Here is a 72089-nt window from a genome sequence, read left to right as displayed (position 1 = left end):
CACCTTGGGGATCTGTACCCTGAAGAGACTTTCATATCATTCGAGGATAGCGCATGGGCGGGTTTGCTCACCTTGGGGATCTGTACCCTGAAGAGACTTTCATATAATTCGAGGATGCCTGTCATTTACACTTACCTCCCACTTTTCCCGCTGCACTCAGACCCACTCATACTCGTCCTGCAATTCTGGCTGCTACTTGATTGCCCTGTTAAATAAGGCAATGCAAATTGATGCCATGGCGCTCCCCTGCACGGTCATGGGCAGCATGGGACGTCAACATGGATGTACTGCTGGCTGATGGGGACTGGTCATGAGTCAGTGACCTCATTTTTTTTTTTGTAAATATCTTTTTATTGCAGCAAGATCAGAAATGCATACAGTATTTTCGCGCCATTCCCCTGGGCGCTCGAATGAAGCGCCGCGCCCCCCCCCGTGTCACACAGCCATTCAGCTCACACCCCGGAGGTTGAGCGGCAATATCATGGGGAAAAAGACTACGCTGGAGCATTCTGTATAGGTCCATAACTACCAGGTGGTTGGGCAATGGCAAAGCTGCTTTTCGGTCCTAACGCTCCCTCTTCCGTGCCCCAAGTCCAGTTGAACCTAGAGTCACTTTTGTCCTTACTGAACCCATCCCCCCCTCCCCCCTCAACACTCCCATCCCCACCTACCCCTCCACCCTCACCCAGAACCACCCATAATCGCCCTCCCGCCCCCTCCCAGACCCCCCACCCCCCCAGGCGTGCCAGAGTACCATCTAACCGAGTTCTCAACCCTCCCAACTAGACCAGATCCGAAGCAGAGCACCAGGATTTACCAGCAACTATTCGTAAGTCATCACATTGGAATGCAAAAATAAGGGAGCATCAGAGTGGGCCTAAGCCGTCCCCCCGTCAGGCGGGCGCACCACCGGAGCCGGACTATGCACCGGGGAGTCCTCCTCTTCCATGTCCAGGAGTGTGAGATCTAGGACCAGCCCCTCCCACGCCCTGGCCCTTGTTGTAAATAATTAATTTACCATCATAATTTCTATACAAGTAAGTACTTAATCAATAATAACTCAATCGGAAAGAAAGAAACAGAGTCCGTGGTGGTTAGAGTTCTTAGGGGTTTTATTCCTTAAAGGAATCGTTCCAGAACGGGATATCAGGTTCTTGCAACCACAGGGGTTCAAGAAGGGATAGAGCAATAATTTATTGACAATACATAGCTTATATACTTTTCATACATTATAGGCTCTAATGCAAGAGGCGTAACAGCTGAGAGAAGCGAGATAACAGCATGATAACAGTGTCCACGTGTTGCAATACGTAAGTGGAGGCGTGAACTGGGCGTGAATACAGAGGTGTGTGCTAGAAAACGTCACAAGTAGGTGGCAACAAAGCAGAATCTTGTAATGTCAGCAGAAATCAGAGGCATGGATGCGCGCGCAGCTGCATGACGTATGATTGACGTGAAAACAGACGGGTGCAGGGGATTTGACATTTACACTGGCGGAAAGAGACAGAAGTCTGGCATGTCAGATCAACTCGTGCTTCTATCATATCTGATATCTGATGTTTGGGAACCATACTATCTAGAGGAAAAGGTCTCTGGGGCAGAAGTTACTCTATACTGACTGTGTGTGCGTGTATAAGCGCCTGAGTGTCTGCATGAGATGCGGGGGCATGGGCCTTCCATGGAAACAGAGGCTATGAATTACTTGCATAGAGACAGCGAGGCCGGGCCCTTCGCTCTGCAGCTGGGAGAATGTTTACTTAAACTAGTAGGCAGGAATGCATTTTCGAGGAGCGGAACAGATAACTTCGAAGGTCGAATACAGTCTTGGCAGGCAGCAGGCTGAGCCAAACGCCATGGGCCGCACTGGAAGTAAGGCAGAGTTCACAGATACACAGACTGCCTGGGCTCTCGGAGTCAGAAAACAGAAAAGGCTCGATGGCAGAATTCGGGGCCTACTTTGCCAGAGCTGGAAAACGTGTAAAGTACACCACAAAAAGACGTTGGCAAGGCATACTTAGGAACTGAATTATCAATCCATTCATGGTGGATCTGAAAGAGGACATGTTAACGGTGGACGCAAATGTATTTGCATCTTCATAGCTGGCACAGGAGGGAAGTTACATGTACTTTAAACTGGTACACGGAGACGGTGGGGTGCACGCTAGGGAACATTACTTGACCATAAAATTTATATTTCCTCATTCCCTCCTTGTTCCCTACGGACCCTTCATGATATATCGATTCTCATAAACCGATTGGTCTGTTCTTGTAACATCATTTGCTCTTCTTTCTTCTTTTTGCGTTTTAAGTGAAAACTGGAATGTTCGATACATGAAGTGACGCACAGGCCACAAATCGCTGGCCCACACTGTAGGCACAGGCAGCAACTGAATACTATGGCAAAGGCAATGCCTAGGAAGGATAGGAGCTTCCATCCCCAAGCGGTTAACGTTGTCCAGAACCAACCGGACCAAGTCCAGGTGCCTGGATTCTGATGTAACAGATTTGCAATTTTATGAAGACGTGTAATAGCTTGATATACTGTTGGCGCGTTTTCTGGAATGAAAATGCAGCAACTTGACCCGATGACCTTACAAGCTCCACCTCTGTCTGCCAAGATGACGTCAATAACAAGACGATTCTGAAGAACGACAATCCGCATGGCGGACTGCTCCTCTGTTAAGTTACCTAGGGCGGAGGCAGTTTCATTCACTACTGCTTCAAGTGTTCTAGTTAATCTGCGAATTAGTTTACTATTTTGGACGGGGCCTATGAAGAAAAAGAAACCTTTATTGAAATCTGTGTATTGCTCCAATGTCGTTTCAGTATTGTCGACAATCGGGAGGTCTCTTCGGAGTCTATTCTTTACTAGATTTGTATTTCTGTGGTAGTCAGGAGGAGCTAGGAAAACAGGTGGCAGAAGGAATGCAATATAACAGGTACCATCCCAATCTGGAGGTAGGCGTATGTATGCGGTATGACCACAAACAAAGTAGGAATGACGAGTAGCTTTGAAAGAAGATTTGCCTTGATCACTGAATTCGACTACGATATTACATTTACTATGACCTAAGTGTACGGAACCTTTCTTACTGACACATAATTCACCAGTGACTGGTAGTACTGACATAGCAGGGGGGACTGGTGCAGTTTCAGATTCAACAGTGAGAATCATAAGGGTAATTGTATAATTACCTAATCCATATACTTCATTTTCTAGATCAGTTCCTACTCTAATGGGAAGTCCCTTCTTGTCAGGATAACAGGCATTAAGCAGAACTAAGTTCAAGTTTCCCCAAACCCAGCTCCCTTTAAAAACAGCAATATCAGGATCTACGGAATTTATTATTCTAAACCAGGCTCCACAGGAACCATTGTGAGTGAATGGATACGGAAAGAGGGGCAGAACTCCCTTGTATTTCTGATAGGGAGGGAGTCGGCCACATATCCAACAGTTTGTAGCATTGTTAGTCTGGTGAGAATGATGTAACATACTAATGAATGTGTTGTTGCGCAGCGCAAGTCTGTAAGACAATTCATGGGGAGGTAATTTACTAAAAGAATGTTCAGCAGTGACGTTATAAGCAGATTGCTCACGCTTGAAGATAGGATAGTATATGGATAATAATATGCTAGCAGCAATAGTCAGAAGACTTAGAAAAAACATAATTAATAATGTCACTATACAGTGACTACGTAGTGATTTACAGTATGCGTGTTTTTCAAGTTGTTTCTCTCTCTCTCTATCTCGATCTAGGGGATACATGTCAGGGACTATTTAACCGATTCACCTAGGGGAGGACTTAAACAATTAAACTGTCTGACTTGCTAGATCGGAGTTTTGATTTATATTCTTCTTGTGGAGTTGTCTCTTGTTTCGGAACTTTAAAGTCACTAGGTTCGATACAGTCTTTGGAAGCGGTGGAAGGGGTGGACAAGTCTTTTCCTGGCTTCAGTTCATCGCATCTCTTCACATGGCTTATGTGGATCCACCCCTTTCTGCCTAAGATCTTTACAGCGGTCCTCGTGGTGAGAAGGACGGTCTTCGGCTCTTTCCAGCGGGGCTCCAGCGGACTTTTCCTGTCAAAGTTCCTTATCAAAATCAGGTCGCCGGGACGGACATCATGCGGCTTTACATCAGTGTTGTCAGGGAAAGCTGCGGCAACCTGTGAACGACATGATTGGAGTGCAGACATCAAGGAGGCAAGGTAATCTGTCAACATGTTACAGTCAACATCGGTAATTTTTTTCGGTATGGGCGTCCCCCACATATTCGGTGGTCTGCCAAAAACCACTTCATACGGAGATAGCCCTGATCGCGAGTGGGCGACCATCCTCATGTAAAATAATGCAACTGGCAGGGCGACTATCCAGTCGACCCCTTTTTCTTTACAAACTTTGGCAAGACGTGTCTTTAATGTCTGGTTATGCCTCTCTACAAGGCCGGCGGCTTCGGGGTGTCGGACACAATGGAATTTCCACTGATATCCTAGCAGCAAGGAAACCTGCTTCATTAATTCGGATGAGAATGGCTGTCCGTTATCAGAGTACACGACACGAGGCAAGCCGTATCGTGGGAAAAATTCTCGAACCAGCTGCCTGGCAGTGGTCGGAGCAGTATAATCTGGGACTGGATATGCTTCTGTCCAACGGGAAAGTGCACAAACAACTACGAGGACATATTTAAAACCTCGACAACGGTCCATCTGGATATAATCCATCTGGAGGACTTCAAAAGGGTGATCGGGAGGATGAAATCCACCTTGCTCTACAGGGACGCTTTTACCTGGATTGAACTGACAACAGATCATGCAAGTACGCACTTTCTGTTTTGCTGCTGCTCGTAAGTGTTTGTTGTACCAGAGGTTCTGTATACTGTCTAACATAGCTTTTTCTCCTAGATGTGCTGGACTATGTGCTGTATTGATTATGACTTGGACCATAGAGTCGGGGAGAAACCATGTAGATTTTCCCTTCGTCATCCATCCTTGATCTGTCTGAATCCCTCCTAGTTCGGTCCATTTCTTTATTTCTTCTGCAGTAGCATGTGTCTGAATATCGATTACATCTAGTGTGGGATCCCTAACTGTCATACAATGTGTTGGTACTTTTGTCTTTGTCACGTCAGTTGTCTGAGTATGAGTCAATGCTGTATGTTTTGCTGTTTGGTCTGCCAGGTCGTTACCCTGGGAAACGGAATCTGTAACTTTAGTATGTGCTTTACACTTCATGACGGATATACCTGAAGGCAGATGTATTGCTTCTAACAGTGCTTGAATGAGGGGACCGTGCTGGATCTTGGCACCGTGAGAGGTCAGGAAACCTCGTTCCTGCCACAACATTCCGAAGTCGTGTACAACTCCGAAAGCATAGCGTGAATCAGTATATATGTTAACATTTCTGTTCTTGGCTAGTATACAGGCTCGGGTCAGAGCAATAAGCTCTGCCGCTTGAGCGGACAGTGTATCAATACGGTATGTTTCTTTTACTTCAGTTTCAGTGGTCACGGCATACGCGGCCACTAACTCTCCTGTACTTGTTCTCATACATGAACCATCCACATAAAGTGTCAGGTCTGGATTTGTCAATGGGACATCTGTTAAGTCTCGTCTGGGCTTTGTCACTGCATTAATGATCTCTATACAATCATGCGGGGCTGGATCTGTCATAATTGAAGGTAACAATGTTGCGGGGTTCAGAATACTGCAGCGTCTTATTTCTATGTGTGGCTGGAATAGTGTTAATTCATAACCTGTCAATCGTGCTATAGTCAAGTGTTGAGTTTGGGTTCTGTTTAAAAGAACCTCTACAGAATGTGGAACTTGTACTGTTAATTGATGTCCTAAAACAATTGAGTCGCTCTGTCTGATTGCTAATGCTGTTGCTGCTACTGACTTCAAGCACGCAGGGAGTGCCTGGGCTACTGAATCCAATGTACTTGAAAAATAAGCGCAAGGCTTATGTGAACCTGCTTGATCTTGAGTGAGGACAGACAACGCTGTACCATCACGTTCTGTAACAAAAAGTGTAAAAGGTTTGCTGTAACATGGTGTCGCTAAAACTGGTGCTTGACATAAAGCTTTCTTTAATTCTTCAAAGGCTTGTGTATGCTCCTCAGTCCAGGGAAGGACAGTCGAAGTCGCTGCCTCTTGTGTTGTTAACTGAATGAGTGGCTTAGCTAGAAATGCATACTGAGGAATCCATTGTCTGCAGTACGAGGTGAGGCCTATAAAGGCCCGCACTTCCTTTTGTGTCTGAGGTTGTGGCATATTTACAATTAACTGAATGCGATCAGGAGTGAGCTGTCTCCCCACTTTGGACAGCAAGTGACCCAAGTACACAACTTGCTGAACACAGAATTGTAGCTTCGAAGGAGACACCTTGTGTCCCTTGTCGGCCAGAAAATGCAAAACCGTCAGTGATGCATGTTCACATTCGGGCTCACTTCGTGCGGTGATCAACAGATCATCGACGTATTGCAGTAAGGCGGTGTTAACTGGCATTTGAATACAATCTAGTTCTCTTTTCAGTGCTTGACTATAGATGCTGGGGCTTTCTGTGAATCCTTGAGGTGCGCGTGAAAATTTGAAACTTCGTCCATTTAAACTGAATCCGAAGAGGTATTGGCTCTCTGGGTCAATAGGTACACTGAAGAAGGCGTTCTTGAGGTCAATTACAGTAAAGAACGTCGCTTCTGAGTCAATAGCAGTCAATAGGGAAGAGATGTCGGGAACCACAGGGTACTGTGGAACAATGCATTTATTCAGTTCTCGCAAATCAATCACCAACCGATATACTGGCGGTGCATTGGGATCGGTACGTTTAAGAATCGGAATGATAGGGGAATTGCAGATATTGGAGTTGGTCTCTACGACCACTCCTTGGGCTATGAGCTCTTCAATGATTTTCAGTAAAGCCACTACAGCATCGGGTGGTAACTTGTATTGTCTGATTCTCGGTAAAACAACACCTGTTTTCAGTGTAACACGGTATGGTGTAATGTGCATGCAGCCTACATCGGTTGGGCCTCGTGCCCACAGGTGATTTGGTACATCTCTCAATCTGACATCAAACTCTCGAAGTACGTAGTGACCCTTAAAGTCACGCAAGAAAAGTCTAACTCCTTCCGGAGAGCAACATATCACAGCTCCTAAAGCCTTCAATGTCTTTATTCCTAGCAGATTTTCTGGACATGATTTCGTAAGTAATAGATCTGTAACACGTGATAATGGACCCACAGCCAGGGGAACTGGTTCTGATACTTCATTTACAATAGGCTGTCCTGAAAAACCAAGGGAAACATTCTGTGAGCCTGAGAGGGGTGCCCCTGGGACTTCGTCATGACTGATTGTTGTGCGGCTTGCCCCTGTGTCAATTAAAAATTTTCTGTCCTTTCCCAATACTTGACTGTATACATAAGGACCCTCTTGGTCTACGGGAATCTCAATAAGAGGCAAGCCAACTTCCCTCTCTAGGCTGTTTCATGTATATCGGGGATAATTGGGGTAAGCAGATTGGGCATACTGGTACATCTGTTGTGAAACTTGTTGAGTCGCGGCAATGGGCTGTGGCTGTGGTACCGCTACGGTCTGTGCTGCATGTGCTGAAGCATGCGTGGGCGGTGAATTCTGTGAAGTCTGTTGCTGAACCTGATCTTGTCTAGGTGGATGCGGTCTTTCCTTAGTTTTACCTGTTGCTATATTATGTTGCAGGACTGGACATTCATGTACATAGTGACCTGGCTTCTTACAATAGTTGCATGTCCCTTTAACGGGAGCTGCTGAATTTCCTGTCTGTGTCGTACCTTTTCTGTGGCTGTCGGCTGGAACCGACTGGGCCACTAACATTTTCATTTTCGTGTCTTTCATACGTTTCTGTTCGTGATCCTGTTCTTCTCTGATTCTGTTCTGGTGATACTGTAACATTTGTAACATTTGTGATGGCGTATTTGCTTGCCAGGTACTCTCGACCTTGTATACACGGTTTTTAACTGCTATCAGGGAATTTTCTACTAATTTTGATACAAAAAGGTGCGGGTATGACTCGCTACTTGATTTAAGACCGCTATTAATAAGGAAACATTTCTCGAATCTTGAATAGAAGTCACTAGTATCTTCGTCTGGTTTCTGTTTACAGGCTGAGATTGCATCCCAGTCTTCCTTTCTAGTTGTCAGTAATCTTGGCAGAACTTGTACTATTAAACCTGGTAATGCTTTAGTTTTCTCCCCAAGGCCTAGCCCTGGGGTACGCTTTTCTTCCTCGTCTTCTATTTCTGCCCATACAATCTTTTTGTCTCCCACCTCCCATTCTTTTTCCTTGAGTTTCTCGTAGATGCCCGTGGGCAGCAGTACCTTTAACATTTTCATAATATCTTCATATGTGTAATCCCCCATCAGTAACATATCTTTAAGTTCTCTGTGAAAACCTGCAGGGTCTTTATCGTGACAGGGTACTAGTTTTTTCATTTCTAATAATTCTAACTTGGTCAGAGGTGTATGTACATACACACGTTTCAGATTATTATCGGTACCCAGAACTGGATGTACTTCTCGTAAAGGGTTCTGACTTTCAATGCCATGTAAACGTTCCATATGATACATTTTTCTTTCTGGGGGTGGAGCGGAAACATATTGTGAACCTACGAAGGTGTTATATCGGTGTCGTTGTTCTAGAATTATCTGTATTAACTTGGTACTCAGACCTCTCCATCTATCCATGAGGAGTGCTTCTAATGTATTGTGTAAGGGACCTGGATCAGAATGTTGGTTCCTGTATAACGTGAGGAGGTGCTGAATCATGTATACACCTGCTAATTTCTGTTCGTCTGGAGACAGGTTCAGAAATGTCTGTGCTACTGTGTCATCATTATATATATTCGTATTGTCAGCCCATAATACTGCCGACCGGGCTAGTTCTTGTTCATCCATAGAATTGAGTACGTGGTACCCCATTCGTTCTCGAAGCATTTTATCAGTCTCTTGGAACTGGTGTTCCGGAGAATTCGGTTTTGATATGCCAGAGAGAAAAACTCTCTTGCTTTCTGGACGGATACCTTTCCGAAGATAAGTTCCCTTACCTACATACGCTATTGTATCTGTAATATTTTCTAGTTCTGCAGGTTCTTCCTCCTCCTCGGAGGTTGCTTTCTCTTTTTCTCTTTCATGTATTTCTATTACCTATTTCCTTATTATCTTGTACATACTGGCTATGCAACCACCTTTGTCGTGTTTTCCTTCGGATATATTTTTGCCCCACCTATTTAGTGCTTCCATTTCATCCTGGTCTGTCTCAGGTCTATCTCGTTCTCTTATTAGACAATTTATGAAAAAACGTAATATATGTGCTTGAGTGTCAACTTTCTGATGTGCCATGGCCTCCTTAATACTGTCGGGATTTTCCCCAGTCTGGACAAAATGATATATTCTGTCTAGATGCTCATTCATTCCTGGAAACAATATTAGGTAATCTGTAGCTTGTCGCAATCGTATTGATGCTATCAACATTCTATCATCTTTACCGGGTACTGGATCGTATCTACAAACTGGGAGCTGTTCTTTGAGTATGTCGAGACGGGGTGATTGGAACGTGAAAGAGTTCTGCCTATCCCTAAACGGTAATCTGTGTGCTGGTGGCGGGGTCTGTTAACCCCCGGTCGCACCTCCTGAAGCGGGAACTTGAACATTATCTCTCTGTGGAGTCTGTATGTGAACTTGAATTTGTCTTTTAGTAGGATCAGGTTGAAGCGGTTTCGGTATATCAATCTTAGGAGCAGGAAGTGGTGGAGGTGGGGGAATAACAGGCTGTCGGACGGGATAACCAGACTGCAGTAACGGTGGGTTCTGGTCTGGGAGCGGGTTGCCACCTCCGTCACCGTCAGTAGGCGGGACGCGGGCACGTGGATTGGTGTAGGCGGGTGCTACATCCTCTAGATAAGAATTCAGAAATATGTCTTTAGTAGTTCTATGATTTACTTTAATTGGAACCAGTGGTGGCGGCAAATTTTTCGGTATTCCTGAAGTGGCCTCAGGCGAACCCTCGGTCACTAGATACATACCATTCACGAGATTATTTCGTGCACGGTCTACTTGTTCTGTTTTTACTCGGATTCCTTCATTAACTAATTCGTTCTCTTGGGCCTTAGCTGATTCTTTAAGTCTGTCTTCTTTACGGAGTGCCTTTTCAGCACGCTTATGTGATTCGTTACGCCAAAATTCTATGGCGTCTTTCTGAGATTGTCTGGCTTTCTTTTTCCATAATGCTTCTTCTACCTTCATGATGCACTCGGCATCCCATGTTCCGGTAACGGGCCATCTATGTCTCTCGTCTAGATTCTTAGTATACTCGGCCCATAAATCTAGGTACAATATGGCGTCTATGCCATGTTTATGATACATAAAATTTCCAGGAGTGTCCCTAGGGGGGATCGGAATTTCTTCTTCTAGTATCCCTTTCCTAGTTCCTATCTGTTTTAACTTGTTGAAAAACGGCATCTTGTTTACTTAATACTGAATGCTCAATCCTTGCTATTTAACTCGGAATACAGCTAATTACACCAGAATACAATAATGCACATAAAAACAGTCACACTCATACCACGACATTAATCACATGAAAAACATTTAAGACATATATCTCTACCCTAGATAACTGATGTACTGCTGAACAGCACAGATACACTGCCTAAAAACAGTGCAGAAATTTTGAAGATAACTGATATACTGCTAAACAGTACAGATACACTGTCTAAAACAGTGCAGACCGCATTTGTGTACCCAAACACGTCTTGATACGACCCAGCAATGGTACTCACCGGGAAGCACGGAAAACGGAAGGCCTCGGAAAACTCGACCGGACTGGACTCGGACTGGACTCGGACTGGACTCGGCTCGTGGATACTTCGGATACTTCGGAAAACTGGTGGGCCTCTCGACACCTCGGACCTTGCTTCTTTCGGCTAGGCTCTGGTCGGGATCCTCCGCACTCCTCACCGCCTCGTCTGGGTGCTAATCGCAGTCTTCGTCACCTCCGTGGGCCAGAGGGAGATACAGGAAATCCTGCCAGTACGCGTAGGTTCCTTCTAGCTGATGGCAGGGGACAGAGCTTGCAACGCACCAACCGGCGCGTGGGGTGGGGGAGGGGTCCCTGTTCGGGCGCCAAAATGTTGTAAATAATTAATTTACCATCATAATTTCTATACAAGTAAGTACTTAATCAATAATAACTCAATCGGAAAGAAAGAAACAGAGTCCGTGGTGGTTAGAGTTCTTAGGGGTTTTATTCCTTAAAGGAATCGTTCCAGAACGGGATATCAGGTTCTTGCAACCACAGGGGTTCAAGAAGGGATAGAGCAATAATTTATTGACAATACATAGCTTATATACTTTTCATACATTATAGGCTCTAATGCAAGAGGCGTAACAGCTGAGAGAAGCGAGATAACAGCATGATAACAGTGTCCACGTGTTGCAATACGTAAGTGGAGGCGTGAACTGGGCGTGAATACAGAGGTGTGTGCTAGAAAACGTCACAAGTAGGTGGCAACAAAGCAGAATCTTGTAATGTCAGCAGAAATCAGAGGCATGGATGCGCGCGCAGCTGCATGACGTATGATTGACGTGAAAACAGACGGGTGCAGGGGATTTGACATTTACACTGGCGGAAAGAGACAGAAGTCTGGCATGTCAGATCAACTCGTGCTTCTATCATATCTGATATCTGATGTTTGGGAACCATACTATCTAGAGGAAAAGGTCTCTGGGGCAGAAGTTACTCTATACTGACTGTGTGTGCGTGTATAAGTGCCTGAGTGTCTGCATGAGATGCGGGGGCATGGGCCTTCCATGGAAACAGAGGCTATGAATTACTTGCATAGAGACAGCGAGGCCGGGCCCTTCGCTCTGCAGCTGGGAGAATGTTTACTTAAACTAGTAGGCAGGAATGCATTTTCGAGGAGCGGAACAGATAACTTCGAAGGTCGAATATAGTCTTGGCAGGCAGCAGGCTGAGCCAAACGCCATGGGCCGCACTGGAAGTAAGGCAGAGTTCACAGATACACAGACTGCCTGGGCTCTCGGAGTCAGAAAACAGAAAAGGCTCGATGGCAGAATTCGGGGCCTACTTTGCCAGAGCTGGAAAACGTGTAAAGTACACCACAAAAAGACGTTGGCAAGGCATACTTAGGAACTGAATTATCAATCCATTCATGGTGGATCTGAAAGAGGACATGTTAACGGTGGACGCAAATGTATTTGCGTCTTCATAGCTGGCACAGGAGGGAAGTTACATGTACTTTAAACTGGTACACGGAGACGGTGGGGTGCACGCTAGGGAACATTACTTGACCATAAAATTTATATTTCCTCACCCTCTCCAGTGCCATGTCATTGCCTACCCTGAGCGCGGCCTGCAGACGAAGCTCACCTTCACACCTAGCCCATTTATGCAGCTCAGCCTTCCAGCGCTCTACTACGGGGCCCCTGGACGCCTTCCATTGGGATGTAATGGCCCGTTTCGCCAGGAGGAGCCCCAAGTCCAGAAACTTGCTAGTGACTTTGTTTTTTGATGTGTGCGGGAACCAGTGTAGTATGCAGTGTGCCATAGTGAGTTGCAGGTCCCTCTCCGTTACCTCCCTCAGAACCTCCACTACTTCCTTCCATAAGAGCCCCAGCTCAGGACAGGACCAGAACATGTGTTGGAAATCGGCGGGATCTGCCGGGCAACGCGGGCAGGACGCCGAGTGGGCCGTGAAGTACTTATGTAGCTTGTCAGGGGTCAGGTAGGCCCTATGTAAGACATAAAAGTGCACCAGCTGGAACCTTGCGTTGCGCGTCCCATTCCGGGCCCCTTCCAGTATGCCATTCCACGCCTCCTCGGGTATCTCAGTCGCCAGATCAGCCTCCCATTTCGCCTTCAAGGTCAGCAGTGGAGCGACGGATTCCGAGACCATACGTCGATATAGGCACGTGACAGCCTTGACCGTCCCCGCCATCATGACGACGTACTGGCAGCCCAGGGACAGCGGTGGCTCCGACATGCCCGCCCTCCAGTGTTTGCGAATCGCCGCTGTTAATGCCGCGTGAAGGAGGAAGTCCCCACCGGCCAGCTCAAAGCGGTCCTTCAGGAGGTCGAAGGGCAACATCGCCTCGTTTTCGTGCAGGTCGCCCATGGATGACAGTCCCTGCTTGTCCCAACCGTCCAGCCCGCGCCACGAACCCCCGTGCGGAAGTGCCCCGCAGAGTTTAAGTGGGACCTCCGGTGCGTACGGGACCGTAATACCGCATCTCCGGCGATATCTGTTCCAGCATTTTCGGGCCGTCGCAAACTCCTGAGTGAGGTGGAAATCCCCCATCGGAAGCCCCAGAACAATCCGGGACAACACCTGGACCGGGCCCGCCGGTTCTCCTGATCCGTCCTCCCCTCTTCTGGCCCGCGCTACCCACTGTGTCAGCCATTGCAGCTGCGCCGCCAGGTAGTAGAGCTCGTAGTCCGGCACTGCCAGTCCTCCATCCGCCCGAGGGCGGAGAAGTGTGGCATGTGCCACCCTGCGCCTGCCCGCCCCCCACAGAAAGCCGATGACCATCGATCTCAGCCGCCGAAAGTAGCTCGCCGGGATCCAGATCGGGAGGGTCCCGAAGAAGTAAAGCAGCCGCGGCAAGGTCACCATCTTGAGGAGCGCCACCCTCCCCATGAGTGACAATTGGAGTGTGCCCCAAAAGTCGAAGTTCCCTTTAGTGTGCCTGATCGCCGACCCGATGTTTCCCTCAAGGATATCGGCCCTGTCATGAAAGATCGAGGTGCCAAGGTATCGCAGGCTCCTCTCTTCCCACGTCACACCCTCCGTGGTTTGTGGGCATGCTCTCCGTGGGCGGGCTGGAAATAGGTGGGACTTCGCCCAGTTCACTCGGAGGCCCGAGACTCTGCTCAGCGATTGCAGGAGAGCCTTAGCTCCACGCAGGGAGTCCGCCGAGTTCGCCAGGAACATCAGCAGGTCGTCTGCGTATAATGGGATGTGGTGTACCTGGCCATAGACGTCCAGGCCCTGATACGCCTGGCCCATCCGGGCTCGCGCTGCAAGGGGTTCGACGGCCAGGGCAAACAGCAGGAGGGAGAGAGGGCATCCCTGACGGGTACCCCTGCCCACCCTGCACATCTCAGAGACAACCCTCCCAGTTCTGACTCTCGCCGTCGCGTTCTGGTAGAGCAGCATCGTCCAATTGACGAAGCCTTCGCCGAGGCCCAGCGTTCGTAGGACATGGAAGAGATAAGGCCATTCCAGGCTGTCGAAGGCCTTCTCCATATCGACAGCAAATACCACTGCCTCGTCGCCGTCATAGGTGTCAGCCTCTAGTATATGTAGGAGTCGCCGTACATTAAGCGCCGTATTGCGGGCCGGGATGAAACCCGATTGGTCCGCGTGGACCAGCGTGGGCATGTGGAGGAGCAATCGCGTCGCCAAGATCTTGCTTAAAATCTTGTAGTCCAGGTTAAGCATGGACAGTGGGCGGTACGCCGTTCTGTCCCACGGTTGTTTGCCCGGTTTCAGCAGGGGGACAATCAGCGCCTCCCTCGTGGTCGCAGGGAGACAACCCAGCCGCTTCGACTCGTTGTACAGCCACGTCAGCCGGGGCGCAAGGAGGTCCACATAGGTGAGATAGAATTCCGTAGGGAATCCGTCGGTGCCCGGCGTCTTATTCCTCGCCATGCTCTTTATGGCGACCCGCACCTCTCTCTCCTCGATCTTGTCCCCGAGCCGTTTCGCGTCCTCCTCTCCCAGTTCCGGCAGGTCAAGACCCTCCATAAAGGTCTGGAACTCCTCCAGCGAAGGGAGGACCCTGCTGCGGTAGAGTTCCGTGTAGTAGTTGTAGAACAACGCGTTGATCCCTTGCTGATCAAATCTCGCCGCCCCCGCGTGGTCCCTGAGCTCAAGGATGACCGAGCTCCGGCGGGCCGGGTTGGCCAGCCAGGCCAGAAGAGCTCCCGACTTGTCTCGTTCCGAGTGCGCTCGCGTGAGGTAGGCCTTGTAGTCAAAGCACCGGAGGCGCTCCACCGATGCCGCCACCGCCTCTCGCGCCCCCAGCAGGGCCTTGTGGGTGTCCGGCCGTTCAGGCCTTGCCCTCTCCAGCCCCCGCAGGGTCTCGTCCTCTCTCTCAATTTCCTCCAGTAACGTTCTCCACACCCCCGATGACGTCGCAATGCACTGGCCCCGTAGCAATGATTTGAAGGCGTCCCATTCCGTCGCAGCCGAACCCGCCGTGCCCGCGTTCACCTGGAAGTACGCCTCGATGCCCGAGGCAATTGTGGTACGGAAGAGCTGATCGTCTAGCGCCTCAGGGCGGAGTTTCCAAGCCGGAATCCTCGGGCGGATTTGCGACCAGCGCATCCGCACGAGAAGCGGGTTATGGTCAGAGATCGAACGCGTGAGATACTCACTGTGGCATACTTCCGCGTGCACGTCCTGTGAGCACAGGTAGGCATCAATGCGGACGTGCAATTCATGGAGAGCGGAGAAGAATGAGTAGTCCCTGTCCGACAGGTGGTTAGCCCTCCAGGAGTCGACCAGTCCCCACTGGCGTTGCCAGGCGGAGCGCGCGAGTGCAAGTCTACCAGCTGGTGCATTCGGTAGGGGGGGGTGGGATCTGTCCAAGGCAACGTCGGCCACACTGTTAAAGTCACCGCCCAGGAGCAAGGGCTCCACTAAGAACTGGGCCAGTTTATTGGACAGTAGTGAGAGAAATGCAGGTTGGTCTATATTTGGGGCATACAGGTTAAGGTCCCTCCCATCCAGCTTGCCTCGCACCATTATGTATCTCCCCTCTGGGTCAATTACCTGTTGTGTACATTGGAAGGGTACCCCCGCCCGTATCCAGATGGCCACCCCCCTAGCATAAGCAGAGTAGCCAGTGTGAGAGACCTGCCCCCTCCAGCGTCGCTGTAGTGCCTTCCCTTCCTTGGCTAGCAGATGCGTTTCCTGAAGGAAGGCGATGTGTATGCCCCGCCTGACCAGATAGGAGTGGATCTTGTGTCGCCTATGCATCGAGTGCATCCCCCTTACGTTCCATGTGAGACATTTGTAGCCTAAGTCGGATCCCATGGTAGAGTCCCCCGTGTCCTTTCCTCCCTCTCAGCAATCCCCCCAGCACGCCCAGGCCCCACCCTCGACCCCCCCCCAACTTGCAGAATCAAACTACCCCAACTCCCACACCCCCGGACAGGCAACCAACGTGGAAACCCCATCCAAACTCAAGTGTCAAAAGCGTGTCACTGCAAAATAGGGCTGGAGTGGCAGTGATGCCGGCCCCAGACAGGCCCGAAGCCCCCCGCCCCACCTCCCCCAGCAACATTCAGGAGAAGTCCCCCGACTCTCCCCTCCCCCAAGATCTCAGTGATAAGTCCCGGGGGGATCCGCACCTCACTGCATAGCGTCCGGAAGCGGCCCCCCTCCATACCCGTACCCCAGTACCTTACTCATGTGGCCAGTGTCCCACGATCCAGCTCAGCTAAGGATACCATCCGCCGTCTGGGGAGTCACCACCGGCAGATCAGTCTCTGATAGCTCGTGTCCACTGCTGGAGCCAGGGCTGGAGGCACTGGCCTTCGACTGCTCCGATGCGCTACTGGAGGGGCTGGCGTCTCCCTGGCTGATGGCCGCCACTGCCTGCACCGCCTTGGCTCGTTCCTGCTGCCATCCCGATGGGGAGCCAGATCGTCGTGTCGGCGTCGTTTCCGTGGAGCGTCTCCTGGGTGGAGTCTGCTGCGTGGGATCCGTGCCCGGCTCCCCCCTGGCATCCAACCAGCTCCAAGCCTCCTGCGGTGTTAGGAAAAAGTGGGTGCGCTCCCCAGCGACCACCCGTAGCCGCGCCGGGAACATCATAGCGTAGGGCAGCTGCAGCGATCGCAGTTTCCGCTTGACCGCCAGGAAGGAGGCCCGTTGTTTTTGCACATCCCTGGTGAAGTCCGGGAAGACCATGACCCTGCTGTTGTCGATTCTCAGGTCCGGGATGTCCCTCACTCTCCGCAGTATATGGTCTCTGTCTCTGAAGTGCAGGAGACGCAGCACAATCGGGCGCGGAGGCCCCCCCGGCTTGGGGGGACGCGCAGGGACTCTGTGTGCACGCTCAATAGCAAAGAACGGCGAAAGACCTTCTGGGGCCACCTCGGACCGCAGCCAGCCTTCCAGGTAGGTGACCGCGTCCCGCCCCTCCACATTTTCGGGGACCCCCACGAGGCGGAGGTTATTGCGCCGAGAGCGCCCTTCACTGTCCTCAGCTCGGAGCTCCAGTACCCGTACCTTCTGCGCCATTTCTGCCAGTGTCGTCTTTAGCTCCGCTACGTCCTCAGGCAGGCTTTTCAGGGTGACCTCCGAGGTCGCCACCCGCTCCTTTAGCTTCTTATGGTCATCCTTCAGTAGGGTCAGGTCCGATCCGATGGTATCTATGCGCTTCTCGAGAGCCTCCCGCGACGCCACAATCGCCTGCATGATGTCCCCCAGGGAAGGGTCCCGCGGGTGGGTTGAGCTCCCCGCCCCCGTCTCCGGCGGGTCGTCTTCAACGAGGTGCCCCGGGTCGTCCAGCTTCAGGGCCACGAAGCCCTTCTTCTTGCCACCTCGTACCATTCTGGTGGGCAGCTAGCTTCGTGTGCCCACGTGGCGGCCGCCGGTGTGCCCGCTCTCTGCCCCAGGTCCGCCTCAGGCCGGTCACTCACGCGTATCTCTGGGCCCGCGCCACGCGGGGGTTAGTTCGTGAAGCTGTCCAAGGGCCAGGTCCCGCCCCACCCCACCAGGGTCGTGGGGCACCAGTGCTCCGGGTCTGGTCGCCTGGTGAGGCCCCCACGTCCAGAAGCCTCAGGCAGGGTTTGCGCCTGCGAGCACCAGTCCCGGTGCAGCGCGCTGTTCTCGGGCGTCCCCAGCCAGGTAGGCGCCCCTTCCCGCCTTCCGATTCGGCGCCTCGTGGGGGTGGGTATCCAGCGCCTTCTCCCCTGCTCACCTCGCTGCCTCAGCTCGAGCGCCACCAACCCACCTGTGGCGCGGGCTCCTCAGCAATTCCCCCACCAGGAGGGCGGGCCCAGTGCTCCACACGGTCCCAGTGTTCCACCCGGTCCCAGCGGTTCCGTGAACGGCCGCCAAAGCAGTCACAGGGTCCCAGGCGGCGCCATCTTGGGGTCAGGCAGGCCGGCCGTCCCCCGTCCTCCGGTCCCGCTTGCGAGGGCGCCAACCAGTCCCCCTCACCTCTGCCGGCTCTCAGGGGGTCTCCGCCTGCAAGCGACCAGCCTCCACAGCGTCGCAGAGCTCCTCGGCACCTCCCAGGCTCCGTCGCCAGTCGTTTCAGATCGGGACGGCGGCCGCCATTTTGGGCGCTCTCTTCCCCGGGTGCCACGCTCTCCGCTGAAAGAGCAGTGGGGGGCAGTTACAGGGGCCCCCAGTCCTCCGGATTCCCTCTGCGTGCCCCTGACGCCCTCCTGGGCACTTTTGAGGGCTCGGGGTTCGAGTCGGGGCGCAGGATGTGTGGTGGTGTGAGGCGGGCGCGGAGGAGCTCCGTAGTCCCGCTTCCACCTACATCGGCGCCTTAGCCACGCCCCCTGAGTCAGTGACCTCATGCACACAGTTTGCATCACAAAACACCCAGCTACCTGTCACAGAAACTGACGATTTCGGGTGGGTCTAGATCCACAAGAAATGCCGAAAAATTACTACTGAAACCACAAAAATTCCATAAGAATAAAACTTATAACAGATCCTTCTCTGGGATGGCGCCTAGAATTCGGAATGCCTTACCCCCAGAAATCAGACTTAACACGTCCACTACCTCTTTTAAAAAGGAAGTAAAATCCATTCTCATGGCCAAATTCACATGAGTATGGGCTACTGAAACCATGTTACGAGATGCACACGTGCTCCCAAACAGAAGACTTTGCTACTGAAACCATGTTACGAGATGCACACGCGCTCACAAACAGAAGACTTTTTTTTTTATGTTACATTTTACTATGCTGATAATTTGCTTTATACATATGTTTGGACTTGCTCTTATTTACTGTAAAAGTACCATTTATTGTTTGTGTAGCGCTCTGATATCCACCAGGATCTTGTTCGTGCTCTATAAAACTCTCTAAATAAATAAGTAAATAAATAAGATGGTTCACTATAATTTCCTGCACAGAACCTACCTTACTTATAAAAATCTATATTGTATGACCTCCTCCCGACTGGACAGTTGTCCCCGATCTGGTGATAGTGGGGCAGACTTTTTGCATTTAGCATGGTAGTGCCGGGAGGTGCAATGCTTTTGGAACCAGGTGGTTACAGATTTAAAGAGGAACGTGCGCATGTACCTTGAACTTACACCGCTGAGCTGCCTATTGAGCAACATTAAACTTACACAGGGCAGGAAGATGGTTTACAAATTTCTGCAACTGGTGCTAGTTCTGGCCAGACGCAGGATCGCCATCACCTGGATGGGATCAAGAGCACCTGACTTTGGTATTGGGATATACAGGAATGGGCATAAGCTGAGAAATCTCACATAAAGCCAAGCAGGTGAGACGACAAGGTGGTTGAGGACCTCGGAATATGGAGCGACCTCGGCAACACACTCCTAGATCCCGAGGCCACTGCAGACCTCCTCAGATAGTGATAGGCATGGCTGACGATAGAGATTTTGGATCGCATGCAGATGGTGAAGTGGGCTCCACTTACAGGTTTGGAACATCTTGGCATGCCTATGTGTGAAGAGATACTATTTCCTGGTTGGGCTCTCTGAACTAATTTATGGGATCCTTGGTTATCGATTTTTCGCCCCGTAATATTCCTACTATTCTGTATGTCTTATATTTCAACTACTGATGTTCATTTGTTTAATACAATACTGTAAAATAAAGGTTTAAAAAAATTGTATTCTGAGTTCTAGCTAGAGTTAGGACCAAGGATATAATCTCAAACCCTGGGAAGAGGCACTAGACAGAGATGCCCTCTGACGCCCATTTTGTTTACTTAAGCGATAGAGGTGCTAGTACGTTTTCCCAGGAGGCAACTGCATAGTGACAGGGTAATGAATGGGAATACGACTTATGATTTTCGCATGCACCAACTACACTCTTTAGTTGCCAAGCCTGATTCTCTGTCTTGGGGTTGTTATTTAGCAGTCTTGTGGCTCTGCCTGCCTTTTTGTCCAGCTCTGGGAGACCCTTGTTGAGTAGCCGCGCACTCTATAAATCCCAATACAATACCATACATAAGTATATCTGTCTGACCGTGAAAGGACAGACCCGAGACTGTTTCAGATGTTGGAGGAATTTGGGGAAACAAGAGGAGGATTTGCCAGACCTGGCAATATGGAACCTGCAATACTTGAAGATACAGGTGGCACATACTGAAGAAGGGCCACAGGGGGGGTCATTTAGAGACTGGTGGCTTTTCCCTTATTCATTCAAGATAGCTGAGGCATGTACCGCACTTCCCTGGCGCGGACAGGCCACCATATGTAGAGAGCTCTGCTGGTCTGGTGGGGAACGCTATGCGTTTTGTGGAGCCGACGCCAAGGTGGCTCCTTAAAGGCTCTGAAACTTTGTTGAGCAGCCACTCAATAAACTCTGGACAGAGAGGGTGTGGCTTAACGGCTAGGGCGGCTCCGACTTTGAAGTAGGAGAAAGAAGCATGTTCGAGTCTGGCAGGAGACTCGAACATCCTGCGATTCTGGGCAAATCACTTAATCTCCCGGTGTATAAAAATGAATGTGTCCCTCTATAATGCGACTGTTTTTCATGTAAGCGCTCTGGCATATTCCGGTCAAGTTCTCGCTATATAAAACTGCAATTTTTTTTTGAAGATGAAAGGCCTCATGAGCATATCGCTCCACTTTCCACCTTGACAAACACACTGCAACAGTTATTTGTAACAGCATCATTTATATCTAACGAAAGGGGACATAACATGCATACCTTTGTCGTTTTTATAGTGCTTGGATTCCCAAAACGCTATTACATTAGAAATAAGCATTGGTATAGCCAATAGGTCTCCGCTTTCGGACCTTATAAGTGTTTAGCCATGCAACACTTGATGTTGTTGCACCAAGGATATTGTGCTGGATAACTAAACACTTATAAGGTCCCAAAGGCGAGACCTATTGGCTATGCCAATGTTTGTTTAACTTTTGACGAAGCACGAGTGTTTCAGAGTAATGCCGGTCTAGTTATAGGTCCAACTAGTTTGAGCAACTAGAAGGCCTGTGTGGATTTTTGGGCAGACTGCCATAATCTAGCACAGTCACAAAGTAGTGTGGATTGTATAGCGGGGGTGGACGTCCCTTTTGCAAAGCCTTATGCAGTGATATTCCTGCAAATATTTATTTATAATTAATTAGTAGTCCCGCGTTGTGATATGCACAGTACAAATTCGCACTGAGAGCATACCTCGTTCCAAACATTCTACGCGTGATTTACTCAACGAATGAGTATGCATGCCTGATATGTCTGACACAACGATTTTTGCACAAGGTCTGGCAGTTTTGGTGGTGTCATGTTAATGGGGAAAAAAGTAGTAAACCACAGATGTAAAATGGGGATGGGTGCAGTTTACCAGAGATCGAAGCAATATGTATACTGTGATTGCACCTGCACCTTAAGGGACAGAGGATCAAATATAGACTGATTTTGTTATCCCTTCTGTTAGCAAAAGTACACTTAAATGTCCACTGATTGAAGGCTTAGGCCTGACACACTAGAGGAATTGGTGTTTAGCGACAGGGTCCAGCAGGGTATAGAGCATTACTTTGATGAGAACGAGGGTTCGGCCGCCACAAGATCGACTGAATGGGATGCGATGAAGGTGGTGGTGAGAGGTATCTGTATGGGCAGCTTTTCGAATGCAAGAACGACTGTCTTGGCTGATTTGGAGAAGGCGGAGAGTGTGCTGAGAGAGCTTGAGCGGCGTAGGCCTGAAAGATCAGACCTGCAGGGTCAGCTACTGGAGGCGAAAGAATTGGTGGCGAAAGAAACGGAGAGATTGCGATGCTATGATTACAAACTGTACCTCACTAAGGTGCATGCGGAGAGAGACAAAGTGGGCACACTGCTTGCGAAACTTGCTAACCCGGAGCCTAGGGGTTCACCGATCATGAGTATCAGGACTGAATCGGGGGAGGTGGTCTACTCTCAAACTGCGGTATTGACGCGCTTTCAGACGTATTATACGAGCCTTTATGAGACTCAGTTGGAAGCGGAACCCTCCGCAATAGGCGAATATTTACGAACGGTCCGGCTCCCGGTGCTCGATGAGGAGACGGCGAAGGCTTTGGGCGGCCCCATAACGTTAATGGAGATTCGGGGGGCTATTAAGCAGATGGCTAGAAACAAGACGCTGGGGGTGGATGGCCTGCCAATTGAATTCAAAATGAAGTACATTGATGTTTTGGCACCCAAGCTATTAACGGTGTACTCAAAGGCCATGATCCTGGGGCGCCTCCCCAGCTCAATGAGGGAGGCGCTAGTGGTGCCGCTGTTGAAGCCTGGTAGGGAAGCATTGGATGTGACGTCGTATAGACCTCTCTCTATGCTGACGGTGGACTACAAGATCTTGAGCCGTATTCTGGCCACTAGACTACTGCCACACATGACCACGCTGATACACGAGGACCAGGCAGGGTTCATTCCTACCAGGAACACGTCCATTAACACCCGCCGGCTGATCCGCATACTACAAGGCGCCTTAAGCTCAGACCAAGCCTCAGCAGTACTATCGGTGGATATTGAGAAGGCTTTTGACAGCCTTGAATGGTTTTATCTAGATGGAGTGTTAGAGAAGTTCGGCCTTGGTGGAGGCTTTGGGCGATGGACAAGGGTTCTCTATTCCTCTGCCACTGCCAGGGTGCGATTGGGGTCTGTCATATCACCCGCCTACCCGGTACGCAGAGGAACAAGGCAGGGGTGCTCGCTATCTCCCCTTCTGTTCGCTCTCGCGATGGAACCACTGGCGGCGCGGGCTAGAACGGGAGAATCGTATAATGGAGTTGGGTGCAGTGGGGATACTCACTATATCTCGCTGTATGCAGATGATCTGCTGCTGTATTTGGAGGACACGGAGGCAGCTCTTAGGGGGGCCATGGCGATGCTATCATCCTTTGGCGGATTCTCAGGCCTCAAGGTGAATTGGGCTAAAACTTGTGTTTTCCCATTATGGACGGACATGCAATATCCTCCTCTCGCAGTAGACGTGGTCTGGGAAGACAAGTGCTTTACGTATCTGGGTGTCCGAATTTACCATGACGTTGCGAGTTTACTAGAAGGTAATATAGGTCGCTGTATCAGGGGGCTGCGGGGGTGCATGTCCTTCTGTGCCTCCCTTCCTCTATCGGTGCAGGGTCGAGTGGCACTGTTAAAAATGGTCGCTCTACCACGATTGCTATATTACTTCCGAACCTTGCCAATCTGGATCCCTCAGAGGATCTTCAAAGACCTGAGATCAATGGTTATTGGTTTCCTTTGGGGACATGGCAGACGCAGGGTGGCGTTGCACAATATGACCAGACCCAAACTCGAAGGCGGGATGGCGGTTCCTGATTTTGAATTGTATTACCTGGCGGCCCAGCTCCAGGTTTTGACACAGAACGTCGCAAGAGAATTTAGAGGCCCAGACCAGGTACGTGGGAAGGGTATCCAGAGGCATGTCCTGTCCTACACGGTTATGCAACAGAGACTGGACTTGAGCGAGCTCACCCTGGAAGAGAAAACCCTCCGGTTGTGCTGGCATAGGAGTTTGAAGAGAGCACGGGCCACGCAACCTTATGCCCCGGAGATCCCTCTCGGGATGCTGACGGCGCTGCCGCACGGAGGCGACTAGTCTCCGTTGTTAGAATGGGAGGAGCTGGGTTTACAAGTGGTAGGGGATCTATATGTGGAAGGGTTGTTGGCTCCATTTGGGGTGCTGCAAGACCAATTTGGTCTCCCAGACGGGGGTTACCTCCTGCATGCGGCGGTCTCTGCAGCAATGCAGAAACATTGGAAGGTAGGGTTGACGGAGCCGGACACGACAATGGCATGCCAATATGTGGCGATGGCTGCGGGCACGGTCAAGGCGGTCACTTGTCTCCAATCGAGGATGTTGAATGAAGGGCTGGAACCGCTCACTGCAATGAAGGTCAAATGGAAGGAAAGTATAGGCAAGCCTATTCCGGATACGGTCTGGGGCCACATTTGGAAACGGACGTGGAAGGGTAGTAGGAACGCCCGATTCCAGCAGGCGCATTTTTTTTATACTGCACAGAGCTTATCTGACCCCAGGGAAACTCCGACGGCACTTTCGAGTACAGGATGCGGCATGCCCGAGGCTGAGCTGGATCATATGTTGTGGGGTTGCCCAAGGTTAGGTACATACTGGCCGGAGGTGGGCGAGCTTTTGAACGCGATTACGGACAGAGAGGTGGAGTTTGATATGGCGGCATGCCTGCTACTTTGGTTCCCCCACACAGCGAAAACGAAACTCACGAGCAAATTTATCGATCTGGGGCTCATGCTGGCCCAGAGAGAGATTACATGGCGCTGGAAATCCAAGGAGGGCCCCTCTGTCAGACGATGGACGAATGAGTGGTTGAAATGGTCCAGGTGCGAGAGCGTGATAAGAATGCGGCAGGCCACCAGAACGGGTAATGAGAAGAGCCTGGAGATGGCTAGGGCTTGGGAGATGATTGTGCAGGCTCTGTGCGACTATTTGATAGGGGATGAGGAAGAGGAACTTCCAGAGAATGAGGTTCTATGAGGCCAGGGGCATGTAGGCATACTCTCTATTGATAGCGAACCATTCTGTCCGGAACCCACAGTCACACCCACATCAGCAGCAGTTGGGGGGAGGGTGGGGTGATGGGGTGTTATTAGGTCACCCTGGTAGGGATAGGAAGGATGCAGGCGACAGGATTCATAGCTGGTGACCACAGGAAGGGGGCGCAGGGTACTACGCATAGGCTCCTGGGGGGCATAGGTTGATAGGTGCTAGCAAGTGGTCGACATTGGAGTGCACTAGCAGAGACCTGCTTCATGGATCCTGTGGGTCCTAGCGTTGCCAGTACGGAGGGAACGATTCCACCAGGTGGGGGGGGGGAGTTGATGGGGATAAAATCTGATACTTAATTGTGATGTTGACCGGAGACCCCTCTGTAGCACGCATGGCGATCTAATGCTGGAACTTATTGTTGCGCCGCCCGGCCTCAGGGATGGATGTGGGCTGAAGGGCTGTGTACAACTTTGAGTATGCATAGTGCCTCGTAATGAGGTGGTTATGATGGTCAATTTATTCCGATATTTTATCAACTAATTCTGCAATAAAAACATATTTTCAACAAAAAAAAAATGTCCACTGATTGAAATACACTGGCCTTTGACTGTCATATGATGTATGGTGGATGAACCTTGGATAACTGCTTAGAGCTGGAATACTCTGAATGTAAATGTGCGAACAGACGATAAAATGCAGGATGATTTAACAAGGAAAAGAGATATATACAGATCCTGACGAAGGAGTTTAATAGCGATGTAATGTGCTCGTATACTCATTAGAGTGGAACATTCCGTGTTTAAAGATGAAGGTTTGTACATTCACTACCTGTACAATTCCTTTGCTTTAAACGTTGCCTTAAAAGGTTTAAAGAAAATCGTGCCCACTTCTGCTTTTGTTTCAGCAAAGCGCTCTCAGTTAAATAAAAAATACAGAGCACCAGACAATACCTCGACTTGGCTGAGTGTACACCCAAATGCCAATTCTGTCATAATGTAGGTAGTACAATTCTAGGATGCTTTGAGTCATAGATGTCAGTGGATGTTGCCCCCTACCTAGATTTGCTAGCTGAGCGGAAAAGGACATTCTACTAAAAGGGCAGAATTTATCAGCGGCTTTAATTAATGGACCATTGGATCTAAGTTCTACTGGCTTTCGGCAGATGGAGGGAGCAGAACTTTTAAGGTCTCAGGTTGAGTGTTTTTCACATGCTTTTGTTTTAAAGTCCAACAATGCATTTTAGATATGACATTCGTCGAGGAAAATCTTTTTGGGCAGCCTCTTTATGATTAAAAAAAATACGACACTGATAAAGGAGGAAAGAATAATGTGATTCAGGCACCAAGATCTCTTTTTGGGCTGCAGGGGGCAGAGAAATACCATCTTAGAAAAGTGGTTACGAGCTACAAAGACTTAAGTAGCAGCAACCGTAGCAGATGCCTTTTTTCCCACCAGTCTTACTATTGACCCCACAACGTTTAGCAACCTCCCCAATCTACACCAAGCAGCAATTCCGAGGATATTGGTGTCTTACATTTTATAAAAATCAGTTATTTTTCTAAATTGGCCTCAAATTTCTTCTTGTGCATGTCTCATTAATTGTGGACAACAAATGCTTAACGCTGCCCTCTGATTAGCCTAAGCTGCTCGACCACACTACCACAAATAGAGCACTTGGGATTTTTAATTTAAGCATGGAAACCAATAAGGCTCGTTTGTATTTTTTGCATGGTGTGCCTTTACATGGGCACTATCACATAAACAGCTTGTTTCCTACATTGGTGGTTCAGTGGCGGAATACAAGGCTTTGCATTTGCTGATACCACTTGGTCAATAGTTGATAACACTAAGAAATCCACAATTGACATTAGTCAAAAATATTTGTTTCAACATTTTCCAATTTGTACTGTTAGGGCCTTGTGTTTAGCACCCCCTCCCCCATTCCATTCGAACTTTAAAAAGTGTATTAGTCAGTTTAGCCGTAAAAGACTATTATACATTTTTGTTGATTTTCTTAAAATGCCCCACCTGTGCTATAAAAGTCTGGTTCAGCGGAGATAGTTCAGGAACTCAACCTGCATCTTAGCATGACGCAGTTAAAGAACCTCTGTACAGCAAGTACAATCCAAATTGTCTCAAACCATACAAAACACAGCTCCCTCCTTGTAGAGTTTGATGAAACCATTTAACAAAAGATCTTGACACCCCTCTAGTGGAGGAGGTGGGCTTTGACCAAGACAGTGGGCACAGTACTCCAGGAGATTGTCCCCCTAAACTCAACAGAGAAGGTAATGAGGTACCCCCTCACACTACCCTAAAACTGTACCTCGAGTGCCTTCTCCTACTGGTGGTAGGTCTGGCAAATCGAGGTTCATAGAAGAGCTAGATGATGATGAAAATATTCTTGAGAGACTAGCCAGAAGAGCAGCCTTCGAAGCCAAAATCGTGACTTTAGAGAAAGAAAGGGTTGAGATGGGTCTAGAACCCATGAGTGATGGCAGCAACAAACTACATAGGGAAAGAAAGGAAACTTTTGATTCCAAAATCCCCAAAGGGATTGTCCCCAAATATGTTGAGGGTGATGACATCACAATGTAGTTTCCAGCCTTTGAGAAGGCTTGTAAAGTGAGGACATTACATCAGAGGCACTGGGCCACCCTACTGTGAGAGTAAGTTCAGGGAGACTCCTAAAACCTCAAGTCAGTCCTGGGTAGATTTTGTAGACTTCTCAGACGAAACGCTAGGTGGCTGGTTGAAAGGCAGTAGAGTGCAAGACTAAGAGGGGCTCTATAATTTGATAATGAAAGAGCATCCGTTGAGTAATTGCACTTTAGAACAACTGCATCAGTTCTTAATGGACTTAGGGTAAGTCTCTCTCCAAAAGCTGGGGAAGCCATTGGGTTAAAACAAGGGTGTCCCAAAACACCCAAGGTGAGGGGGGACCAAAAAAAGATTATTGCTTCACTCCAAGGGAAAGTTGTGGGGGACAAAGGGGTAAAACCCAAAAAGTCTTCTAAAAGCCTCTGAAAACATGTTCAGGAGCGTGGGCTGAAAGACACTTCTCAATCAAAGGGTAGGTTCCAAGGTAAAAAGTAGGATCCCAAGAAGGTTTGGTGCCATCTCTGCAAGCCGAATGATCACCAAACTGTGGCCTCATCCTGCCCCAAAAAGGTTTCCACTAGTTAAACACCTTCAGGGATTGTTAGACTCCAGATGAGATCCTTGATGTGCCCTGACAAGGTGAGAGAGCTGAAGTAATATCAGAGGGAGGGGTGGACACGGCTACCCTGGCTTCAGACCCAATAACCTGGAGAAATACAGACATAAGTCACATATCAATGCGGTTGAAGTAGAAGCACTGATGGTGACTGAAAAACGGAACAGTACTTAACTAGACAGACATATACAGTAATCAAAGCAGATAATGTTATCAAAGTAAATCCCATGGCTATGGTGGCCTTGTAATGGGGACGGGTTACTGACCAAAAGAAGGTGGTTGAGTCCTCTGCAATTCCAGTTTAATGTCTATTAAGTAATGATCTGGAGCCCTCCGCATGGCCTGAGGTACAGATGAAAACCCATGCAGCTATGCTGGGAATACCTGAATGGGTGAGTGTGAAAACAATAACATAAAGCAAAGCCTAGTGTGAAAACGAGGTATTGGAGCCTGGAATAATGGCCCAATCCTCCAAGAGAAAAGGCAAGAAGGCTGGGAGACCAACTTCCGATGAGAAACAATCTCAGGTCCTCTCTCCTCAGGGAGACGACCTGTCAGCCCATGAGGGAACTGAGCCTCAGGAACTTGGGCCTTACACAGCAGAGCTCCTAAGACCAAGGGGGTCCTCCAGGGAAGATCTTTGCCAAGGACAAGAGACCTGTCCTACTGTTGCACGGCTGAACCAACAAGTTGCTGACCAGGAAAAGGGAGATGTCAGTTGCTCCCACAGGACCTATTGGGAGAAGGGACTCAGTGGCATAACATTAGCCCCGCTGCCCCTGTGGCTGGGGGGGCCCTGAGGTACGGGGAGTCTCTGAGTTCCAGGGGGACCTCTCCTGCACTGTGCACAGGTAGCTGGTCCCTAGGCCTGAGAGCTCCTGACTGGTGTTAGAGCATGGAGGGTCCCCTCCATGCACTTTTCAGTGGGGTCCCCTCAAGCTTTGTTACACCTCTTGAGGGACCCATATATTCTGAGGCCAAAGACCACAAACCTGGTGCAACGAGGAGAGGGGGTAGTGCCTCAGCAGTATAGAGGGTTCTTACCATAGAACATGACATCCCCCAAGCTGGGCATTTTGGGCAGACCAAAACTTGGAGTAGGGTAGTCACCCACTTCTACTGGCTAGGCATGTTCCAGTAAGTGCAGTACTTTTGCAACTCCTGTGTTACCCGACAAGCCAGTGGCAAGACAGGTAGCAAACCAAAGGCCCCCTAATTCCTCTACCAGTTGTTGGGGTACCCTTTGAAAGGGTAGGGATTGACAATGTTGGTCTCCTTGACCCTCAAACAGCATCAGGAACAGATTTATACTGGTGGTTATGGCTCATGCCACCAGGTATCCTGAAGCTATTCCCCTAGGACGGTCACTGTTTCTGCAGTTGCCAGAACCCTCTTAAATAGTTTTAATAGAGTGGGGTTCCTTGAGAAGGTATTATAAGACAGAGGTAGTAACTTCATGTCTGCTTACCTTACTGTGGAATGAATGTGGTGTGGCTTGAGTTTTCTACCCCATATCACCCACACACCAATGGTCTGGTTGAAAGATTTAACAAGACCATGAAGTGTATGATCATGGGCCTCCCTGGCAAGCTCAGAAGGAGATGGGGTATCCTTTTGCCATGCCTGTTTTTCGCCTTTAGAGAGGTGACATAGCAAGGAGTGGGCTTTAGTCCCTTTGATCTTCTAATTGTCCATTCTGTTAGGGGACCACTGAGTCTAGTGAGGGAAGGCTGGGGGAATACTCCCAAAGAACCCAATCTTGACCTTGTGAATTGTGTGGTAGGCCTTATTCCCAGGATAGCTGAATACATGTAAAAATAAAATAAAAACCGTGAGGCCAACCAAGCACTCCAGAAGGAATGGTTTGACCAAAAGGTTGCACTGATTGAGTTTCATCCAGGACATAAGGTATGAGTTTTGGAGCCTGCAGCACCTTTGGCCCTCCAGGATAAATGGAGTGGTCTATACCCTATCCTAAAAAGAAAAGGGAAGGTCACCTACCTGGTAGACCTAAATATTTGCAGGACCCCCACAGGGTCATCCTTGTAAACTACCTAAAACATTTATATAACAGGGCTGATGTGGCCTTGCTGATGGTCACTAATGAAGATCAAGAAGAAGAGAGTGAATCTCTCCCTGACCTCCTCGCTAACCACCCTAAAGATGGGTCTGTTGAGGGAGTTTTTATTTTCAGACATCCTCACTGCCCAACAGCAAACTGACTGCAGACAATTCCTGGGGCAGTATGATGAGCACTTTTCTTTGACCCCCTGGTCAGACAACCTGGTGTACACATGATGTGGACACTGGAGACAGCTTATCTATCAAAACAAAATGTACACGTAGTCTGATAACGTCAAGGAAAGCATCAGAACTGGGGTCAGCTAAATGCTGGTGTTAGTGGTGATCGAATCCTCTGAGTCCATGGACCAGCCCAGTGGACTTAGTCTAAACCGTACCATTGTTCCACAATTAGCCCCAAGTTTAGACTCCATGTAAGTCCTTAGTACCCCTGGTACCTAGGGCATTGGATCTAAAGAGGCCCTCTAAGGGTTGCAGCACAAACTGTGCCACCCTAAGAGACACCTCACCAAGCTCATGCCAACTGCTATTGCAGCCTGCGTGTCTTGGTGCAGACAAAACCGAAGAGTCGACATGGCACACATCCCTGTGTGCCATGCCTGCCAGCACTACATACGGTATAGGTAATTCACCCCTACAGTGGGCTTTACAGCTCTATGGCAGGATGCACTATACCAATGTGAGAGCATATCTGCGAAAGGGGATATGTCCTAGTGATATTTAAGTTTACCCTTAGATATTACCAGTGCACAGGGAAGCCATAGTAGCTGGATACTTGTCATTATGAGTTCCCCAGTTACATGATGGCTTTACTGCACCCCAAGATGTATGGTACCAAACACCATGTCTTAATAAACCCACACTGATCAGACCTCGAAAAATCGTAAAATGTTTACTAGACCCGCAGACCTAGGGACTTAAATAATCTACCCGACCTATTTGTAATGCTCTTGACCCAGTCAACTGGTTTCAAATGATGTGATCGTGGGCAAATGATTTAATTAATTGAGCCACCATTTTATTTATTATCACATATGAGAGCACATTTAAATGTGCGAGTTCAGCATGTCTGCTTTATAAAAAAACTCGTTTGATTTCATAGACTAAAATGTCTTTCCATATATTATAAAAATCTAGCCACATATAGGATACACATGACCTCTGACTTAACTCTTAGTTCATTACCAGCATTTTCATCAGGGCTGGGCAGGAATGTTTCTCAAATCATGTTTGAAAACTATAACTTTTAATAAATACATAACTAAAGCATGAAGTGGTAGCAAACTGTCATTTGTAATCACCAGATTTGACATTTTAATGGCCACAACCCTCCCCATTGACATGCAGCTTTACTGATAAAACTATATAGTGTACAAAGAATAATGTTTGAAAATAGTTTCTGCAGATATGTGTCATTTGCACATCACCAAGTAAATAAAGTGTTCTATTTTGTTTTGCTCCTATTTAACTCTTTGTAATAATAATTTACAGGCTATTTTAGAAATGTTATGTGTTAGAGAAAAATAACTGACATCTCCAGACAGCTCACTTGAGAAATACCTCTAACTCTAGTTAGCCTAACTCTAGTTAGAGAGAGAAAAATGAACAAATTTTCCATGCATCAATTAGTTAAAAGACAAATTGACATTAGTCCTCTTTCCTTGAATAGACAGCAAATGTGTTAAGAAAAAAACAAGTTTTGATGGCATCGTTATTGCTCATTCACTTCATGAATGAACAGAACACCTGTTCCTTGCCAGCATTACTTTATTCATCAGATGGGACTAGCAGGTGCTAAAAATAGCTTGACCTGATAAAACTTTACTCACAATTACGAGTAGGCGAGTATATTTTTTAGGCCTGCTGATGCCAGTGCTGGAATTCTTAATAAATGCACCCAGAGGGCCCCTTAGAGGTCCCCCTGAAAACCCACTGACTACTAGTGTGTTGACTGATTGGCCTCGACCAGCCAGCCACCATAGACAGGTTTCTTACCTCCTGAGATGAGAGCCTTCGCTCTCGGAGGTCAAGAAAAAGCCTGCTCTGGGCAGAGGTGTTCACACCTCCTTCAAGCAGGATGGACACTCCAGGGCTGGAAGCTTCAAAGGCTCTGCTGCCTTTGATATGCGACCCGGGCCCCTTTAGATAGTAGAGGTTCCATCCTGGTGGGTCCACATTCGGCCAGCACCACCACTAGGGCGGGCCAGCTGATGTGGACCCCACTTTTCAGACTCCTCCATCTTGTGTGGGAGAGACTTAGCTTATTATGGTCAGGGTTATGTCCACTTCCCACAGGAAGTAGTCAAGTAGAGGGGTTAGTCGCTCTACAGGTAGGTAGCCCTTTATCTACTACCTGGCACTTCTCTTAATGCCCCTAAATTGAGTATTTAGGTGGCACCCCTCAATCCTGAACTTCAGTTTGAAGTGTTATGTTTCATATAGGTACCCCGATATACGCTCAGGTAATAACCAAACCTTTCACCTATATTTCGTCTGCCATTACACTATATAACGGTTCTTGGTACTGACCTTTTACCTAGTTACGGTACTGCTTAAATGACGTGGGGTTTTCTCCGAAAACTAGCCTCATTCATTATGCAGTGAGGATTCTTGTAATCTCAGCAGGACTACCATCTCCTGCATAATAATAACTATGTAGAAGGGTCATTCCTTCCGTCATCCTAGACCGACATGACACAGCAAGGTAGATCCCCTGAGGGTACCACTTTGGGTATATAAACACTATATCTTTGCTGAGGCAGGGAGGGTAGAAAAAGGTCTTCCATGCTGACACACTGACGCAAGACCCTGAAGACCATGACAGGGTCTCACAGTCTCTCACTTCAGGTAATGGGGTTGGCTTCAGCCTGGGGGGATTCTTGGCTCGACACCTACATACATTCTAGGTACATGTAGGTACATCTAGTTAGTGTTGCATTGTAGGAGTACGCATTATTACTGTCATGTATTTATATACCTGCCTGTATTCATTGTTTTAGCACTATGGGAGGAATCTACCATCCCTTTACTCTGTTGGTGCTTGCAATCATTTATATCTGTTTATTTCTTATGATTGTCTCAGCACACCTATTTTACACTAGAATGACGCTGGTTCTATAAATGCTTATTGAAAAACGTCCCCACCGTTTATTCTGTGTACCTCTTTGAAACAAAGTGAGCTTGAGTGACTGAGCAAAAAGTACTATACTGTTTTCATGATCCCTGATGGGACAGAGTTGTCTTGTTTGATAGTTGCCAAGAACTATTCTCTCCTTGGTAAGAGTAGTTTTGAGTGGCACTGTGAGCTAGCTGGTATACAGGCGAACATACCCGATGGGGGTGTCTGGTATCAGTCTGGACACCAATCCCCCAGTCTATGTTATCTAAACGCACAGATCCTATATAGGTTTATAGGAACTACACAACAGAAGGACCTAAAGACAAGGAGGACAAAGAAGAAGAGCTGCTGAACCGGAGAACTGAGTGCCTGCAGCAGATTTTGTCGAAAAACCCTGCCTGCCAATTCTCGACAATCGAGGTGCACTGTCTCTTCCTGCTGCTGTGTGGCCTCTAAGAACCCCAGAGGCCTACCAGCCTTCGCAAACTGCCAAGACCTCGATTGGAGTAGAAGAGCCACTCCCCTGTAGACCGCAAATGCCAAAACCGCAGAGTACAGTCCACTGACTTGCAGCTTCCTAACAGATGGAGCAACCTACCAGGAAGAGGTACTCATGCTCTGAAAGGTCAGATCTGACGCTGAGTGTGGAGGCACCAGGACCATCCGGAGCTGTGCAGTAACAATCCTGGGGTATGGGACGCCCTGCAACAAAGACCAACATCGAAGAGTCAAATCGGGACTCCAACTGTACCTGAGCCCAGCAGCCACTGAGTGACATCAAGACCCTTGAGACCCACTTCGAGAGTGGCCCAGCAGTCCTGAATTTGCCCCTGGCAGATGTTAGCCCCTGACTGTGAGGAGCATCTAGCATCTTTACGCTCCTGGGCAGCTATCATACCTACTCCTCACCCAGCCCATTGGCCTGGGTAACGTCAAACCGGCCTAGCTACCTTGTCCATAAGGACCTTGCGACCCTAGCCCCCCGTTTGGGAGCTCTCGGAGCTGCCCGCAAGCCCCCTTGTGCAGCCTATCTTTAGAGGGCTCCCCCTTCCCCATAGCTTACCAGCTACCAACTCCACCAACTCCCTGTTCCTGGTGGAGTTCGAGACGCACCGAACTAACTGTTGGTAAAACCTTTACACTTGGCTTCTTACTTCCCAAAACCCGTAAAGTGAAACCCTTCAACTGTCTGTGCCCTTTGCTTTCTCTACCTGCTTTTTGTCCTCCCATACAATTGTATGGTGCCTAAATGGGCACAACTTTGAACTATTTGCTTATCTTAAAATTCTTAAGAAATAAAGTACTTACCTTTGAAATAGTTCTTGGTTTGTAAATATATATATAAACAAACTAGTTATTTTCTTTAATTGGTCTCGGATTTATCGGTCTCATTTATTGCATCTGCGAGTACAATAAATGTGTCAGACAGAGTTAGGTTAATCACTAACCTTACAGCCGGATACAGCAGGAACGATGGATGATGCAAGTTAATCCCTTCCCCTATATGAAGATACCCATGAGTATATATGTATCACACTCCACAGATATTACCACCATAGGGGAAAGAGAAAAAAGGGACAAATGAAACAAAAACGTTGCCGCTGCGTAACACAGAATAGGGATGTCTTCAGGAGATGTAGACCTCTCTCTCCTAAGCTCCACCCCGTCTGCCCTGTAAGTCAGACACAACACACACGTAAGTAGACTCCCCCATACATGTTTAACCACAATATGCCTCTATGTGTTATGTACTTTTATAGCAGATGCACATCTCCCAACAGAAAAAGGCACAAAAGTAAAAAAAATAAAGAAATAGAAAAAGTAATACCCTTCTAGTGCTTGAAGGAGTTGTTGTATGTGTGCTGTATCAAGGAAGCAACACAAAACAAAGTCAAGAAATGAGGTACTTATCTTAACGCAGATAATCCACTGGCAGTAATGAATGTTTCTTATTTGACTGCTCCTGAACTGGAAGTAGGTCCGGATTCTCCAATCAGGGGAATGTCTAGGTCGTCTTTTGCACTCCTGAGCAGAAGCTCCCCAAAAACCATAAAATAATAAACAGAAGCGGTGAATGACCTGCTCTTCGTGCTCTCCTGAGCGGAATCAGCAGGGAAGCGGTAACAAACAGGAGCGCTGAATCAACGTGTGTGCCACTTTCCTCCAAACGACTTCAAAAATGGAAATAATAGCCACGCTCTCCTAGTGCGGCGAAAATACACCAGGTTCACAACGTTTTTTGTACCAAACACTAGAAGCGTGGTACGCTGTGAGGGTTTGTTCCGTTTACTCGATGTCTTCAAGAGCGTCACGGACACACCCACCAAGACGTGGGCAGGCGTCACAGGTGATCAAGGCTTTTGCTTCCACTGGACTCTATTTTTTTTTTTTAATTTCTTTTTATTGCAGAATTAGTAACCATTGCATATAATAGATCAACCAGCACACTCATGGTGCCCCCACGCATGGATAAAATAAACAGTAAATCATACACAGCCATTTAGCCCATATCCCGGAGGCCGGGCGGCATATTAATCCATACTTCCAGCAAGAACATCACAGTGAGCATCCCGTAGGGATAACTGGTCAATAACATCTTTATGTATCTGCGTTTTACCCCCCTAAACTCCTAACCCTCCCCCCACACCAGCCAGCATTCACTAGCATTCCAGTTAGGCGACTGATACTCGTAATCCAGGACCCAAGCCCATCTAATGGTGGACACCTATCGTGTTGGTCTAATGTGTCCCTATACCACCCTCGCTGCCTGTCTGGGCCCTCCTGTCACGCTAGAGACATGTCCAACCCCGGGATTAACTGCTGTGCCTCTTGACCTGGGCCTCGGTGCCTAACACTACCCCCAAACAACCCCCTCTCCTCCCCCCCCCCTGCAACCGCTGACGATATGGGCCTTATTCCTAGCACTGCAATGGGGCTCGCTACAGATCGAGTGATGCTGTTACACTCTCAAGCCTCATGGAGCCCGGATACACAAACAGCTTATTCTTCGTCCTCCACCATGGAATCACGCAACGCCTGGACTATCATCTCCCATGCCCTTGCCATTTCTAAGCTCTTTTCATTATCAATCTTGACCGCCTGTCTCATTCGGAGCACACTCTCACATTCAGACCATCTCAGCAGTTCATTCACCCATCTCCTCACTGACGGTCCCTCCTTGGACTTCCAGTGCCAAGTATTTTCTCTCTGCGCCAGTATGGGCCCCAGATCAATGAATTTACTCGTCACCTTAGTATTCTTCGTGTGTGGGAACCAGAGCAACAGACATGCCGCCATGTCAAAATCCACCTCCCGATCAGTCACCGCATTCAGGAGTTCCCCAACTTCCAACCAATATGTCTCCAGCTTTGGACAGCCCCACAGCAAGTGATCTATGTCAACCTCTAATGCCAGGCACCTCGGGCATCGCGCCTCCTGCACCCGGAAATACTGTTTAATCTTCTCCGGGGTCAGGTAGGCCCTATGCAGGACGTAAAAGTGTACCTGTTGAAAGCGTGCATTCTTTGTCCCTTTCCACGTTCGCTTCAGGATATGTCCCCACACCGTGTCTGGGATGGGCCTACCTATACCAACCTCCCATTTCGATTTCAGGCCTAGGAGCGGATCCAACCCCTCATGCAACATCCTATTATGGAGGCAGGTCACTGCTTTAAATGTACCTGCGGCCATCACGACATACTGGCAGGCCATGGTCGTTTCCGGCTCAAGGAGCCCTCCTTTCCAGTGTTTCTGCACTGCCGCCACCACAGCCGCATGCAAGAGGAAGCTCCCTTCCGGCAGCCCAAACTGTTCCTGCAGCATCTGAAAGGGGACCAGCGTTCCATCTACATACAGATCTCCCACCATCTGCAATCCCAGCTCTTCCCATTCCAGCAGCGGAGACCAATCGCCGCCATGCGGCAGCGCGGTCAGCATTCCCAATGGTATCACCGGAGCATAAGGTCAGGACGTCTTTGCTCTCTTCAAACTCCTATGCCAGCACAACCTGAGCGTCTTTTCCTCTATGGTGAGGCCTCTCAGCTCTAGTTTCTGCTGCATAATTATGTAAGCCAGGACGTGACGTTGTATACCATACCCTCGCTCGTGTTCCGGCCCTCTAAACACCCTAGCCACGTGCTGCGTAAGAATCCGAAGCTGCGCAGCCAAATAGTACAATTCAAAATCGGGGACTGCCATCCCCCTTCAAGCTTGGGTCTAAGCAAGGTGTTCAAAGCTACTCTACGTCGTCCGTGCCCCCAGAGGAAGTCCGTTATCATCGTCCGCAGGTCCTTAAAGATCCTCTGAGGAATCCAAATGGGCAGCGTGCGGAAATAATAAAGTAACCTTGGGAGCGCCACCATTTTCAATAGAGCTACTCTACCCAGTACTGACAAAAGGAGGGAGGCCCAAAAGGATATACAGCCTCTCAGTGCTCTTATACAATGCCCTATATTACCCTCCAACAGATTCGCGACCTCATGGTAGATGCGGACTCCTAAATAAGTAAAACAAGAGTGCTCCCAGATCACACCCAAATCACGGGGGGGGCATTGTGTGTCCGCCCTAAGCGGAAAGATACAAGTTTTCGTCCAATTCACCATAAGTCCCGACAACTGACCAAACTTGGATAACATATCCATCGCTCCCTCCAGAGCTTGCTCTGCATCCGCCAGGTACAGCAACAAGTCGTCCGCATATAGAGATATATAATGCGATTGCTCACCTTGTTCAATCCCCCGGTACATGACTCCTGACCTGGCTCGCGCTGCTAATGGTTCCATTGCTAGTGCAAACAGCAGCGGGGATAGCGAACACCCCTGTCTCGTCCCTCTACAAACCGGATAATCCGAGGATACAAGAGTGCCCAGGCGCACCCTCGCTGTTGCCGATGAATATAACACTTTCGTCCATCTACTAAACCCCTCGCCAATACCAAACTTCGCCAGTACTTCTTCCAAGTAGACCCATTCCAGGCTATCAAAGGCTTTTTCAATATCCACAGACAACACTGCCGGATCACCATCTGCGTCCGCAGCGCCATCCAATATCCCAATTAGGCGACGAATATTTATTTATTTATTTATTTATTTATTTATTTATATACTTATATAGCGCAAGAATCGAGCCCGAAAGGGTTATCTCCGCGCTTTGACAACAACAGGTCGCAAAGGTACTGTAAAGGCAGCAGTCCTAAAGTTATGTCTCCATAAACAGATTCGTTTTTAGCATTTTTCTAAAGGTGAGGTGTTTAGAGATCTGTCTTAAGCTAAGGGGCAAGTTATTCCACAGGGCCGGCCCTACTGATGAGAGGGCTCGGCCGCCTTGTCTGGTTTTTTTAATGAAAGGTGGTTTGAGCAGGAGTAGGTTACTTGACCGTAATTCTCGTTCTGGTTTGTAGGGCTGAAGTAGTTTGGCTAGATATTTGGGGCCCTTTCCAAATAAACACTTATGTACAGTGCAGCAAATTTTGAATTTAACCCGTTGGCGTATTGGGAGCCAGTGAAGTTTTTTCAACAGGGGTCCAGAAGATGTTCTGGGGGGGGCATTCAGAATCAATCTTGCCGCAGTGTTCTGGACCACCTGCAAACGATTGATGGCATCCTCATTGGCTTGTATCAGAAGCCCGTTGCAATAGTCAAGGCGACTTATTACAAGGGCTTGAACCAGAGTCTTTCTGTAGGTGTCAGGTAACAGGGGGAAGACTCGCCTGAGTAATCCAATGGTGTGAAAACAAGCACCTGCAATTACATTTGCATGTTCCTTGTAGGGATGAACCCTGCTTGGTCCCTGTGCACCAACCTAGCCATATGTGGAGCCAACCTGGTGGCTAGTATACGGCTCAATATCTTATAGTCTACCGTCAACATGGACAAAGGCCTATACGACTTTACATCCGATGCCTCTCTACCGGGTTTCAGCAATGGTACTACCAGCGCCTCCCTCATCGATCTGGGCAGGTACCCCAGTCTTCTAGCCTCCTCGTACACCACCAGTAATCTGGGTGCCAAACTATCCACGTATTTCTGATAAAATTCAATCGGCAGGCCATCCACCCCAGGCGTTTTGTTCCTCGCCATGTGTTTAATGGCCGCCCTGATCTCGGTGAGCGTGATAGGCCCTCCTAATTCCTTCGCATCGTCGTCATCCAGCACCGGAAGCTGCATCGATTCCAAGTAATCAGTCAGTCATAAGCTTTTATTCGATATACAGAGATATCTTATAAGCACCAAGTAATCACTGATCTCCGAGGCCTCCACCCCCAGTTGGCATTCATATAACTTTGCATAATATGCCCGAAAACACTCCATCACCGCTGTCTGCGAATAAACCATCTCCCCTGCTTCAGTTTTTATGCTCAAGATTGGGCAGCCTCTGATTTCTGGATTAGCGATCCTGGCAAGGAGCGTGCCTACTTTATCCCTCTCGGCATGCGCTTTAATGGCATATTGCCTATAATCATAACTTCTCAGCCGTTCCGTTTCAGTCGCCACTACCTCTTTGGCTTCTAATAACCGGGCTTGTAAGTCCGGTCGGTCTGGTCTACGCTGTTCTAGACCCCTCAACTCCTCTTCCGCTTTTGCAAGCGCATTCAAAACCGACGTTCGTGCATTCGAGAACCTACCCATACACACTCCTCTCACCACCACTTTCATCGCGTCCCATTCAGTAGACCTAGTATGAGCTGTACCCTCGTTTTCCTCAAAGTATTGATCTATGCCTCGTTGGACCGCGTCACTAAACACCGAATCTTCCAAGGTGTCGGGCCGAAGCCGCCATGTTGGGACTGCAGATCTCGCACGTTGCCACTGTATGAATACCAACAAGGGATTGTGATCCGAGATGGTCCTGGTCAGGTATTCTGTATGGGTGACCATAGCAGCCAGGGAACCACTGCACAGGTCCGAATCGATCCTAACGTGTAAAGCATGGAGGGCAGAGAAAAAGGAATAATCCCTACTATCCTGATGTTGCTCCCGCCATACATCCAGCAGTCCCCACCTCTCTTGCCAATCCTTCCTATGTGCAGCTAGTCTACGTACTGGGGAATCAGCCAGTGGTGGGTGCGACCTATCCAGTGCCACATTAGTGATCGAATTAAAGTCCCCTCCTAGAATCATAGGGCCTGCCAAGAAGGAGGCCAGTGAGCACGACAGGCCATCAAAGAAGTGAGCCTGGTCAACATTTGGGGCATATACACAGCACAAAACCACATCCCGGCCATATAACCTCCCCTCCACCGCCACATATCTACCCTCAGGATCCACCAGCTGGTTCACCATCTGGAACGGTATGCCCGCTCGAACCCATATCAGCACCCATCTAGCGAATGCTGAATAAGTGGTGCCAAAAACCTGACCTCGCCACCTCTTCTGTAGCGCAGTGCATTCTTGTTTAGTTAAGTGAGTTTCCTGTAACATTGCAATCTGGACACCCCGCCTCACCAGATAAGCATGCACTTTGTGGCGTTTGATCATTGTTCGCAGTCCTCGGACATTCCATGTTAGGCATTTCAAATTAGGTAACGTCCCCATGATAATCCTTACTGATCCAATTCAAGTACATCCAGTCATTGCCCACATCGCTGCAGTTGCTCCCTGTGAGAAGTTGGCCTGATATGCAGTGCTCACTATTCTAGTGATCACTATGTATCAGTCCAAACAACCCTTATGGTGATTGGTTGTAAGTCAACCTTATAGACCAGCTATCCTAGTAGCGTGGATACGAGCAGTCTTCGGGCTAAACTCTAGAGGGCGTGTTAAGCCAGCTGTTATACCATCACATATACCCCTTGAACACCAAGTGAAAGGACACCACACAAGTGTTATGAAAATAAACAGTGTATTTATTTAGATCACAACAGCCCTGTACTCTTTATGAGGACAGGGTACTAAGCACACAACAAAACTCTTACGAAAATACTTCAAGTTGCACAATTTACACAAATGCCCGAGGGGCACGGAAAACCATATACTATGGAAGTGGAATGCGAAATTACTAGCAGGTAAGTACTGTACTAATAGGCTTTGGAATCGCTAGGACTACGTTACTGAACCTTCAGATTACTAGTAGGAGGCCTAGGGGACTCGGGTGCAGAGTGTGCACTCTCACGCGGGATGCGGGACAAAGTCTATGGGAGCTAGTAAAGACAAAGTTAGTGTTCTCGGGCGAACCCGATAAGGTAGGTCGAAAACGACAGTGACTCTGGACCCTTGGATAGTGAGGCTATGCTGGGGCACCGAAATGCCGAAGTTACCTAGCCCAGGGGCTGCAGCTGCATAGGTCTCAAAAGACGTCGGGAATCCTCGTTGACGGACCAGGAGCCTGAAGAAAGAAGTTGCTGGCAGGCGACCAGTGAAGATAGTTCGAGTGATCCAAGCCTGGATCGAAGATGGATGACACCTGAAAGCAGAGGGGACCAAGTTCGTGACCACTAGCCAGTGATCAGATGGCACCAGGAGGGCACCGGATGGTAGTCACCTCGACCCGGTGAGTGGGCGACGCTTGGCTCTGCAGTCTCACGGACCAGGAGGCGTTGTCGGCGACCAGGATGGAGGTGCGAGCTGTCCCACGATGGTTGATGCTGTCGACGTCGCTGGACCCAGGATGGGGGCAACAAGTCTTGGCAAATTCAAGCCCACGCGGTGGACCTAAAATGGCGTCTGGAGTGGACCAGGAGGTTCCGGGGTGCTCCTCTTTTGGAAGGGAGCAAGGGCCAGTCTGGAGCAACCAGACCAGCAGTGTTGTCATCATTGATCGTCGTCGGGAAGGCCACAAGCCAGCGGGCTAGTAGCCAGACAACGCGGTGAGCATAAAAAAGCAGAAGGGCCCCACGCAGATCGTGGAGATGCTGGGGGGCTGGACTTCGGTGCTGGAGCTGCTCAGGGTCGGGGCTTCTCGGACCCCAAAGCACTCACCAGAGGATCCCTCGGCGGTCGTGCTGGATAGAAGTCGTGCAGTTCTGATGATGGCCGGTCCCTCGAGGTCTTGTCGCACCTAGGGTTCTCAGCTTAGCTGTAGAGGTAGGTAGAGGTCAGAGGTGCCAGGGAAGCCGGGTCTCGTCGTGCTGGTCGGTCGGATTCCTGAGGAAGGACGTGCAGCAAACCGCAGAGTTCTTAGATGGTGCCTGCGGATGCAGGGTGACTACTCCTTAGCCACAAGGGAGAAATCTTGAGAAGAAGTCGAGAGTTCCTTTCGTAGAAAGTAGTTTCTTGATTCAAAGATGATCTAATTTGGAAAGGTCCCCGCTCCTGCCTTTATCCTAAAGAAAGGGGTGGGTACGCGACTAGGTCCTGCCCTAGGGGTGGGACCAGGAAGGGGGGTGGTTACACCCCTCTCCCATGACGGACTTTCCCCAGGCCAGGGGCTGGTGTGCCCCTGGAACTGGTTCTAGCCGGCAGATGCGTAGTGAGCACCGGGGTGCCACTTGCAGTCACCTTCCTGTAAAGCCCTGCCTACCCAGGATACACAAAACCCTGTCTGGGATGGTGCTAGCACCGCCCCTGACAGGAAACCCTTTGTCCAAGCTCTCCTCGCTGGAAGGACTCCCAGCAGCAGGAGGTCAGACTCGTGTCTGTGGTGGCAGCATCCATTTTGTGGAGCTGAGGCTTCAGTTAACTTTAACTGGGGTTCACAGTTACATACATGTTGTGTCCCTCTAGAAGGGTGGAATGCTAACCCCGTCGCCAGAATTGGCGAGGGGTTAGTATTCCAATTCGTATGACACCTTACTCGACATGTTTTGATAAAGCGATACCAAAGATAGCATTTAACCGCGAGGATTATAATGCACTTAAGAGTATATGGTATGCGTTATCATGGAACAGCTATTAGGACTTGGTTCCGCAAGCTGCAAACGGGCTCAGCTCATGCCAGAGCACCATCTCACACGATTCCAAGCACTCTGCCTTCAGGATTGTCAAGGTCTGCCATTGGGGTGACTGATAGGAATCTGTGTGTCCATTTTTAAGGTTAGATATAGGTATACTATATCTACAGCAAAGGGTGATTACACCACTTTGCCCCAGCTGTCGTGCAGCCAGTTGTGTCAGATTTAGATGGCCATCCAGGGGTGGCATAATACATGCTTCAGCCCCTGGTAGGCCCTGGGTACACCTATGCCCTGAGTTACAGGGTCTGATAAGGTGGCCCAGTTCCAATTGGATAATGCACCTAAGGTACACATGTCAATTTAGTGAGAGAACAGCTAGGCTGTGGGTCTGATTAGCCGGCCCACTGCCAGAGAAAGTCGTAAACCAGTGAAACAAAAGCAAAAAATCTGGGTGATCATAGGATTGCAGACCCTACTCTCCTACATGACCCCCCCCCCCAACCTTTGGGACAATAAACTAACCTTGACCAGGTGAGTCTTCTTGCTCTAAGTGGAAATACCTGGAGAGCCCATCGGCATTGCCATGATCAATGCCAGGTCTATGCTCCTATGCTCCACTGTAAAATCCATCCCCTGTAGGGAAATGGACCACCTAAGCAGTTTGGGGTTTTCACCCTTCATCTGATTTAGCCATAAGAGGGGCTTATGGTCGGTCTGAATCTTGAAATGAGTGCCAAACAAGTATGGCCTCAGTTTCTTCAGGGCCCAAACCACAGCAAAGGCCTCCCTCTCAATAGCTGACGAATGTTTCTCTCTGGGGGTCAGCCTTCTGCTTATAAAAGCAATGGGCTGGTCATTACCATCAAAATTCAGTTGAGATAGAACAGCTCCCACACCCAACTCAGAAGCATCTGTTTGGACAATGAATGGTTTGGAGTAGTCTGGACTCTTGAGAATAGGTGCTGTGCACATGGCCTGTTTTAGGTCATCGAATGCTTTTTGACAGCCTGCTGTCCACTGAACCTTTTTTGGCATTTTCTTACTTGTCAGTTCATTAAGTGGAGTCACAATTGATCCATAATTTCTGACAAACTTTCTGTAGTAACCAGTCAGGCCCAAGAAAGCTCGAACCTGAGTCTGGGTGGTTGGAGGAGCCCAGTCCCAGATTGACTGTATTTTGCTCTCCAGTGGCTGAACTTGGCCTCCACCTACAAGGTGGCCCAAGTATACAACCCGTGTCTGCCCTATCTGGCACTTTGTGGCCTTGATAGTGAGACCTGCTGCTTGCAGTGCCTCTAACACTTTCCTCAGGTGGACCAGGTGATCCTCCTAGGTGGAGCTAAAGACAGCAATATCATCAAGATATGCTGCACAGAAGTCATCCAGCCCAGTGAGAACATGATTCACCAGCCTTTGGAAGGTGGCAGGTGCATTTTTCAAACCATAGGGCATTACCACAAATTGATAATGCCCACCAGGGGTAGAAAATGCTATCTTGGGCTTGGCATCCTCAGCTAACCTGATTTGCCAATACCCAGCTGTCAGGTCAAATGTACTTAAGTAGTTGGCAGAAGCCAATCTATCTATAAGCTTATCTGCCCTTGGTATTGGGTGGGCATCAGTCTTAGTGACTGCATTGAGACCTCTGTAGTCTACGCAAAACCTCATCTCTTTCTTACCACCCTGGGTGTGTGGCTTTGGCACTAGAACTACTGGACTAGCCCAAGGGCTATCTGAGGGTTCAATGACTCCCAGCTCCAACATTTTCTGCACTTCAGTTTTGATGCAGTCTCTAACATGATCAGGAAACTTTTCTGACTGCAGAACAGTAGAAGCGTGTGTTGCCTTTCTTCGTGCACTTACTGCCTGGGGATAATTTCACTGCCAGTGGACCTCCTACCGCTTGTCTCCCGCCGCCCTTCGCTCTCCTGACAACTGAGCGGGGCCGCCGAGCGGAGACGAGCGAGGACTGCACTACAATCCCCAGAAGCCCCAGCGCTCTGCCGCGTCATCTGCTAGCGCCAGGAGGCGCTCAAAAGCAGCATCACCACGATCGAGTGGGTGGAAACTTTTCTGACTGCAGAACAGTAGAAGCGTGTGTTGCCTTTCTTCGTGCACTTACTGCCTGGGGACAATTTCTCTGCCCGTGGACCTCCTACCGCTTGTCTCCCGCCGCCCTTCGCTCTCCTGACAACTGAGCGGGGCCGCCGAGCGGAGACGAGCGAGGACTGCACTACAATCCCCAGAAGCCCCAGCGCTCTGTCGCGTCATCTGCTAGCGCCAGGAGGCGCTCAAAAGCAGCATCACCACGATCGAGTGGGTGGAAACTTTTCTGACTGCAGAACAGTAGAAGCGTGTGTTGCCTTTCTTCGTGCACTTACTGCCTGGGGATAATTTCTCTGCCCGTGGACCTCCTACCGCTTGTCTCCCGCCGCCCTTCGCTCTCCTGACAACTGAGCGGGGCCGCCGAGCGGAGACGAGCGAGGACTGCACTACAATCCCCAGAAGCCCCAGCGCTCTGCCGCGTCATCTGCTAGCGCCAGGAGGCGCTCAAAAGCAGCATCACCACGATCGAGTGGGTGGAAACTTTTCTGACTGCAGAACAGTAGAAGCGTGTGTTGCCTTTCTTCGTGCACTTACTGCCTGGGGATAATTTCTCTGCCGGTGGACCTCCTACCGCTTGTCTCCCGCCGCCCTTCGCTCTCCTGACAACTGAGCGGGGGCGCCGAGCGGAGACGAGCGAGGACTGCACTACAATCCCCAGAAGCCCCAGCGCTCTGCCGCGTCATCTGCTAGCGCCAGGAGGCGCTCAAAAGCAGCATCACCACGATCGAGTGGGTGGAAACTTTTCTGACTGCAGAACAGTAGAAGCGTGTGTTGCCTTTCTTCGTGCACTTACTGCCTGGGGATAATTTCTCTGCCCGTGGACCTCCTACCGCTTGTCTCCCGCCGCCCTTCGCTCTCCTGACAACTGAGCGGGGCCGCCGAGCGGAGACGAGCGAGGACTGCACTACAATCCCCAGAAGCCCCAGCGCTCTGCCGCGTCATCTGCTAGCGCCAGGAGGCGCTCAAAAGCAGCATCACCACGATCGAGTGGGTGGAAACTTTTCTGACTGCAGAACAGTAGAAGCGTGTGTTGCCTTTCTTCGTGCACTTACTGCCTGGGGATAATTTCTCTGCCGGTGGACCTCCTACCGCTTGTCTCCCGCCGCCCTTCGCTCTCCTGACAACTGAGCGGGGCCGCCGAGCGGAGACGAGCGAGGACTGCACTACAATCCCCAGAAGCCCCAGCGCTCTGCCGCGTCATCTGCTAGCGCCAGGAGGCGCTCAAAAGCAGCATCACCACGATCGAGTGGGTGGAAACTTTTCTGACTGCAGAACAGTAGAAGCGTGTGTTGCCTTTCTTCGTGCACTTACTGCCTGGGGATAATTTCTCTGCCCGTGGACCTCCTACCGCTTGTCTCCCGCCGCCCTTCGCTCTCCTGACAACTGAGCGGGGCCGCCGAGCGGAGACGAGCGAGGACTGCACTACAATCCCCAGAAGCCCCAGCGCTCTGCCGCGTCATCTGCTAGCGCCAGGAGGCGCTCAAAAGCAGCATCACCACCGTCTCGCGGGACGCCGGGCGAAGCCCGGGCAAAGGGCGGGCCCTCTGTGGCCGAGGTAGGCCGGGCAGGGCCCTGGTATTTTCATTTTTATTTTTAGTAAGACCTGATAGTGATTGAAGGCGTGTAAACTGTGAAGGACATATATCTGTTGACTGGCCGAATATTTACTTCATCTTCTCTGTGGATTCATATTTTATTGACTGTTCATTTATTTATCGAAATTCAAAAACACTCACATATTCTGTTTTAAAAGCCTGCTGCCTGGTCAGTCATTTTTCCACACAATATGACAGCAAAGAAATTACGCTCTGGAAGAGTCCTAGGGGGGAGGTCATGTATAAAAACCAGATCCAACCCCTTGAGGAATAAATATGAAAATAGCGTACAACTTAAGGGACAGATGCAGTTGTTGAAACTATGGGAAAAACCAGTGAACAAATCTATCGAAGTTCCAATAATCACTGACGATGAGATGATAACAATGACGGAACCGCAGTTTGAAGTAGTGAAAGATTTTAATCTTGAGCTAACTGCGGGAAAAAACTCCCCTACCCGGTCTCCGACTACTGATGCAATCCTCCCAGTATGTTTATCCAAAGGAGACCACTCTGATCCTATGAAAGCAAATTCGAAAGTTCTTCAGCTTAACACTCTTAAGGACACAGAAAATCAGGAGGTGGATATAAAAGAAGTCTCTATTCCGTCCAGTATCGATCTTGAATTGTGTGGTCGCTATATGGACGAGAGAATTTTGAAACAACCTGAACCTAGTAAAACTCCAAATGGAGCAACGCCATCAGGATTACTGCTATATAGTAGCACTCCTTCTATAACATCCAATGATATCCCCTCAATGCAGAGTGATTTGAAATCTCCGCAACTTAATCTATCAGGTATCTGCTCTCTTACTGCATCTGGATACCCAAAAAATGATAAACCAATCTCAGATTCTCTGATAGCACTTGAACATTTTCTGGCTTCCATACTATTTTTATTAGGTAAATTTGTTGGGAGTTCTGATTGCATTTTGGACTCAGTTACTGTGATATTGAAAGTATTACTTGCTAAAAATACTGAGAATGGGTCTATTTCCCCTACTGGATCTGTTGTCCAGAACGTCCTAGACAGCAATAATTCATTGAGAAAAAATGCACCAGTGGGGATGCCACTAAAGGTAGATATTCACGAGCCCTCTAAGACCCCTACCCCATTTTCTCTAAACCGGAGGAAAGAATCGGAACCAACTATGAAGGAAGAAAGTTTGGTAGAGGTTAACCAAACCGCTGGAAACGAACTTTTTCCCATTTTTAATCAGGATAAAAAAGAACCTGAAGGAACTGTAAAGACTAAGGGGATAGTAAAAGAAAAAAGTAGAAAGAACAAAGGGAAAAATAGGAAACCTGTTCGCAAGTACAAGAAGAAAAGACAGAGGCAAATTATTTTTCAAAAGCACATAAATACAGAAGCACTTGATGTTATAGAAATTGCAGATAGTTCATTATTGGATACTTCCTCTAATGAGGCTGTTGTTTGTATCACTAACCCTGTAGTAGAAGCCCCCCTTGATGTCAGCACTATGAATGGAGGAGTTCTATGTTCTGAGGTTAATGAGATAGAGCCCCCGGCACCAGTGGATGAAGTCACTAGAAATATGCCTACTGTAACAAGGGTACTTAATCCATCTGCACCTATTTTTCGGCCTCCAGCTGATGTGACCACGAATTTAACCATTGCACCTTTAAAAGTTCCTAATCCATGTGCGGATACCTTGACATTGGATTTTCTTCCCTTATTTGATTCTGACCTAAATTTGAACAGGTCATGGTTGCTTAATTGCTTCAAGGATATTGAAAGCTTAAAACTTATCTTGTCAAGTGATATTGACTTGGTTTCAGTAATAAGGTTTGAAAATGGGCTACGAGCACGGGTAAAATTTTGCTCAAAAATAATTGCTAATCTAGTCCTCCAACAAGCGGAAGCATTCCAATGTAGAGGGATTGACGTGTTACCCTTTTTTAATAATGGAAAGCATATTTTCTCCAGAGAAGGAGCTTCAAAGTTGGGTTTTAGGCAGGAAGACCCGTCCATCCACAATAAAGATCTAAAAATCTGGGTCTCTAGAGGTAAACGCATGGTTTCTCAGGTACTCCCTATCCCTGAGAATTTGGATATTCCTCTAACAGAAGATAATCAGTTGTGGAATTGGTTACCAGGAGTCTTATCTAATAACACATCGAACAATCCAAGACTGTTTCAACATCTTTAACAGACAATTAAAAGTCATATCCTGGAATGCAGCAGGACTACATAATTGTCCAGAGAAGCTTGATTTTCTATTCTCGCAGAACGCAGATGTGATATGTATTCAGTAAACAAGGTGTAAAAATATCCTATATGGGGGGAAAGATTATTTTGTTCTTGAGGCCGCCGCTACACCTTCAAAAAAAGGTCACGCGAAAGGTGGAATTGCCTGTTTCTTATCTAATTCATTACAATGGCAATTTTCCCATTACAAGGACACTAGTAATCTTTTTCAATCAATAACTATCAATAATCTAGCGTCTGCAGGTAGACGGTCTTCTCTTGTAATTTTAAATGCATACATTCCACCTGAAGATACTTTTAACATTGTTTTGAAACGAATGTTCTCCTATGTAAAACAATTATTAGAGCTTGATCAGCCCCCATATATCTTACTTATGGGTGACTTAAATAGCAAAGTGTCTAACTCAAGTACAGACATGTTTAGAAACAAATCTAAGGAAGAAGCATATAATATACCCCAAGCAATCTTTCCTAGTAAAATAAAAACTAATAAAAGAGGAAAGATATTACTTGAAGAACTTAGCTATTTAGAGGGGCTAATCGTAAATGGTAGGATGCCTTCTGACATTCCCGCTAATTTTACACATAGGTCATTTAGGGGTGAATCCATCCTGGATTATGTAATTACGGACTATGATACGTTCTCTTTTATTCGAGACATAATGATCTCTCAATCCTCCTTGAGCGACCATAATGTGATCAATATAACTGTCTCATTACAACCTCCAGATACTGACTCTTGGTCTTTAATCAATAAAGGAGTTTCTATTCATTGTAAGTCTGGAAGGTGCTTCTGGGACCCTACCACTATGAAGGATGTACAAAATATTCTTGCCCAAACTTTACTAGAATTAGATGAATGGCAGGGTAGGGAATTCTTGCACTTCGAAATCTTTATGAAGAAGCTTACCACGACAGCAAAGAAATCAAGAAATCCTAAGAAGTTGCACTTCCCTCCTAGTATATTACTACCTTTAAATAAGGAAATAAATAAACTTGTGAGGAAACAGTACCTTAGTAGATCTAGGGAAAATGAGCATAAGTTAGCCTTACTAAGAAGAAGGAGGGCCAGACTGAGAACAAAATTAAAAAGAGAAAAAGAAGATTCCCTCTGGATTAGGTTAAGAGAGGCATCGGCCTTTAATAAATCTAGAGAATTCTGGTCCATAATAGGGAAGGGATGTGGTGCAAGAACCACCCCCATCCCCATCTCTATTGCTGAAGATGTCTGGATACTATTTATATCCAGTTTGTACGCATCTAACGGTGTAGAGGGTGATAACTGGGACCTAGCCCCGAATAGTGAGCATAATATAGAGCTCCCGACCGAGAAATCCATAGCTTCGGTGATAAAGAGTATGTGCTCTTCCGGAGCTATGGGTCCGGACGAGTTGCCCATGTCAATAATGAAGCAAGATGTCACCTCTTGGAGTAGGATTCTTCTCCCAGTGTTTCATGCATGCTTCCTATCGAGATCAGTCCCTAACTCATGGAGGGGAAGTATATTAATTCCCATATTTAAAAAGGGAGAGCGGGATAATCCTACGAATTATCGTTTAATAGCTCTATTGGACTCAATAGGGAAAATTTTTGCTAAATATCTTTTACTATTAATTACTGAATGGGTAGAATTAAATGGTATTTTACCCTTGGAACAAACTGGATTTCGCAAAGAGCATGGTACACTTGATAATTTAACAGCATTACAGGTGATTGTCGACAAATATGTACGTGTTCGAGGTGGTGGAATATACGCGGCATTTATAGACTTCTCCACAGCGTTTGACAAGGTAGATCGTCCAACGCTGTGGAGAAAGCTTGCTGCATTAGGCATGCCAATACAGTTACTCGAACTTGTAAAGTCTCTTCACTCGAACACGTGGTGTAAGGTACTACAAGGCGGAGAAAGGGGTCTTTCTCAATCTATCCCCTCTCCGAATGGGTTGAAACAAGGGTGTATACTGGCCCCTATATTGTTTTCACTATATACGGCAGACCTACCTACTTCCATTTCAGCTTGTGGTGGGCTAGCCCCGATAATTGGAGGATCATCTATATCGGTTATAATGTATGCAGATGATATCCTCATCTTAGATTTAACCCCGAAGGGCTTGTCTAACCGCTTACATGCACTAAATCAATTCGCAGAAGCACATTACATGAAGATCAATGCTTCGAAAAGTAAAATTATGTGCATTTTTGGAAAGAAAAAATGTAGGTCTGAAAACTATAGATGGGCCATAGGAGGACAGAAACTAGAGGTGGTTAAAACCTACACCTTCTTAGGTAAAATAATTTCAGCAAACCTAAGTGAGAAACCCCACATTGAGCACAATTTGCGTAAAGCATCGGCTCATGGTATGGGGTTATGTTCCTTGTACAATGCTACATGGAAGAGACACTTTACACTATTTTTGGATGTATTTAGAGCAAAGATCCCCTGCAACTCTACTGTACGGAATAGAATTAGTGGAGTTAAAACACTGGGGATTCTTGCAAAAAATGGAAGGAAAGGTACTAAAAAGAATTTCTTCCCTTAATACAGCTTGCTCTGTATCTTCATGCAGGCTGGAATTCGGACTCCGAAGTTGTTGGGTACAGGGGTTGATTGCCCTCGTAAGGTGGGTAGCCTGCTTAGCTAGAGGTAAATCGGGTTCCTTACGGGAAGCAATCAAAAATGAACTCCTGGGCAATTTTAACGAGTTTTCCCTGTTAGTAAAAAACTTTAGAAAAGCAGTAACTCTGTTAGAGTTGGATGTAAGCACTTTGTTCTTACTTGCTCCCTCTGAACTAAAGTCTAAATTAAAATGTGCATCTTGGGAACTCAGTTATAAATTGGATATGATTGCCCAACAAGGAAAAAAAGAAAGGCAATCACTGTTAAACACATACACACCAAAGCTGGCCCAACAATACCTCACCTGGAATATCCCCCATAGAGTCCGTAGGTTATGGTACCTTTTAAGACAAGATTTGCTCCCACTAAATCTCCTTTTTGCAAAGTGGTATGGTGTATCTCCAATATGTAATCTTTGTTATAATGCTGTACAGGATCGTAATCATGTCTTGTTTATTTGTCCCGCACTACGCCCATTGCGTTATAAATGGTTAAAACCTATTTGTCTACAATTAGTCTTTTTTCCATGCACTTTATTGTCCGCCAAATGAAATGTTCTGCTTCAGAATTTTTAACTTTTTTAAAGGGTTTTTAGATATTTATTAATGATACATAGAGAAATGTTAGACGACTGTTCGACCAGTGAATATGAAGTGTTTCCTTTTTGTTCTGTCTCTTGTGATTTTATTGTAATTAATGTTGTATAATTGTGTGTTTATTTTATGTGGCCCTCATTTGAGAGCCAAAAACATAATAAACTTAAACTTGAAACTTGATCAGGCTGCCTGTAGATTTTACTCTTAACTGGCAAGCTGTCACCAGTGTCAACCTCATGGGTACACCAATTGGTCTGACTGGGTGTTAGAGAGAACATATGCCTGAAGGATTGAAGAACTTGTTTGCAATCCTTCTGTTGATGTTCAGAGAGGCTGCCACAAAAGACAACACCATCTACTGATACTGATCCATCATCAGGATTCTGAGTGAGCAGGTCTGGGAGAGGGTCACTCTCTTCCTCCTGTCCCTCATCTATGGCCATGAGCAAGCTCATGTCCTTCCTGTCGACATATGCTTTGAGCCTGTTGACATGGAGCACCCTGTGGGGGCTCCTGGGAGTTCCAAGGTCCACCAGGTAGGTGACCTCTCCCTTTTGCTCAAGAATTGTGTGGGGCCCAGACCATTTGTCTTTGAGTGCTGCTGGGGCCACTGGCTCCAACACCCACACCTTCTGTCCAGGCTGATAAACAGTCAGGACAGCCTTTTGGTCATGCCAAGCTTATTGGAGTTCTTGGCTGGCCTTAAGGTTTTCAGATGCCTTTTCCATGTACTCAGCCATCCTGGAGCAGAGACCAAGTACATAGTCCACTATGTTGGTTGCAGGCTTTTTGAGAGGTCTCTCCCATCCTTACTTCACCAAACACAATGGTCCTCTTACAGGATGTCCATACAAAAGTTCAAAAGGGCTGTAGCCAACCCCCTTTTGTGGGACTTCTCTATAAGCAAATAAAAGGCAGGGAATCAGGACATCCCATCTACGCCTGAGCTTTTCAGGTAGTCCATGAATCATCCCTTTTAGGGTCCTGTTGAACCTTTCAACAAGCCCATTGCATTGTGGATGATAGGGTGTAGTGAACTTGTAGTTGACACCACATTCCTTCCACATAGCAGTTAAGTAGCTTGACATGAGGTTTGCACCTCTGTCAGAGACAACCTCCTTAGGGAAGCCCACTCTGGAGAACACTTCAACTAGGGCTCTTGCCACAACAGGTGCTGTAGTGGTCCTAAGGGGAATAGCTTCAGGATACCTGGTGGCATGGTCCACCACCACCAGTATAAACTTGTGCCCTGATGCTGTCTGGGGTTCCATTGGACCAACAATGTCAATCCCCACTCTTTCAAAGGGCACCCCCACCACAGGCATTGGTATAAGGGGGGCCTTTGTTGTACCACCTGACTTACCACTGGCTTGGCAAGTGACACAGGAGCGACAAAACTCCTTGGTATCCTCATTCATGTGAGGCCAGTGAAAGTGTGAGACAAGCCTGTCCCAAGTCTTTGTCTGGCCTAAGTGTCCTGCTAAGGGAATCTCATGGGCCAAGGTAAGAAGGAAACCTCTCTGAGACAAGGGGATAACCAGCCTCCTGGCCATGCCAGGCTTGGGGTCTCTTGCCTCAGTGTACAGGAGTCCATCATCCCAGTATACCTGTGGCGTTCCCAGCAGCCTCAGCAGCATCCTGCTGTCTGAGGGGTTCAAGGGAAGGGCAGTCTAATTGGTCCTTCCCCAGGTCTTCTCTTGAGGGTCCCCCTGAGCCCAGAAACTCAACTTGATCAAGTTCAAATTCTTTAGGCTCAGTTTCCCTCAATTCCTGTAGGTCAGCCTCCTCTGAGACTTGATCCTCAATCTGGGGCAAGGGGGAAGGCAATGCCTTAACCCTACTGCTCTTCTTCTTGGGAGGTGTCTGGTCCATTGTTCCAGGATCCAGCACCTGTTCAGTGGGGCATCTTCTGACCTGTGACCTAGTCACAGCAAGCACATGTGCTGGCAAGCCTAACATCTCCATGTGAGTCCTCTGTTCCACTTCTGACCATTGTGATGACTCCAAATCATTGCCCAACAAACAATCCACTGGGAGGTCTGAACTAACTACAACCTTTTTCTGGCCATTTACCCCTCCCCAGGAGAAAGCAACAATCGCCATACTATGACTGGTAGTGACGTTGCTGGCATTGGTCACCAGGAAATCTGTACCTGGCATGATCTGTCCAGGGTCCACAAAGTTAGGTGTCACCATGGTGACACTGGCACAAGTGTCCCTATAGGCCTGAGCCATTTTTCCATTTATCAAAGGTGTCTGCCTGTATTTGCCCAAAGTATTGGGACTGACATCAGGGGATATATCCATATCCCCTGTACAGACAAGGACAGCCTGAGTGAGTGTGCCAACTAAGTTGTCATACCCCTCAGAACCCAAGGTTAACCCCACTAAACCCTTGGGAGGTGCACTACTACTGCTGGCTGTACTAGGGGGCACAGGTGCCTTAGGGGCTGCAGTAGCAGGAGTCTGCCCTCCTTTCTTGGTGCACTCACTAAACCAGTGAGTTTTACTTTTACAGTATTGGCACCACCTTTTTGATTGGCCTTCTTGATTCTTCTTTTTCTGGGAAGCCTGACCCCCACCCTCATTGGGTTGTTGGGGACCTGTTGAAGACTTCTGGTCATTTTGTTCTCCCTTAGAATCTTTACCCTTCTGGTCTGCTTTCTTCTGACCACCCTGGTTCTGGCCCTGGTTTTGCTTAACCCTTGTTCTGACCCATCTGTCTGCCTTCTATCCCAATTCTTGGGGAGAGGTCAGATCTGAGTCAACAAGGTGCTGATGCAACAACTGGTTCTGACAATTGTTTAAAATCTGTTCCCTCATGATCAGATTGTACAATCCTGTATAATCAGTAACCTTACTGCCCAGCAGCCAGCCCTCCAAAGCCTTAGTGGCACAATCGACAAAATCAGACCAATCCTGAGACTGAGTTTTCTGGGTATCCCTGAACAGCAACCTGTACTGCTCAGTGGTTAGGCCAAACCCATCAATCAGTGTATTCTTCAGGACTTGGTAATTGTTAGCATCCTCAGCTCTAGTAGTGAGGAGCTTATCTCTACCTTTACCTTCAAAGGAGAGCCACAAGATAGCTGCCCACTGACTCTGGGGGAGACACTGTACAGTGCAGGCCCTCTCCAAAGCAGTAATCCATTTGTGGATATCATCCCCTTGTTTAAAGGAGGGCACTATCTTACTCAGGTGTCTAGTATCTAAACTCCTGTTTTCCCTTGGGGGAATGCTGCCACCAGTGAGATCTAACCCACTTAACTTTTGCTCTCTAGCAAAGGCAAGTCTCTCTTTGGCCAGGGCAAGTTCTTCCCTTTCAATCCTCAGATCCTGCGCCTAGACACCCTAGGGTATTAGTCGCGCCTTAAAAATTCCATAAATAAATAAATAAATTGACCTCCCTCACTTTGGCTTCGTACACTCTCCTCTGAGGGGATGTCATCCCTCTTTGAGAAGAGCCCTGAGAGCCATTGGTTCGAATGGATCTGTTAGAGCCTCTTGATAGAGACCTAACTCGTCCATTCCCAATGTTAAGCTGGCCTGAGAGGGGCCCCAGGGGTCTCCTAGTACCATTCTCATGCCTGCTTAAGTTGTCCCTAGTTAGCTGGCTAACTACTTCTGGACCTTTGTCTGCCTCATCCTCAGATGGCTCTAGATCCTCATCCTCCTCTTCACCTTCTGCAGAGAGATGGATAAGGTCAGGGTCACCTGTGGTTCCCTCGAGGGGAGGCATATTCCCATCTGGATGAGAAGGTTCTGTGTTACCAGCCCTCCTAGCATCATAAGTCTCTAAGAGACCAATCAGAAAAGGAATGGTAGGGTTTGCACCCTGTTTTAGCTTCCTGGATGTACAGATTTGTCTCATCTCTTGGAAGCTAAGTGCAGCATATCTGGGAGTGACCTGTGGAAAGTCCACTGACACAAGGGGAGACTCAGAGTTTCCTCCTTTGTCTGACATGCTGCTTCTAGTGTGGTGTAAGTGATGCACCTACCTACACTATTTGTTTGCCTACTGATCCCTTGCTAAGAGTTGTAGCCAAGGTGTGCTAAGCCTTGAGGAGCTACAACAGCTGGTTCAGTAGAACTCAGAGTATTCTAAGCTAAGTTATATGTACCTGGAGTACTTATGTGATCTTTCACAAGATATTCTTAGGATACGTGTGGGAAAACAACAGCAAGCTCAAATCCCAACCGCTGCTCACCAATGTGAGAAGTTGGCCTGATATGCAGTGCTCACTATTCTAGTGATCACTATGTATCAGTCCAAACAACCCTTATGGTGATTGGTTGTAAGTCAACCTTATAGACCAGCTATCCTAGTAGCGTGGATACGAGCAGTCTTCGGGCTAAACTCTAGAGGGCGTGTTAAGCCAGCTGTTATACCATCACATATACCCCTTGAACACCAAGTGAAAGGACACCACACAAGTGTTATGAAAATAAACAGTGTATTTATTTAGATCACAACAGCCCTGTACTCTTTATGAGGACAGGGTACTAAGCACACAACAAAACTCTTACGAAAATACTTCAAGTTGCACAATTTACACAAATGCCCGAGGGGCACGGAAAACCATATACTATGGAAGTGGAATGCGAAATTACTAGCAGGTAAGTACTGTACTAATAGGCTTTGGAATCCCTAGGACTACGTTACTGAACCTTCTGATTACTAGTAGGAGGCCTAGGGGACTCGGGTGCAGAGTGTGCACTCTCACGCGGGATGCGGGACAAAGTCTATGGGAGCTAGTAAAGACAAAGTTAGTGTTCTCGGGCGAACCCGATAAGGTAGGTCGAAAACGACAGTGACTCTGGACCCTTGGATAGTGAGGCTATGCTGGGGCACCGAAATGCCGAAGTTACCTAGCCCAGGGGCTGCAGCTGCATAGGTCTCAAAAGACGTCGGGAATCCTCGTTGACGGACCAGGAGCCTGAAGAAAGAAGTTGCTGGCAGGCGACCAGTGAAGATAGTTCGAGTGATCCAAGCCTGGATCGAAGATGGATGACACCTGAAAGCAGAGGGGACCAAGTTCGTGACCACTAGCCAGCGATCAGATGGCACCAGGAGGGCACCGGATGGTAGTCACCTCGACCAGGTGAGTGGGCGACGCTGGGCTCTGCAGTCTCACGGACCAGGAGGCGTTGTCGGCGACCAGGATGGAGGTGCGAGCTGTCCCACGATGGTTGATGCTGTCGACGTCTTGGCAAATTCAAGCCCACGCGGTGGACCTAAAATGGCGTCTGGAGTGGACCAGGAGGGTCCGGGGTGCTCCTCTTTTGGAAGGGAGCAAGGGCCAGTCTGGAGCAACCAGACCAGCAGTGTTGTCGTCGTTGATCGTCGTCGGGAAGGCCACAAGCCAGCGGGCTAGTAGCCAGACAGCGCAGTGAGCAGCAAAAAGCAGAAGGGCCCCACGCAGATCGTGGAGATGCTGGGGGGCTGGACTTCGGTGCTGGAGCTGCTCAGGGTCGGGGCTTCTCGGACCCCAAAGCACTCACCAGAGGATCCCTCGGCGGTCGTGCTGGATAGAAGTCGTGCAGTTCTGATGATGGCCGGTCCCTAGAGGTCTCGTCGCACCTACGGTTCTCAGCTTAGCTGTAGAGGTAGGTAGAGGTCAGAGGTGCCAGGGAAGCCGGGTCTCGTCGTGCTGGTCGGTCGGATTCCTGAGGAAGGACGTGCAGCAAACCGCAGAGTTCTTAGATGGTGCCTGCGGATGCAGGGTGACTACTCCTTAGCCACAAGGGAGAAATCTTGAGAAGAAGTCGAGAGTTCCTTTCGTAGAAAGTAGTTTCTTGATTCAAAGATGATCTAATTTGGAAGGGTCCCCGCTCCTGCCTTTATCCTAAAGAAAGGGGTGGGTACGCGACTAGGTCCTGCCCTAGGGGTGGGACCAGGAAGGGGGGTGGTTACACCCCTCTCCCATGCCGGACTTTCCCCAGGCCAGGGGCTGGTGTGCCCCTGGAACTGGTTCTAGCCGGCAGATGCGTAGTGAGCACCGGGGTGCCACTTGCAGTCACCTTCCTGTAAAGCCCTGCCTACCCAGGATACACAAAACCCTGTCTGGGATGGTGCTAGCACCGCCCCTGACAGGAATCCCTTTGTCCAAGCTCTCCTCGCTGGAAGGACTCCCAGCAGCAGGAGGTCAGACTCGTGTCTGTGGTGGCAGCATCCATTTTGTGGAGCTGAGGCTTCAGTTAACTTTAACCGGGGTTCACAGTTACATACATGTCGTGTCCCTCTAGAAGGGTGGAATGCTAACCCCGTTGCCAGAATTGGCGAGGGGTTAGTATTCCAATTCGTATGACACCTTACTCGACATGTTTTGATAAAGCGATACCAAAGATAGCATTTAACCGCGAGGATTATAATGCACTTAAGAGTATATGGTATGCGATATCATGGAACAGCTTTTAGGACTTGGTTCCGCAAGCTGAAAACGGGCTCAGCTCATGCCAGAGCACCATCTCACACGATTCCAAGCACTCTGCCTTCAGGATTGTCAAGGCCTGCCATAGGGGTGACTGATAGGAATCTGTGTGTCCATTTTTAGGGTTAGATATAGGTATACTATATCTACAGCAAAGGGTGATTACACCACTTTGCCCCAGCTGTCGTGCAGCCAGTTGTGTCCGATTTAGATGGCCATCCAGGGGTGGCATAATACATGCTTCAGCCCCTGGTAGGCCCTGGGTACACCTATGCCCTGAGTTACAGGGTCTGATAAGGTGGCCCAGTTCCAATTGGATAATGCACCTAAGGTACACATGTCAATTTAGTGAGAGAACAGCTAGGCTGTGGGTCTGATTAGCCGGCCCACTGCCAGAGAAAGTCGTAAACCAGTGAAACAAAAGCAAAAAAATCTGGGTGATCATATGATTGCAGACCCTACTCTCCTACACTCCCCCCAAAATAACTGTAGAAAAAACTCCCCAAACCCCACTCCCCAGGACAGAGCCTAATAACCCAGTTTCAGCCCTGTTCCAAACCTTGAACTCAACACACATCAGTCTAATCTGTGGTCGCCACCACAGAAGGCCTTAAGGGCCCCAAGGGGGTGAGTTATCGCCGACCCAGGGCAGGCGGAGCCCTTGCTCCGCGTCTTCCATCCCACACTGCTTATGCATCACCCTACCTGCTAGCCCTTCCAGTACTAGCTGAGTATTTCTCCGTAGGAAGCACAGTATCATAAGTCCCAAACATGAGTCATTCATTAAAGATCCCATCAGATGTCTGCGGGGTGACCGCAGGGCCCTTCGAGCTCTCCGCCTCCGATAGTTCCTCTCCAGTCCTGCCTCCGTCCTCACCAGAGTCCGATTCAACCAGTCTCCTCTCCTGCTGCGACCTCGTGATGCTCGCCGTTGCAGCCAGCACTCCTCTCTTGTCCGCAGCCATTTGACCTTCCCGTTCCGCTCTCTTAAGCTTGTTGCGCGAGCGGATTCGTTGAGATTTCCGGATCTGGAGCGGTTTAGGCCTCTCCCGCTGACTTTTACCAGTTCGGTCTGTGCCGGCGCGGTACAACTCTAGCCACGACCACGCTTCATCAGGCGTCTGGAAAAATTGAGTGTTCCCATCCAGGATTACTCGCAGCTTAGCCGGGAAGAGCAATGAGTACTGAATGCCCTCCTCCCTCAGCTCCTTTTTTACCGCCAGGAAGGATGCTCTGCTCTTTTGAACTTCTTGCGTATAGTCCGGGAATATCGTAACTCGGCTATTTTCCACCTCAAATGGGCCCAATGTTCAAGCCCTCTGGATTAACAGGTCCCGATCTTTATAGTGTAGGAGCTTCACCACCATCGGCCTAGGAGGGCGGCCGAGCACCGGTGGGCGAGCTGGCACCCTATGTGCCCGTTCCAGTGAGAAGAAGGATGAGAGGCCCTCCGGCGCCACCACCGTCCGAAACCAGTTCTCCATATAGGCCACTGCGTCATCCCCTTCGATTTTCTCCGGCAGGCCTACAACCCGCACGTTGTTCCGTCGATTACGACTTTCGGCATCCTCCGCTCGTCTCTCTAACGTGTCCAGGCGGCTGAGGATGTCCGTTATTTTATGTTCCGCGGTCACCACCGCCGGTTTCAGGTCTTGAAGCAGTTGCTCATGATCCTTTACTTTGTCCGATAGCTTGGCATGATCCGCCCTCAGGAGACCCAGCCCTGTGGCGACCTGCGCAATGTCCTGTTGCAAAGCCTCCTTAGTCGAAGTTATTGCCTCCAGAATATTATCTAGTCGCTGATTCAGCCGCTGCTCCTGCTCCATCATCAACGGGGAAGCTCGGGCCTCACCTTCCCGGGACAGCGCAGTTGCGTCCTCCCGGCCCTGCTCCGCAATGGCCGCCCCGCCTGCAGCCGCCATTTTAGGTGCTTCGGGCGTCGTCATATGGCCGCCCCTGGCTTTCCTCCAGATCCCGTTATCCTCTGCCCAGGAGTTGTGCGCACCAACAGCTATCGTAGAACAGTCACCCCTGCCTTACCGGCAACTCCAATAACCAGGAATACCGGGGCCGCCCGCTTCACAGTCGCCAGGGCCGGGATAGGGGGGGAGGGGGGAGGTATAAGCGGGTGCCATACAAGCTGTGTACCAGTCCAACACTGGCCTCCGCACCCCCAAGTACACCTCCCAGGCCCGTTCAGGTGCGCCCTTGCTACACCAGTCTCGCTGGAGGCGGTTCACACTGCAGTCCGAGTCTAGTCCGCCTCGACCCTTGCGCAGAGACCGCCGTCCTTTTACGCCGCCATTTTCCTCCCGCTTCGCACAGCACCTCCGACTTCTTCTTTCGGGTCTTGGCGGTATATTCGGTCTCCTGAGAGCTCTCAGCCGCTCTCCGATGGTTCCCCAATGCTTCACAGAAGGATTTCGCCGATCAGGGATCCCCCAGGGTGTAGTTTTCAGGAGAAATAGCGGGACCTTGCGCAGAGCTGCAAGCTCACGCCGCCATCCCGATCGGCGTCCAAGCCACGCCCCTTGCTTCCACTGGACTCTAGAAGCCCCAAACATTAGCGGTTCTCAGAAAATAATGTTCAGGAAGGGATGATTTCTGGCCCTCTTCTTTTTCGGGGGCAGTGACTGCAGCAGAGTCTGCTCGAAATCTGGGGGTCATGTTTTGCCCCAATCTATAACTGGACCTTTTCATTAACAAAACCGTAGCCACTTGCATGATGCTGCTTCGGATGTTGCGTAAAGTCCTACCACTGCTCCCAGCGCAGGCTAGGCCAGAGGTAGTGCGGGGTATAATCCTAAATAGATTGGATTATTGCAACGCACTGCTTCTGGAGGCGCCTAGAACGCTGGTGGGTAAGCTGCAGCTGGTCCAAAATATGGCAGCTAAGCTGGCACTTTCTCGACCGCGCGATGCCTCTTCCACCATGGCATTACGGGATCTACACTGGCTGCCTGTTCATCAGCGGATCCTTTTTAAAGCATCCTGCCTGGTTTTTAGAGCTGTACATGGACAGGGCCCAGTCTTGCTGCGGAACTTATTCTCTTGGTATTCCACATCTCGGAGCCTGCGCTCCTCCTCTGCGTTTCTGGTGACGGTTCCCTGAGGATAAGGGTGGGAGGTCGGTCGTTTAGCTTTGCGGCCGCTAGACTTTGGAACTCTCTTCCGCTCTTGCTAAGGAGTCAGGGCGAATTCTTAGCATTCAAGAAAGGGTTGAAAACCCATCTGTTTCCAAGAGTAGGATGAGCTCTGCATCGGTGGTTTCGGCTTGCTGAGTCAAAGCGCCAGGATACCCTCTGGGTGGCAATGCAGCGCTATAGAAGTATGCAAATACATACATACATACATACATACATACATTTTAGTACACTATATAGAGAGACAGCTTCTTACAGGAAAGAAGAAGCAAAGTTCATAATTTGATGCACACTTGATACGAACGATTCACTAGGCAGTCACAACAGTGGCTCTTATTCGCCACGCCTGACTCAGAACGACTTTTCGGGGATGTCCAAGCTTCCCCTATTGATATTCCCTTCGATTGCACCCATCTCTTTGGAGACAAGACGGATTTGCTGCTCGAGTTCTTTAAGAACTCTCAGTCTACAACCAGGTCCTTGGGCCTCGCAGCGGACCCCTCGTCCATCCCAACCCGTCTTTCGCTCCTTTTGTGGTTATGGAAGGGTCTTCCAGCTGTGCTAATTCCCACCCAGGAACGTGCTCCGCGCATGATCACCAGCCTCTGCATGCACGAGGGTACGGTACCCACATACCTCATGGGTCAGATGGCCATCAGCTGTAGAATGAGTTCCTCATTAGTGGACTGGAAACAAGGCAGAAAGGCACCTTGACATTCTTGCGACCTCTTTGGCAGTGATCAGCGAGATGTGGAGAGTCTTGCTTGGCCTGCTTGGGCTTCTTTACTTTCACTTTGATTTACTGCAAGTGTTGGACTGTAAGAAGCGATAATGGGTCCATGCCCTTGACTTTGAGAGGGCCTTCCGCTCCATTGTCACTTCCGCTCCATTGTCACTTCCAAGGCGAAACAAAGTCAATGTAGAGCCACATGGTGTAACCAACCTACTACTTAAATCTTCCGGATCTCGTAGGACGCTTGGGAATATTCTAAAGGTGAGGAATCTGGGGTTAGAAGTATTCATCATAAATTTACTTTAGGGATAACAGAGGCCCAACTACAAATTGAGTGGAGGGGAATGCCCGTTTCGGATTCCCCTCTGCTGAATTATAAGGGTCCCAGTGTAGCACATACCCTGATTGTTGGGTCTGCGGGTACACCAAATTTGATTTTATCAGTGAGACAATCCATCAGGTAAAATCATGTAACGCATCCCCTGCCGGGTAGATTCTTCACTCCACACCCCATGTCCCACACCTTACCCTTTGCACACAGTTACTCCTTCCTCACAGCAGGTGGTAAATGTGTGTTAAATCTCATGGAATTGGGATATTCGTGTGGAATTTCAGATGATAAATCTGGTACACACAATTCTGCATTATAGGATTCTCACTGTTAGAAACCTAGAATAGTCCCACCAGCTTGCAGAGACTCCATAACACACACACATTCTTCTGACACTGGGGGTGGACACCTAAATATTACAGTTCAGTGACACCACAATAAGGCTGTGACAGGCTAGCTTTTACTGCATTTTTCTGCATTATTATTAAACGCAAACCACATTACAGCATCTAGTGGTGGAACTGTGCTTAAACGTTAAAACAACCTAAAACTCTGCTCTAAGTGCAGAGAAAAGTGATGGGAAAAGTGCTTGTCAGAACAAAAAGTGCACTAGTTGCTTACACAGTAGCCTTAGGAAAACCAGCAGCTCCCATTACCCAGCATGCACTGTACTGACAGCTTGCCCCACAGCCTCAGTTCTTTTTTGTGGGTTGTACTGCCTAGGCTTCTAAACACTTCAAGGTATTTTTCCAAGCCCCTTTTTTCTGAGTTTTTTCTTCTGAAAAGAATGTTGCCATCTTTACTCAACATCTTACAAAGGCTTCAATAATTTTCCGATGTTTTAATACCTTAAATGTTGTTTTCTTCAAAATGCCTTCACTTTTTGTGTAGTGCCAATCCTGTGGGAGAGGAAAGGCTGCTTCTGTTCCTCATAACGTGTGTTATCTGTTTTTCTGCCTCTCACTCTGTCCAGGACTGTCCTTTTTTTTCATAACCAATTTTATTATGAGTTCAAGCAAAGCTCAACACAGCCCTCCACAGTCAGGAGGAGACTGTCAACGACAGATAGAAAGAGACACATCATTAGTACAGCATCGAACCCAGCGTTATATAGTGAATGACATCGAACTACCCCACCCACCCAACCCCAAAAACACCAACCAGCCCCGCCCGCAGCTACCCACCCCTTATCCCACCCTAACCCAGTGCACGTGATCACAGTCCAGCAACATGAGATAACCTACAAAGGTGGAGCCGGCCAGCGGCCTAGAGTGCGGGATCCACATCCAGCTGTAATGCATCATCAATGTCCACGGGGGGGTCAAGGAGCAGGCCCCGGTAATCCGCCCACCGTTTCCAGATTTTGTAATGTTTGCGGGGACATCCCCGGGCTTCGAAAACAGGCTGCTCTAGACCCATGAGGAAATCCAGGCCCGCCCTCCAAGCCCCGAGTGGGGGGGCGCGCTCGCTCTTCCAGGCCTGCGCCAGGTCCCTCTTCGCCACCACCAGCCCCAGCAACAGCAAATGGCGTTTGTAAATATTGCCCCCAACGTTCTCTAGAACATGAAGAAGGCCCAGCCTGGGGGTACGGGGCAGGTCCCAACCCAACACCTCTGACAGGCAGTCCCAAACCCCAGCCCAGAATCGAGTCAGTCTCTCACAGGACCATACTGTATGAAACAGGGTGCCCTCTTCAGAACCACACCTCAGGCATTCCGGAGACGCGATAAGGCCTGCCCGCCATAGGCGGTGTCTAGTATAATACGCCCGGTGGAGGTATTTGAACTGGATGAAGCGAAGGCGGATGGCTATAGCAGCACCTCGGGGAGATTCCAAGGCCTCACGCCAGTCGTCATCATCCAATGGACCAACATCACCCTCCCAAGAGGCCCTCAGCGCTGCGAGTGAAGGGGAACAGTGAGTGACCAGAGAGCGATAAATCTGCGAGACCTTCTTGTCACCTAGGTCTCCCATAAACAGTTTAGCCTCGATAGGACTAAAATCAGGGAGCTGTTCCAGGCCCACCAGACTAGGAGTAAGTGCGTGGCGAAATTGAAGGTAGCGGAAAAACTGGGTCTTGGGCATGCTAAATTCGGAGCTAAGTTCCCGAAAGGACTTTAGGGTAGTACCAGAGAGGACATGACCTAGGGACGAGATCCCAATCGCATCCCAGCCGTCAAATCCGGACAGAGACGCCAGCGCCGGTAACAGGCCATTGCGCCACAACGGGGTTTCAGCTGTAAGCCGACCCCACCAGCCCACCCGGTGCAGGGCCCGCCGCCAGACAGTGAAGACCACTTGGGTGACTTGCGGAAGCAGTCGCCTCCGCCTAGCCGAGTACAGCAGGGTGTGAAGGGAGGCGCCACCCATCAGTGAATGCTCAAGGGCATAAGCCGGATCACTACGGTCTCCATACCACCACTCGTTGAGCACAAGGAGATGGGAGGCCTGATAGTAAGATAAAATATCCGCGGCCGCCAAGCCGCCGCAGTAGGTAGAGAGGAAGCATGTGCGCAGCGCCACCAGGACTGTCCTTTTTGACATTAAACGATAACAAGCATTTACAATGCAATGGTTTCGCCTTTGGAAAAGTTAGAGCTATTGGCATTGTAAATGACAAAATGTGTATTTATGTGTTGTTTTTGAAAACAGATAAATAAATGGCATTGTCATTTACATTGCCATTAGCTTAATCTCTCGCAAATGTGAGACCTATTGTACCCTGCGGACGAGCTCAGCAGACAGCAATTAGTACCACACACACACACCCAGAGCCAGCCACACACACCCAGAGCCAGCCACACACACCCAGAGCCAGCCACACACACCCAGAGCCACACACACCCACCCAGAGCCCCACACACACACACACACCCAGAGCCACGCACACACACACACCCAGAGCCACACACACACACACACACACAGCCACACACACACCCCGAGCCACACACACCCAGAGACTGCCGTAGTGTACGAGCTATTACGCCTGCAGAACGCAATGTGGTCTGCCTGTATCTTGCTGCCTATATCTTGTCTGACTTTTTTTTAACCTTCACATATTTTGTGTGCTATGAAAATCGAGAATTTAGCTGAGCAATTAGCATTTCGGTCACTTTAAGGTGGCAACAGGGCACCCTCGCTCTGTCCCATCAGCCCAGCCACTTCTAGAAAGTTATCCCAAATATTTTTATTTCCTGCACACCTGTCGCGCCGCCCCTGGCACCCTTGGGTCTCCGCACCTTCCAGAAAGGTCGAGCTGCATGTCAACAATAAACACACGTCCAAGGCCTGCCATTCCGACCAATGCTTCGCCCCTGGACGTCTTTAAATCTATATTTGTGCATCAACAGGCTCCAGAACGGCGCCACTGCACGAGCACTGACCCTCGGAGCAGATTCTGCCTGTGCCCCCCAGTGCCACTTTTATCCACCTCGGAAGGATGAAAGGCTGCACAAGCTAAAGACCAACCCCTCACTCATCAGAGAAAATGGTCCTCCCACTGACATTTAAAGGGGGACCATCTGGAAGTGCCAGGCTGCCAGAAAGGCTAGTCCAACACAGGGTATTGTTTCTTTCTTCATTCCAGCTCATTCCTCCACCCTACACTTCCTCTCTTTCTAGATCACCTTGGCAGGTGTTTTTCATCTCTGCTTGCTCCTTTTGTCACTGTTTCCTCTCTTTTTCTTCCTCTTTCGTTCTCCCTCTGCTGCATTTTTTCTCTTCCCCTGGAACATAGTCTGATGGTTAAAAAGTAGCACCGGCCCCAGCAAATAAGTGCCGGTGCCCCACCGCCTGCACCCACCAGCACACATTTGGAACCGATGCCGAGCATGCACTGTCTCTAGAGATTCCTGCATGTTTTCAAAAATCACTATCAAGCTGTTTTCTTCAGCTTGTTTTCCAGCCCTGACTGGTGGTAGCGCTAACCTTTCACTTTCCATCCAGCTTGTCTATGCGCCCGGCTTGTTTTCCAACTCCAGTGTTTGAGATGCTGGAATTACCCAAGTGGTAGTTAGTGTTCACTTTTTGTCCTGCTTTGTTTCTGTATAACATGTGGTTGGTGTTGTCACGCAGGGCCTACCTGGACCATTGTTCCCTGAGAATGACTTGAGCAGTATCTGAAGCACAGGGCTCCAGTTGCTGTACTTTTCAATGGATTCTTCTTTTCCATTGCTAGTTTCCAAAGTCCTTCACTGCGCATCCCTAGCATTGTGCAGTGCTGGATACATGTAGATTTGTGTTTCCTCAATTTTTCCTGCTTATATCATTGCCAGTGAACTAACCAATACTGCTTTCTTTCTCCCTGCAGCCCTATAGTGTCAGCTGGGTCAGATTATACTTCTTACTGCAATAACACAAAATCACGACTACATCTCCCATGATGCATTGGATCCAGCACTAGACAATATATGGTCACAGTTCAGGGGCAACTCCGGTCACTTTTTTCTATATAGTCTTGCCAGGGTCTAGACATTGACAAAAAAACACCCACCTTCCTAGACCCAGCACATACATTTTTAGGCCCAACACATACCTTTTTTTTTAATTCAATTTATCTGTCCTTACTCGGTGCTCTCATCTGCCCCCTTAAACTGTTCAAGGTGATTGGCAAGGTATGGGGCGGCCCCTCTCTGAGCGCGGCTATGTTTTATCCCTTGATAAAAGGAGATGTGGTAAGTGTGGCTGTAATCCGGGCTCCAGTTTCAAAGGGGAATCCACCAGCCAAGCGGCGTCATCGTGGGTCCCAGGCACTCCACACCACTGGAGTCAAGCTAGCCGGGCTGATGAGAGGTGTTACCTCGAAACCGGTCCGGTCCTCGGATGCTTGATTCCGTTCTGGGAAGGACATGGCTTTTGTAGTTCAGACTGGACTGTTCCCATGGGGCACAGGGTCAGAGCTGATTTGCATATCGCCATTGTCTAACCCAGGGTGGTGTGGAGTGCAAAAAAATGATGGATTTGGGCCCAGATCTTTGGACTGGGATGAGTGTGTGACATTGATCCACATTCGGTCCATCACCTGTTGTGTTTGCATATTCCGCCCTAAGTGCGCTGGGGATGCCCAGACGTGGGTCCCAGGCACTCCACACCACTGGAGTCAAGCTAGCCGGGCTGATGAGAGGTGTTACCTCGAAACCGGTCCGGTCCTCGGATGCTTGATTCCGTTCTGGGAAGGACATGGCTTTTGTAGTTCGGACTGGACTGTTCCCATGGGGCACAGGGTCAGAGCTGATTTGCATATCGCCATTGTCTAACCCAGGGTGGTGTGGAGTGCAAAAAAATGATAGATTTGGGCCCAGATCTTTGGACTGGGATGAGTGTGTGACATTGATCCACATTCGGTCCATCACCTGTTGTGTTTGCATATTCCGCCCTAAGTGCGCTGGGGATGCCCAGAAGTGGGTCCCAGGCACTCCACACCACTGGAGTCAAGCTAGCCGGGCTGATGAGAGGTGTTACCTCGAAACCGGTCCGGTCCTCGGATGCTTGATTCCGTTCTGGGAAGGACATGGCTTTTGTAGTTCGGACTGGACTGTTCCCATGGGGCACAGGGTCAGAGCTGATTTGCATATCGCCATTGTCTAACCCAGGGTGGTGTGGAGTGCAAAAAAATGATGGATTTGGGCCCAGATCTTTGGACTGGGATGAGTGTGTGACATTGATCCACATTCGGTCCATCACCTGTTGTGTTTGCATATTCCGCCCTAAGTGCGCTGGGGATGCCCAGAAGTGGGTCCCAGGCACTCCACACCACTGGAGTCAAGCTAGCCGGGCTGATGAGAGGTGTTACCTCGAAACCGGTCCGGTCCTCGGATGCTTGATTCCGTTCTGGGAAGGACATGGCTTTTGTAGTTCGGACTGGACTGTTCCCATGGGGCACAGGGTCAGAGCTGATTTGCATATCGCCATTGTCTAACCCAGGGTGGTGTGGAGTGCAAAAAAATGATAGATTTGGGCCCAGATCTTTGGACTGGGATGAGTGTGTGACATTGATCCACATTCGGTCCATCACCTGTTGTGTTTGCATCGTTCCAAACCCGGGCAGGCGAGGCGGGAGGGAGGCGCGTGCGCGAGGGACAGAGATGGAGAGATGGGGAGAGGGCCATAGTGTGCGAGGAGATAAAGTACAAAATGCAGGGCCAGGGATAAAGGGGTGAAGTTTGAGGGATGAAAAAATACGCATCAGGGGTTGATGGATTCGAGGGGTGCGAGAGTGTAGAGTGAAATGAGAAGGGGGGCATGTGGAGGAGTGGGAAGAAAAAGACTGAAGTCGCGGAAGACGGCTAGGGAGGCGGTAATAGTGAAAGGGAAACAGCACATGTGGGGGGACGGACGGGTATGGGGTCAGGGAATAAGGAAAGTTGCGGAAATCGAAGAGGTCACAGAGGGAAGTAGACACGAGGGTGGTGGAAGCACGGGCACACGGCCAGCAGAAGGGGGGGGCGTGAACGGGCATAGAGAAAGTGAGAGGAATAGAGAAAGTGAAAAGAAAGGGGTGGAAATTAGGCTAACGAAGAGCAATGGGTCGCCTAGAGTAAGGAGACAAAAACAACAACAAACAAGCATTAAGCACGGGCACACGGACTGTGGGAGGGGGGGCGGGAACGGGCAGACGGACAGCGGGAGGGGGGCGTGTTAACGGCACGAACATAATAATGTCCTGACCTGTACAAACAAGCTACTGCCCGGCCGCTATCTTCAGAGAAACGCCGAAAACAAACCTTGACGACAAAAAAAAACCCCGCCCACAGCCGCATGACGTGGGCAAAAGCCTAAAATTCTCGGGAACGCCCCCGAATCTGCTCCGGCTATGACGGACAGATCTCTGTTCCAATGGCTAGCCTCCATTTATGGAGCTAGCCAATGGAACAGAGAGGCGGTGACCAAGCCACATACTGTTCTCATTAGATTTCACTCCAGCTTCCGCAAAGTCTCCAGAAAATCTTGGCGATCTTCCTTGGGGAGCTTGTCAGTAAAGCGAGTCAGAGAATCCCAAAGGGACCTGTCGTACCTTCCAAGCAAGGCAGAGGCACTAGCCACCTTCATGAAGGAGGAGGAGGTGATGCACACCTTCCTACCAAAAGAGTCCATAAGCTTGCTATCTTTTTCAGGTGGTACTGAGGAAGAAGTAGATCCTGCATGGGACTTCATGGCAGCCGCCACAATGATGGAGTCCGCAGGGGGATCCGATCTGAGGAACAAAGGATCCTCCGGAGGGTCCTTGTACTTTTTGGCTATTCGAGACGGAACAGATCCCACCACTGCTGGTGTGAGAAAAGTAGCCATAGCTGGTTCCAGGAGACCGGGAACCAGAGGTAGTAGAGGCCTGGGCGCTGTACGATGACGGAGGGTATCAAAAATCACAGAAGTGGGAACCACTGGAGTGTTCAGCGTGATATTCCGCTTTTTTGCTCCCCTGACCAGTACATCGGAGAAAGTCGCGAGGTCATCAATTGGAGAGACTCTGGAAGGAGGCGTAGAGGAGTAGGTCGGAGAATAACCTCGGTAAGAGGACCTAGTCGAAGACTATCTTGTAGAGGATCTTGTACGCCGCCTCCTATGGGACCTGTCACGATGCCTGCTGTGACTGCCCCTGGACCTAGAACGATGACTTGATGGAGACCTCGTTCTTGACCGGATTGGAGATTTTGGTCTGACAGGTGTCCGTGACCGCACTGGAGAACGTGATCTGACTCTAGATCTAGGCCTGGGTGAAAACCTGGGATTCCGAGGAGATCTAGCTGGTCTGGCTGGAGTTTTTGCCTTCGAAGGGGAATATGTACAGGAGTAATCCGAGCCCGGACTACTCTGTCCAGATACAGCCCCTTGAGGATGAGTCAAGCTGCCCACAGATCTGAGCGAAGATTCTGGGGAGACCTGTACAATATTCAAGCCAGGAGAAGATGATTTTCCTGAAGTCTTAGAACCAGGAGACTCCACCTCTGCTGTCACTTTATCCCTCGACGGCGAAATCCTCGACGTCGAAGAAGTCTGGGTGACCAGCGGCGTCGAGCGGTGCCCTGAAGCTCTCGAAGGTGATCGACTACGTCGTGGAAAACTCGACTGTGAACCTCGACGTCGATCCGGAGACTTCGACGTCGATCTCCCTCGACGTCGACCCGGAGACTTCGACGTCGATCTTCCTCGACGTCGATCAGGTGGAGGCATATCATGGCGTCGAGTCGACGACGATTCTTGATGTCGTCTCGACGATGATCTTCCTCGACGTCGCGTCGACAGCGACCTTTCCTGGCGTCGCCTCGGCGTCGACCTCCTTGACGTCGAAGGATGGGATCTAGCAGACCCTCTCGATGGCGGCCCGCTAGCCAGCGGCGACCTAGATGGCGTCCTAGCTCTCGACGCCGATCCCTTCCGGGGTGGCTGAGAGTGTCTCGACGTCGACGGAAGCCTCGACGTCGACGGAGACTTAGATGCAGCAGCAGCCATGGACTTCGAGCCCGAAGCATGGTGCCTCGACGCCGACTTACTTGATTGCGGCGGAGATCTTCGACGTCGTGAAGATGATCTGGGCCTTTTCGACGGCGATCTCGACGGAGTTCTTCGACCTTCATTCCTCTTTTTGGAGACAGGAGAGGTGGAATGAGGCCGTTTTTGGCCGTGCTTGCTTGTAGGAGACGATCTAGGGGCTGTAGAAGCACCCACCTGGTGACTCTTGTCCATCTCCTGCATGGCATGAAGTCGAATCCTCTCCCTGTCGCGAAGAGTCCGACTTTTACATTTTTTACAATGATGGCACTGATCAGGAATGTGTGAAGATGGAAGGCACACAATACAAACAGAATGTGGGTCATTCAGAGCCATCTTCTTGTCACAGGAAGGACATTTCCGAAAAAAAGCAGGCATTCTGACAGGAAATTCTTGTGGGTTACCACAGAAAAATAAATCAGAAGCCTTATTTAATCAAAAAATTTCGAAATATTTGAGACAACTCTCTCAAAAAACCAATTTCAGTTGAAAACTGAAGAGCTCAAGCTCCAGGATCCTCACAGAAGGAACCGGAAAAAAGAACTGACCCAACTGTCACCTGTGGTGCACCATGGGAGCAGGGGGTTGCCTTCAGGTCTTAAAGGCACGGTACCCCTACTCTAATGCCTTAAAGGCAAGGTGTCCGTTTTCTCTGTTTGCTTTATACTCTACTGCAGCCTACTGGCAAATGCCTGCAATTACAGGGTTTCCTATGGCAATAAAGCATTGTTGTATACAAATGTTTTCTGCTCTCTTTCTTCCTTAGGGTTTGGAAGAGTACTACTGTATGTATGCTGATTTATGTAATTTTGCGGCA

Source organism: Lissotriton vulgaris, chromosome 5 (assembly GCF_964263255.1).
Source record: "Lissotriton vulgaris chromosome 5, aLisVul1.2, whole genome shotgun sequence".
In the NCBI taxonomy this organism is placed as follows: domain Eukaryota; kingdom Metazoa; phylum Chordata; class Amphibia; order Caudata; family Salamandridae; genus Lissotriton; species Lissotriton vulgaris.
Note: the sequence above shows the minus strand (reverse complement) of the source record.